Source organism: Procambarus clarkii, chromosome 27 (genome assembly GCF_040958095.1).
Source record: "Procambarus clarkii isolate CNS0578487 chromosome 27, FALCON_Pclarkii_2.0, whole genome shotgun sequence".
Taxonomy (NCBI): Eukaryota; Metazoa; Arthropoda; class Malacostraca; order Decapoda; family Cambaridae; genus Procambarus; species Procambarus clarkii.
In genome coordinates, this window is record NC_091176.1 from 33982272 (window position 1) to 34054360 (window position 72089).

General features: G+C 33.8%; 1 protein-coding gene across 1 annotated transcript; it reads left to right on the forward strand.

Annotated features, from left to right (window-relative positions):
* Positions 1-4814: 4814 nt before the first annotated feature.
* LOC138369229 (general transcription factor II-I repeat domain-containing protein 2A-like) lies at positions 4815-30962 on the forward strand. The gene is made up of 3 exons (XM_069332170.1): positions 4815-5315; positions 26613-26702; positions 30924-30962. Exons 1-3 carry the CDS (start codon positions 4815-4817, stop codon positions 30960-30962), a joined length of 630 nt encoding a protein of 209 aa, XP_069188271.1.
* Positions 30963-72089: the final 41127 nt, after the last annotated feature.

Below are 72089 nucleotides of genomic sequence, written 5' to 3' on the forward strand. Positions count from 1 at the left end.
GTGGTGTGGAGTCCCACTCTTCCACTGAGTGCCAGTAGATCGGTGCTGGTGGTTGTTTCAGTATGCTGTATCCTTTCGCCTGTTGTGTTACCGTTCACTAATTTACTGTATCACTGTTCTCTATAGCCCAATTATACCTTGATACAAATATATAAACATCGGCCTCGTGGCCCTGTGTGGTGACCTGTTGTTGTCTGGACTCTCCATACAAGCTTAGTGGTTCGCTATGGTGAACACAAAAGTAAATATTTATGTATAACGTGTATATATAGTGTAATAACAGCAAAAGGAGTATGTTGGGAGGAGCCATTTTGGTGAGGAAGGGAGTGAGGCTGTCGTCTGCTGGCTGGTGTGTGACATGTCATGCCATGAATTGTGGCCACTATGCTGTTTGGACACCATGCCAGCTTAATTGTACAATTATGGTGCATAAAAGATTAAGATACTTATATAAAACGTGTGTATATAGTTTAATTAATGCACAAACAGTATTGTGGGAGGAGGAATGTTGGCGAATAAGGTGTTGAAGGAGTGAGGGAGATGGCGTCGGCTGGCTGGGTCTGGCAGTTCACTCTTGTTGTTTGGACTCACCATTCCAGTTTTGTGGTTCGCTATGGTGAACACAAATGTATATACCTATATATAACCTGTATATATATAGTGTAATAACAGTAAAAGGATATGCTGGGAGGAGGCATTTTGGTGAGGGACGTGTTAGTGTGGGAGGGAGTGAGGCTTTTGTCTGCTGTGTCACTTGTCATGCAGATTCTTGTGGCCACTATGTTGATTGGACATCATGATAGCTTTGTTGTACAATTATGTTGAATAAAACATGTAGATACGTATATATAACGTGTGTGTGTGTGTATAGCGTATTAACAGTATTAACAGCACAAACAGGAGGATTTGGGAGGAGTGGGAGGAGGATTTTTGGTGAGTGAGGTAGCATCGTCTGCTGGCTGTGGTATTGGTTGCCACTATATTGTTTGGACACCATACCAGATTAGTAGTACATTTGGTTTACACATTTTATTATATAGATATAACACACTACACACTATTGAATTATATTACTGCAAAAAAAAACTGAGAAAGAAACAGACATTGAAATAATTAGGTAATAATGTCTTTGTGGCAAATGCTGCCTGCCGCGAGGTGGAGAAGACTGCCAGAGGACGTCCCCTTGTTCTCCCCACCATTACCCCCTCCCCAATCTCGTCGTCCTCAATACCATCCCCCACTCCCGTCCCCTCGTCTTCCCCACCATTACCCGCTCCCTCATCTGATGCATTCCCAAATGATATGATGTTCCCATCAGAAAATTGGGAACATCAAATGATCTGATGTTCCCATCAGATAATTGAGAACATCAAATGATCTGATGTTCCCACGACTGAAAGAGAAGAAAAACAATTAAAAAACGAAATGAAAAACAATGACAAAATAAAAAAATAAAATATTCTCATGAAATGAGTGGGTATGTATGAGTTATTAACCATACATTACCATGTGAATAGTAAACAACAGAGCTCAATTCCATCACAATGTCACACAAAATAATGAAATCAAAATGAAAATAATTTGAAAGCTATGAAAAATCAATTTATCATTGATATTGGAAACACTGAAATGGAATTATAACATATTTAGTATAGCGTGAGTTGCTCTTTCGTGCAACAGATGGCGGTGTTCTTCAAAAATCCATGTTTTAAACTGTCACAGGTGTGGCATCTATATTTATACTCACAAAATTAGCGGTATGGTAAACAACACAGCTCAATTCCAATACAGTGTCACACAAAATATTTAAATCCACATTAAAATAAATCGAAATCTACAAAAATTCAATTGATCAATGCAATCGGAAACATTGAAATGGAATTAATAATATATTTAGTATATCGTGTGTGTTGCTATTACGTGCAACAGATGGTGCTAAATTAAAAAAGAAAAACGTTTTTACTTGTCACAGGTGTGGCATCAATATAGTAAGTATATAAAAACACACACATATTCGAATGGAACGTTGTGTCAGAATTTCAAAGCAATCGGTGAAGAACTTTGAGAGATTACAGAGTGTATTGCTCTTATGTCCAACAGATGGCACTGCTTTTCAAAAAAAGCATGTTTTTTCCTGTCACAGGTGAGGCAGGCATATAGTAGCGATATAAAAACATGCGGCTATTCAAAACCAACGTTGTTTCAAAATTTCAAAGCAGTCGGTAAAGAGGTTTCGAAGATTTCTCTCACATGAAAAACACATGAAAAACAGTTTAAAAAAAATATATCTTTTGTTTCCGTCACAGACATGACATCTATATAGCATGTATATAAAAACCCGTTCGGATGCGAATGGAATATTGTGTAAAAATTTCAAAGCAATCAGTGAAGAACGTTCGGAGATTAGCCATTTTGAACAAACGAATATTTACATTTTTATTTATATACATATAATATATATATGTTGTACCTAGTAGCCAGAATGCATTATTTGGCCTACTATGCATGGCTCGGTTTGCCTAATAAGCCAAGTTTTCATGAATTTATATATTTATTTCGTATTTTTTCTTATGAAATGATAAATCTATCCATTTCATTATGTATGAGTTCATTTTTTGTTATTTTGAGTTAAAACTAACATAGGTATATGACCGAACCTAACCAACCATACCTAACCTAACCTAACCTAATATATATATATATATATATATATATATATATATATATATATATATGCAAACAAGCCTGAATGGTCCCCAGGACTATATACAACTGAAAACTCACACCCCAGAAGTGACTCGAACCCATACTGCCAGGAGCAACGCAACTGGTATGTACAGGGACGCCTTAATCCGCTTGACCATCACGACCGGACAAAAAGGAAGTGATAGCCGAAGCTATTTGAACCACTTCCCCGCCGGCACTCGGATGGTAATCTTGGGCATAGCATTTTATCAAATCACCTCATTCTTTGGGGCACACGTGAGGAACACAAATGCAAACAAGCCTGAATGGTCCCCAGGACTATATACAACTGAAAACTCACACCCCAGAAGTGACTCGAACCCATACTTCCAGGAGCAACGCAACTGGTATGTACAGGGACGCCTTAATCCGCTTGACCATCACAACCGGACAAAAAGGAAGTGATAGCCGAAGCCATTTGAACCACTTCCCCGTCGGCACTTGGATGGTAATCTTGGGCATAGCATTTTATCAAATCACCTCATTCTTTGGGGCACACGTGAGGAACACAAATGCAAACAAGCCTGAATGGTCCCCAGGACTATATACAACTGAAAACTCACACCCCAGAAGTGACTCAAACCCATACTGCCAGGAGCAACGCAACTGGTATGTACAGGGACGCCTTAATCCGCTTGACCATCACGACCGGACAAAAAGGAAGTGATAGCCGAAGCTATTTGAACCACTTCCCCGCCGGCACTCGGATGATAATCTTGGGCATAGCATTTTATCAAATCACCTCATTCTTTGGGGTGATTGACAGATGAGACCATGGCTGCCGTATTAGTCTGCCCGTGCATGGCCGCAAATACACCGGTGCTCGGTGGAGATAGGGGCAGCAAGACGCAGAGCAACACCAATGCTTAGGGTCCGATGGTCCAGGCGGGTGCCCAAGGCGGAATTAGGGACTTCCAACAGGAAGTCCTCGGCATGGGGCGCTTGCACAGCTAGAAGACGCGCTTTGTCCTTCCTGGAAGCGGCCTCCAGCAATGATGTGGCGATGTTCTCCACTATGGGGCTATCCCATTTGGACTGTTTGCAGTCATTTGGAAAAGTCGGTCGAGGATGAGAGTTGACAAGAGTGTCCCACTGACCGGCTCCTTCCGCGAATTTGGGATCATGAATCCCAATGAAGTCTCTTAGGTGTTCCGGTAGTATTTCCTTAACTAATTCACCTGTTGCACTGGTCAAGGATAAGAATGCCGGCAATGCTAACTGTGTCGCCTTGCGAATACCTATCCCCCCGAATCTAACTGGGAGCGTTGCTTGGTCCCATTGGTTATCTTGCAGGGAGAGGTTTAACACTTTCACGGATATTGACCTTAGGAGTGTGTCATATTCTGTTAATTTTGGGCTGTCGAAGGAGGGAGCACACCTTAGGAAATAGGTCAGTCTGGGCAAAGCCAGGCACCTTGTGAGAAGGTACAAAGCATCGTGGGTGTCCAAAGCCCTATTCTTCCCTCCATCCTTCTCAGGTCGTTCAGCTTTTCTTCGAGGACTACCTCAATGGCGCTCGAGCCTAGAGGTGCCCCTAGTTCCTGTAAACTATTTTACAGGAACTTCTTTTCCACAGCTCATAAAACAGAGGAAAGGGTCCTGAAAGATATTGTTGATAGGAACGTTATCCATATAGATAAAAATCAGAAGATACAATTGACGATTTACTATGAAAACCAAAAAAACGGTCAACCTACTCATGAGAAACTCTCCAGACACAAAGCAGAACGTTTTAAAAGAGATCAACGTCGTCTATGCCTTCAAATGCCTACTTGGAGACTGTAAGCCTCAAAGAACTCAGTATATAGCAGGGGTGGGCAACCTCTTGGCACGCAAGAGCATAGGAAAAGAAAAAGATTATTCAGCGCATTAAAGATTTGCCTGTGAGTAGGAAAACAGTTAAGGATAGGATACTTAAGTTGGAAAGAAATACAGCTGAACAATTGACAAAAGATTTGTCTTCATGCAAGTTATTTTCTATTTGTGTTGATGAAAGTACAGACATTACATCATCAGCTAGGCTAGCCATATATTCTAGATTTTGAAGGGGTGATGAAGTATGTGAAGAGATGGTTGCTCTTGCATCACTACCTGAGCGTACTACCGGGGCTGAAATATGTAAAACAGTTGTGAACGAATTCTCTACTCGGCAAATTGACATTTCAAAAGTAGTATCCGTCACAACAGATGGTGCCCCAAACATGACTGGTGAGAAGGCAGGATTTGTAAATCTGTTTGCAAAAAGTGTTGGTCATCCACTGATTGGCTTCCATTGCATCATACATGAGGAGGCTATATGTGCAAACGCTGGCCTAAAGGAACTGCAAGAAGTGATGCAAACAGTTACCAAGGTTGTTAATTACATTTGTGGTCGGCCTTTAAATAAAAGCCAATTTCAAACTCTACTGGATGAGGTAGAATCTGTGTATAAAGGACTGAAAATGTACAACCATGTTCGTTGGCTTAGCAGAGGCTTGGTTCTGAAACGATTTATTGAATGCTTAGATGAGATAAAGCTCTATTTGAACGACCAACAAGTGTCATACCATGAATTTTCTGACATCGTGTGGGTTTGTAAACTGATGTTTTTTGAAGATTTTTGTGAACATATAAATGAATTGAATATTAGGTTACAGGGCTCTTGTAAGACACTTGATGTTATGTTTTGTTACATAAAAGCTTTTGAAATGAAGCTTAAAGTTTTTAAGAGGGATGTAGATAATGAGAAATTTAGATACTTTCCAAACCTAAAGAGGTACATCAGTGATCTAAAAGATGACAGAACAGACCACAAATGTCTTCAAAGATGTTTGTAAACATTATCGAGTCAACAGTTTGGCAGTTCTCTACAAGATTTGCCAAATTCAGAGAACTGGAAGACACAGTAAAGTTCATCAAGTTTCCAGACAGCATCAAAATGGATGAACTAAACTTGCAAATGTTTTCATGGATAGACATGGATGATTTTGAGATGCAGTTGATTGAATTTCAGAGTAGCTCAATTTGGAAGCAGAAATTTGTTGACCTTAGAGTTGACTTGGAAAATATTGAAAAAGAGAGATTAGAGATGAAAGTAACACAGAGAAATGCAGAAAACGAAGTATAAAGGACTTGGAATACTATTCCAGAAAATTATATCTGTTTAAAAAACCTTGCAACAGCATTCCTAACCATGTTTTCGTCTACATATGCTTGCGAATCTTTGTTCTCAATTATGAACTTTGTTAAGTCTCGTAACAGGAGTAGCATGACAGATGAAACTAGCGCTGCATGCATATCTCTCAATGTTACAAAATATAAACCCGATGTAAAATCTCTGTCATCAGTTATGCAGCAGCAGAAGTCTCACTGACAGTATATAAAAGGAGTCAACAAAGTTTTTTATCTGTTGTATTCTATTAAAGTCACAAAAGCTTAAAGGCTGTTGAAATGTACTTCTGAAGGTTAAATAAAAAAAAAATATGTTTATATAATATAATATGTTTTACTGCACTGAGGTAATTTATTATTTTTTTCGTTTAAAAAGTTCTTAAGAGATACCAAGTATGTTCTAAAAAAAATAGTTGGCACGTGGAAAAAGTTTGTGTCAGAGATTTGGCTGATTTTGGCACGCACTCTCAAAAAGGTTGCCCACCCCTGGTATATAGGCAAGACAACAACATCTCTTTCCAGGCGATTAACGATGCATAAGCAACAGGGCTCCATTAAGGAACATATAATCTCTTCCAACAACCAGACCATCACCAGAGAAGTCTTAACAAAAAATACGGAAATCATCGATAGATACAGCGATAGCAGGCGGCTTGATATTTGCGAGGCACTACACATTAAGAAGTCGACACCTGCAATCAACAGCCAATTAATGCACAACTATATTCTACCCACTTCAAGACTTCGCACCAATATAGAAGCAACAAGAAATATGGGCCAATAGGCCCTTTGCAGTTACTTCCATTCTTCCTTTTAACTTACAAAATATTATACCCATTGTTTCGTGTTCTGTCTTGTGTTGAAAGTTTGTTTTCACCTCATCCAAAACTGTTGTAACATATCACATCACCAAAATGCAGGTATTAAATCGAAGCTGTTTAAAACTCTGTTATAGTTGTGTGTGTCTAAACTAAAGTCTTTGAAAATGTAATTAGATATTACGAAACACGTTCAAGTTTCGCGTCAGACTAGAAATAAAAAGGAATTTTGGAGAATTGATTTTTCAGTTACCATCAACAGTGAAAAGAAATATAAGAAATATTGAGAAAATTCGTGTTAGAATTATTAATCTTACTTTTTCGGTCATATTTAATAATATAAATATATATATATATATATATATATATATATATATAAATATATATATATATATATATATATATATATATATATATATATATATATATATATATATATATATATATATATATATATATATATATATAATAGGGGTGGTAGGAGAGGAAAAGATTAAAGTATTCAGTAAGAATCCACAAGGTCTTCTCTGAACACGATTTATTTTTCTTCGAGGATGTGGGTCCCTTTAATTAAACCAGTGGTGGTACCCCTATATATATATATATATATATATATATATATATATATATATATATATATATATATATATATATATATATATATATATATATATATATGTCGTACCTAGTAGCCAGAACGCACTTCTCGGCCTACTATGCAAGGCTCGATTTGCCTAATAAGCGAAGTTTTCCTGAATTAATATATTTTCTCTAATTTTTTTCTTATGAAATGATAAAGCTTCCCATTTCATTATGTATGAGGTCAATTATTTTTTATTGGAGTTAAAATTAACGTTGATATATGACCGAACCTAACCAACCCTACCTAACCTAACCTAACCTATCTTTATAGGTTAGGTTAGGTTAGGTACCCGAAAAAGTTAGGTTAGGTTAGGTTAGGTAGGTTAGGTAGTCAAAAAACAATTATTTCATGAAAACTTGGCCTATTAGGCAAATCGGGCCATGCATAGTAGGCTGAGAAGTGCGTTCTGGCTATTAGGTACGACATATATATATATATATATATATATATGTCGTACCTAGTAGCCAGAACTCACTTTTCAGCCTACTATTCAAGGCCTGATTTGCCTAATAAGCCAAGTTTTCCTGAATTAATATATTTACTATAATTTTTTTCTTATGAAATGATAAAGCAACCCTTTTCTCTATGTATGAGGTCAATTTTTTTTTATTGGAGTTAAAATTAACGTAGATATATGACCGAACCTAACCAACCCTACCTAACCTAACCTAACCTATATTTATAGGTAAGGTTAGGTTAGGTAGCCAAAAAAAGCTAGGTTTGGTTAGGTTAGGTAGGTTAGGTAGACGAAAAAACATTAATTCATGAAAACTTGGCTTATTAGGCAAATCGGGCCTTGAATAGTAGGCTGAGAAGTGCGTTCTGGCTATTAGGTACGACATATATATATATATATATATATATATATATATATATATATATATATATATATATATATATATATGTCGTACCTAGTAGCCAGAATGTACTTCTCAGCCTACTATGCATGGACTGATTTGCCTAATAAGCGAAGTTTTCCTGAATTAATATATTTTCTCAAATTTTTTTGTTATGAAATAGTAAAGTTAACCATTTCATTATGAATGAGGTCAATTTTTTTTATTGGAGTTAAAATTAACGTAGATATATGACCGCGTACCTAACCAACCCTACCTAACCTAACCTAACCTATCTTTATAGGTTAGGTTGGGTTAGGTAGCCGAAAATGTTAGGTTAGGTTAGGTTAGGTAGGTTAGGTAGTCGAAAAACAATTAATTCATGAAAACTTGGCTTATTAGGCAAATCGGGCCTTGCATAGTAGGCTGAGAAGTGCGTTCTGGCTACTAGGTACGACATATATATATATATATATATATATATATATATATATATATATATATATATATATATATATATATATATATATATATATATATGTATCTATATGTATGTATATATATATATATATATATATATATATATATATATATATATATATATATATATATATATATATATATATATATATGTATCTATATATATGTATATATATATATATATATATATATATATATATATATATATATATATATATATATATATATATATATATATATATATGTTGTACCTAGTAGCCAGAACGTCGTATTCGGCCTACTATGCAAGGCCCGATTTGCCTAATAAGCCAAGTTTTCCTGAATTAATATATTTTCTCTAATTTTTTTCTTATGAAGTGATAAAGCTACCCATTTCATTATGTATGAGGTCAATATTTTATTTTTGGAGTTAAAATTAACGTAGATATATGACCAAACCTAACCAACCCTACCTAACCTAACCTAACCTATCTTTATAGGTTAGGTTAGGTTAGGTAGCCGAAAACGTTAGGTTAGGTTAGGTTAGGTAGTCGAAAAACAATTAATTCATGAAAACTTGGCTTATTAGGCAAATCGGGCCTTGCATAGTAGGCATAGAAGTGAGTTCTGGCTACTAGGTACGACATATATATATATATATATATATATATATATATATATATATATATATATATATATATATATATATATATATATATATATATATATATATATATATATATATATATATATATATATATATGTCGTACCTAGTAGCCAGAACACACGTTTATGCCTACTATGCAAGGCCCGATTTGCCTAATAAGCCAAGTTTTCCTGAATGATTATATTTTCTCTAATTTTTTTCTTATGAAATGATAAAGCTACCCATTTCATTATGTATGAGGTAAATTTTTTTTATTGGAGTTAAAATTAACGTAGATATATGACCGAACCTAACCAACCCTACCTAACCTAACCTAACCTATCTTTATAGGTTAGGTTAGGTTAGGTAGCCGAAAAAGTTAGGTTAGGTTAGGTTAGGTAGGTTAGGTAGTCGAAAAACAATTAATTCATGAAAACCTGGCTTATTAGGCAAATTGGGCCTTGCATAGTAGGCTGAGAAGTGCGTTCTGGCTACTAGGTACGACATATATATATATATATATATATATATATATATATATATATATATATATATATATATATATATATATATATATATATATATATATATATATTTATATATATATATGTCGTACCTAGTAGCCAGAACGCACTTCTCAGCCTATTATGCAAGGCCCGATTTGCCTAATAAGCCAAGTTTTCATGAATTAATTGTTTTTCGACTACCTAACCTACCTAACCTAACCTAACCTACCTTTTTGGGCTACCTAACCAAACCTAACCAATAAAGATAGGTTAGGTTAGGTAAGGTAGGGTTGGTTAGGTTCGGTCATATATCTACGTTAATTTTAACTCCAATAAAAAAAAATTGACCTCATACATAATGAAATGGGTAGCTTTATCATTTCATAAGAAAAAAATAGAAGAAATATATTAATTCATGAAAACTTGGCTTATTAGGCAAATCGGGCCTTGCATAGTAGGCCAAAAAGTGAGTTCTGGCTACTAGGTACGACATATATATATATATATATATATATATATATATATATATATATATATATATATATATATATATATATATATATATATATATATATATATATATATATATATGTCGTACCTAGTAGCCAGAACGCACTTCTCAGCTTACTATGCAAGGCCCGATTTGCCTAATAAGCCAAGTTTTCATGAATTAATTGTTTTTTGACTACCTAACCTAACCTAACCTAACTTTTTCTGCTACCTAACCTTACGTAACCTAGAAAGATAGGTTAGGTTAGGTTAGGTAGGGTTGGTTAGGTTCGGTCATATATCTACGTTAATTTTAACTCCAATAAAAAAAAATTGACCTCATACACGATGAAATGGGTAGCTTTATCATTTCATAAGAAAAAAAGTAGAGAAAATATATTAATTCAGGAATATTTGGCTTATTAGGCAAATCGGGCCTTGCATAGTAGGCTGAGAAGTGCATTCTGGCTACTAGGTACGACATATATATATATATATATATATATATATATATATATATATATATATATATATATATATATATATATATATATATATATATATATAAATATATATATATATATTTATATATATATATATATATATATATATATATATATATATATATATATATATATATATATATAAATATATATATGTCGTACCTAATAGCCAGAACGCCCTTCTATGCCTACTATGCAAGTCCTGATTTGCCTAATAAGCCAAGTTTTAATGAATTAATTGTTTTTCGACTACCTAACCTACCTAACCTAACCTAACCTAACTTTTTCGGCTACCTAACCTAACCTAACCTATAAAGATAGGTTAGGTTAGGTTAGGTAGGGTTGGTTAGGTTCGGTCATATATCTACGTTATTTTTAACTCCAATAAAAAAATATTGACCTTATACATAATGAAATGGGTAGCTTTATCATTTCATTAGAAAAAAAATTTGAGAAAATATAATAATTCATGAAAACTTGGCTTATTAGGCAAATCAGTCCATGCATAGTAAGCTGAGAACTGCGTTCTGGCTAAGTAGGTACGACATATATATATATATATATATATATATATATATATATATATATATATATATATATATATATATGTATGTATATATATATATATATATATATATATATATATATATATATATATATATATATATATATATATATATATATATATATATATATATATATATATATATATATATATATATATATATATATATATATATATATATGTCGCACCTAGTAGCCAGAACTCACTTCTCAGCCTACTATGCGAGGCCCGATTTGCCTAATAAGCCAAGTTTTACTGAATTAATATATTTTCTCTAATTTTTTTCTTATGAAATGATAAAGCTACTCATTTCATTATGTATGAGGTCAATTTTTTTTATTGGAGTTAAAATTAACGTAGATATATGACCGAACCTAACCAACCCTACCTAACCTAACCTAACCTATCTTTATAGGTTAGGTTAGGTTAGGTAGCCGAAAACGTTAGGTTAGGTTAGGTTAGGTTAGGTTAGGTAGGTTAGGTTGTCGAAAAAACATTAATTCATGAAAACTAGGCTTATTAGGCAAATTGGGCCTTGCATAGTAGGCTGAGAAGTGAGTTCTGGTTACTAGGTACGACATATATATATATGTATGTATATATATATATATATATATATATATATATATATATATATATATATATATATATATATATATATATATATATATATATATATATATATATATATATATATATATATATATACAGGGTTAAAACCTCAACATATCAAGCAAATGTTAAATCCTGCGGTTGGTGATGCTGCACAAGATCTTCTTATGGAACTCACAAGGTTCGTCAACATGTGTCTGGCTGGTGAGATACCTGAGGTCATCAGGCCTCTCTTTTTTGGTGCCTCCCTCTGTGCTCTCAAAAAGAAGGACGAAGGAATCAGGCCAATCGCTGTTGGCAACACTCTCCGACGCCTGATTGCCAAGGCTGCTACGAGGGTTGTCAGCCAGCAAGCGGCTGAATTGCTGAAACCAATCCAGCTAGGATTTAGAATCCCCCAAGGCTGTGAAGCGGCTGCCCATGCAGCACGAGCATACATCACAAACATTTCTGATGAAAAGGCCCTGCTCAAACTGGACTTTAAGAATGCCTTCAACATGGTAAGAAGAGATGCAGTACTTTGTGCCGTACATCGCCATTTCCGGCCCCTCTACCCGTTCATACTATCGTGCTACAGTGGTGAATCAAAACTGCTCTTTGGTGAACATGAAATCAGATCATGTGAAGGTGTTCAGTAAGGTGATCCTCTTGCTCCCCTTCTTTTCTGCTTAGTCTTAAAAAAAATCACCGAAAGCTTGTCCAGCGAGTTCAACATCTGGTTTTTGGATGATGGCACTATAGCTGGCACCGTAGACCACCTCTTGTCAGATATCAGGAAAATAAGGGAGCAAGAAGTAAGCCTGGGTCTCGTCCTGAACCCTTCCAAGTGTGAAGTAGTCTCCTCCAACCCAGACATCGTAGCTAGAATAAGGTCTGCCTTGCCTGGAGCCCATGTCATTAGGGCCGAGAACAGCACCCTCCTTGGAGCTCCCCTCGGGTCTAACGCCATTGAGGAGATCCTCGACAAGAAAATCTCAGACCTTAGGAGGATGGAAGACAGAATAGGTGACATCGATGCCCATGGTGCTTTTTATCTCCTCACCAAATGCCTATCCCTTCCGAGGCTAACCTACTTTCTGAGGTGCGCCCCATCTTACAATAACCCAAAGCTTGACGAGTATGACCTCCTACTGAAGACCATGCTGGAAAAAGTTGTTAACCTCTCCCTCAACGAATGCCAGTGGAAACAAGCCACTCTTCCTGTCAGGCTCGGTGGCTTGGGTGTCCGCACCGCCACCCAAATTGCTGTCCCAGCCTTCCTGTCTTCCTCCTCAGCATCAGATGACCTGGTTAAGGAAATTCTACCTGACACCCTGAGTGATGTAGCGGGGATACAGGACCCCCACTACACGGAATGCGACACGAAATGGGGTGCCATGACAGACCCAGCACTCAGACCAGCCATGCCGAAAGCCAAGAAACAATCCAGTTGGGACAGCCCCATTGTAGACAAAGAAGCCACAGCTTTGCTGGAGGCAGCAACAACCCCCAGTGATCGTGCACGCCTCACAGCTGTGCAGGCTCCCCATGCAGGGGACTTCCTTCTGGCAGTCCCTATGTCTGCGACAGGCACACGTCTTGATCCGCAGGAGCTCCGTATTGCAGTCGCTCTCCGCCTTGCTGCCCCTATCCACACTGTTCACAGGTGTATTTGCGGCGAGGCAGATGCTGACGAATATGGATTGCATGGCCTGCACTGTGGAAAATCGGGTGGTTGGCACACTAGACACGACGAAGTCAACGACATCATTAAAAGAAGCCTTGCCTCTGCTCAGTGTCCAGCGGAGAGAGAGCCCCGCAACCTACTGAACCGTGACTCTGTTAGCTTTGCCGGCCGACCAGACGGAATCACACTGCGTCCGTGGAAGGGTGGCAGGCAGTTAGCATGGGACTATACTTGCGTATCCACCCTGGCAACGACATACATCACCCTCTCTGCCGGCACGGCGGGAGCCGCAGCGACACACAGAGAAAAACAAAAGTCAGTCAAGTACAGGCAATTAGATCAAAGGTACAATTTCGTTCCAATAGGGTCTGAGACCCTAGGCCCATGGGGTGAGAGTGCAAGAAGGTTTCTTAAGGATCTTGGTTCCAAGCTCATTGACACCACAAGAGACCCTAGAGCAGCAAGTTTTCTCTTTCAGCGCCTCAGTGTCGCGATCCAGAGGGGAAATGCCCGCTGCATCCTCGGTTCCTGCCCGGCGTCGGAGGAGTTCGAGGAAATCTACAGCCTCTAGGAAGCGAACTTTTTCTTGTGTCCTCTTAATGTTTATTTTTTGTATAAAATCAGATATGTAACTGTATAACCTTGCATAATAAAGTGTACATCATAATAAATAAAAAAAAGGGGGTGGTAGGAGAAGTGAACACTCTTTCGTATTCAGAGTTAAATGTCAAGTTTTTCCCTGAGTGCTCTGTGTTCCCTTCTCTGAGGCTGTGGGTCCCTATAATTGCACCAGTGGTGGTACCCCCCTATATATATATATATATATATATATATATATATATATATATATATATATATATATATATATATATATATATATATATATATATATATATATATATATATATATATATATATATATATATATATATACATACATACATATAGCCCAAGGCTATTTTATACCTTACAGGAGGACACGAGACACCTGCTGGATCCAGATCCAGCAGGTGTCTTGACCTCCTCGTAATTTTTTAATCCTTCCAAGGCCGCCTGGTTTACTTCCCTTTCTCCTAGCACAGTGACCTCATCTTGTTCTATTGTGAAGACCTCCTGGAACCTCTTGTTGAGTTCTTCACGAACACCTCTTTGTCATTCTCTGTATACGTATCCTCGCCTGTTCTAAGTTTCACTACCTGTTCTTTCACTGTTGTTTTCCTTCTGATGTGACTGTGGAGTAGCTTTAGTTCGGTCTTGGCTTTGTTTGCTATATCATTTTCATAACTTGCCTCTGCTTCTCTTCTCACCCTGACATACTCATTCCTGGTTCTCATGTATCTCTCTCTGCTTTCTGGTGTTCTGTTATTCCGGAAGTTCCTCCACGCCCTTTTCGTTCAGTTTCTTTGCTTCCATACATGCCTTATTATACCAAGGATTCTTCTGTTGCTTCTCGGATTTTTCCCTTTGGGCCGGGATAAACCTGTTTACTGCCTCCTGACACTTTTGGGTGACTTAGTCCATCATATCATGTACCGACTTATCTCTGAGGTCCCTGTCCCAAGGTATTTCCCTTAGGAAACTTCTCATCTACTCATAATTTCCTTTTCAGTATGCCAGCCTTTTGTTTCCTAGTTCTTTTTTTGGGGAGATAATTCCTAGCTGTACCATGTACTCAAAGTTCAATACACTCTGATCACTCATTCCCAAGGGTGCTTCCATCATAACTTCCCTTATAGCCCACTCATTTAGGGTAAATATCAAATCAAGCATTGCTGGTTCATCTTCTCCTCTCATTCTTGTTGGTTCCTTGATGTGCTGGCTTAGAAAGTTAGCTCTCCATGTTTCTGGTCCTCCATGCAAATCTCTGTTCTCCCAATCTATCTTCCCATGGTTGAAGTCTCATGATTAGTAGTCCAGATCCATTCCTGCTAGCAACAGAAGCTGCTCTCTCTATTATGTTAATGGTGGCCATGTTGTTTCTATCATATTCCTTTCTGGGTCTTCTGTCATTTGGTGGTGGATTATATATGACTACGAATATAATTTTTTGCTCTCTAGTTGTTATGGTGCCTGTTATGTAGTCACTGAAACCTTCACAGCCTTGAATAACCATCTCCTCAAAATCCCAGCCTTTTCTTACCAGCAGAGCTGCACCACTACCACCTCTTCCTTCTCTCTCTTTCCTCATAACATAATAGCCCTGTCGGAATACTGCATTTGTTATGGTTTTCGTTAGCTTTGTTTCTGTGAGAGCTATTATGTCTGGGTTTTCCTCTAGTACCCATTCTCCAAGTTCATTTGCTTTATTTGTAATTCCATATATGTTAGTATACATTGCCTTCTGGCTTACTTTCTTCTATCCCTTCTCAAATCGCCTCCTTGGTGAGTGTTCTGCTGGTGGGGGAAGCTGTTCCATGGGTGTGAGGATTTGTGAGGTGGATAACAGGGTCTCAGAGGATACTGGGATGAGGGGTGGGGGGGTCAAGTGAAGAGGGGGAGACAGGGAGGGTATGCGGTGAAGGGGGAGGGAGGGAAGCTAGGGAAAGGGGGGAAGGGGGGACATGGCGGGAGGAGGGGAGGGGAGGGGTAGAAGGGTGGGGATTGGGTGTGGGGGGAGGGAGATTTTGCTGAGTATTTGTGTACTCACCTATTTGTACTCACCTATTTGTGCTTGCAGGATCTAGTATTGACTCTTGGATCCCGCCTTTCCAGCTATCGGTTGTTTACAGCAATGACTCCTGTCCCATTTCCCTATCATACCTAATTTTAAAAGTATGAATAGAGTTTGCTTCCACAACCTGTTCCCCAAGTGCATTCCATTTTTCCACTACTCTCACGCTAAAAGAAAACTTCCTAACATCTCTGTGACTCATCTAAGTTTTCAGTTTCCACCTATGTCCCCTCGTTCTGTTATTATTACATGCGTACATTTCATCTATTTCCACTTTGTCAATTCCCCTGAGTATTTTATACGTCCCTATCATATCTCCTCTCTCCCTTCTTTTTCTAGTGTTATAAGGTTCAGTTCCTTCAGACGCTCTTCATATTCCATCCCTCGTAACTCTGGGACAAGCCTCGTCGCAAACCTCTGAACCTTCTCCAGTTTCCTTATGTGTTTCTTCAGGTGGGGGATCCATGATGGTGTGGCATACTCTAAGACGGGTCTCACGTAGGCAGTGTAAAGCGCCCTAAAAGCCTCCTCATTTAGGTTTCTGAATGAAGTTCTAACTTTCGCCAGTGTAGATAACGCTGCTTTCGTTATCCTACTTATATGTGCCTCAGGAGATAGATTAGGTGTCACATCCACTCCCAGGTCTCTTTCTCGAATCGTTACAGTTAGGCAGTTCCCCTTCATTGTGCACTGTCCCTTTGGTCTCCTATCACCTGATCCCGTTTCATTAACTTTACATTTACTGGTGTTGAACTCCAGTTGCCATTTCCTTGACCATCTTTGCAACCTGTTTAAGTCCTCTTGGAGGATCCTACAATCCTCGTCTGTCACAACTCTTCTCATTAATTTTGCGTCATCCGCAAACATTGACATGTATGATTCCACTCCTGTAAACATATCATTTACGTAAATTATAAAGAGGATTGGTCCCAGCACCGATCCTTGAGGTACTCCACTCGGTACTATTCGCCAATCGGACTTCTCGCCCCTTACCATTATCCTCTGGCTCCTTCCTGTTAGGTAGTTCTTTACCCATGCTAGGGCCTTTCCGCTTACTCCTGCCTGCCTCTCAAGTTTGTATAGCAGTCTGTGTGAGTGTGTGTGTGTGTGTATTCACCTACTTGAATTCACCTAGTTGTGTTTGCGGGGGTTGAGCTTTGCTCTTTCGGCCCGCCTCTCAACTGTCAATCAACTGTTTACTAACTAACTTCCTCCCCCCCCCCAGGAAGCAGCCCGTGACAGCTGACTAACTCCCAGGTTCCTATTTACTGCTAGGTAACAGGGGCATTCAGGGTGAAAGAAACTTTGCCCATTTGTTTCTGCCTCGTGCGGGAATTGAACCCGCACCACAGAATTACGAGTCCTGCGCACTATCCACCAGGCTATGAGGCCGTGTGTGTGTATATGTATGTATATATATATATATATATATATATATATATATATATATATATATATATATATATATATATATATATATATATATATACATATATATATATATATATATATATATATATATATATATATATATATATATATATATATATATGTGGTACCTAATAGCCAGAACTCACTTCTTGGCCTACTATGCAGGGCTCTCGTCTTACTTAACTAAGTTAGCAAGGACTCTGTTGTTTCTGGCTAAGTGAAAACATTTTGGCCTATTATGCAGAACATTATACTGGTTTTTTGGCCAAGAATGCAAACTAACGATTGTTTGTTTGTGTATCACATGGTCACTGTAAAGTAAGATGTTGTCCATTGAATGTAGGAAGATATTTAGATAAAAATGTCAAATGGGGACGATGTACAGATTAATAATGGCCTTAATAATTGTTTGTACTAGAAATCAGTAGCAAGTGGAGAGATATGGTGCTTGAACACTTATAAATCTAAAGTTGGGAGCAAATAATGAAAAAACATTGATGAATCTTAATAATGTAATAATGCCCAACCAATTAATTCACATATCATTCTTTACATTAGAAAGGGAACTTAAGTGACTGACTGGACTCTGGTCGATGGTAGATTTAACCAGTTCAGTTATCATTTTGTGTATTTCAGAGTTACGTACTTCTTCCGTTAGTCGCAAGGCAACATTTTGTAAATGATCCACACTATCTTGAAGCCTCGACAATTTAGTTAGCACCTCAATAACAGTTATATGGGTGGTTAATTCATATTGGGGATATTTACTCAAATCTATTGAAGGTTTCGGTAATCTACCTTTGGTTTCCAGGTAATCAAGACCTTTTAAAATACAAGTAATGTGTTTCTCTTTCGTTTTGTATTTATAGTGACGATCCATATCTGGATAATTAAAGTCGTCTAATTCTTCATATCCCAATGGCCACTTTGGCCACTCGTCACCATTATTACATGATTTCACTATTTTGTTGGTAGTTTTGAGATCATCATTTGAATAAAAGGTCACTAAAATATTTTTAAGTTTTGCAGTATCATACTTTTTTCTAAAGAATAAAATATAGTTGATCATTTCATTTACTGACGACGTCATTATGTATTCGTTTTTGGTAAATGAATGGAATAGTTAAGTGAAATTCTAAATTTTTATTACTTATATACACTTCTTGCCCAAATTTTATTTCTAATAAGCACCGCCTTATAAGACAATATGCCGATTCCCAGCGAAAATGTAGTGTTTTTAGTAAAAGAAACTGCACAAAGAGAAGTCCAGCTGACCCATCCCCCTACGTAAATTTATGTGTTCTCCTTTTTGGTTGAATGGATGGATAGTTAGTGAAATTCTAAATTTTTATTACTTTTATACTTCTTGCTAATTAATTTGTGACAATAGTTACTGAAAACTTTGTTTTCATTGAATCTGTACTTATTTTTTTTTCTTACTCATTGCACATAAAGGGTTTTTTTTTGCTTGAATGTACTCACAAATAGTTGATCAGTTAACATTTTTACCTCATTTTTTTTTTTTTTAATTTCATTTAACAATTCCAAGGTTATATATATTATATAGAAATAGAAATTTAGTAGCCACATTCCTACTAACATTTGGAATATTCAGCTGCACAAACTTTTTAAAACCATGGTATCCATATTTCCCTTTAAATCTTTTACATCTTCGATTACATCAAGTTCCCAAATAGAAAAATATTTATACCAATCATGTTCGTATGGTGTAGATATTACTTTAGAACCATGTATAATTAAATTAAGACTAAAGCCACAAGAAATTGTAATTGTAAATGTTTATGCTATAAAAATATGGATGGGATCTACTCAAGAAGGATATCCTGCGGCATCCCAATTACAATTTATACTGCGAGTCGTAGTTAGGGAGGATGAAAATTATTGTTCTTATATGTTTGTGGAACTCTTCTTTAACATTGACCAAAGAACCAGCATGTTCTGTGAACATAATTTCAAGTATTCACATGATCCGGATTACTTAAAATTGCCTATCGTGGGATATAGGTCCTACGCCAAAGATCCTTCCATATTTCTGATGATGATACAAGCTTCCAATCAGGAACGAGAAGCTCTGAGAGAGATAATGATAGCAGACGGAATATCGATTCCATCGTCATTTTGTAAAGTTGATCAGGGTGCGCTGAAAAGGGTTATGTCCCTCAAACAATATTTGAATCGGCATTATTATTTTAGGTACATGATGTTTAAAAATATACGTTGGGAATTAACCCGAGATGTGAGAGATTACGAAGCATGGTTGAAAAATAAAAAATGGCTTAACTACGTTAATCACAGGATGATTCAACATAGACCCTATTGTTTATATGATGAATATTTTCATGACGTGTATGAAGATAGAATTTATAATATATGGTCTACACATTATACATTTCGGGTTTTCAGTGATGGTGATGAAAAGTGTGATGATATATGTTGTATTACGCTACGAAACCTTGACCGAATTTATCATTTAAATTCGGCGAAGAGCGAATTAATTGCTCGAATAGTGGCAAAAGAATATGGATTATTTTATATACAAAAGGTAAAACGCGTACTTTTCATAACCCGAAATCCCCATCTCTTTATGGACCTCATTCAAACGGGAGAAAAGGAAGAAATCTGTCGTTTTATTATAGAAGACGAAGGTTTATCATCATCATCATCATCATCATCACCACCTCCATGTAAAAACACCTACAATCCAAATAGTTTGCAGGCAATGTGCGTCAATCAATTTGTGAATTCCTTTTTGGATATTAATAGAATGGGATATTGGACCGTGGCCTGCTTACGTAGAGCAATCAACACCAACCCTAATATTCCTCATTTATTTAAACACCAATTAATCAACGAAGTTCAACGGAATCTAATGATTAGATCTTGGGAAAAAGAAGTGGCTGATGAACCAACTACTGAACTTTTATTTTTTTAAGAACAGATTCAATGAAAAAGTTTTTTACTGAATTGAAAATATTTGTTTATTATTCTTATAATATATAAATCTAAAGTTGGGATTAAATAATGAAAAAACATTGATGAATCTTAATAATGTAATAATGCCCAATCAATTAATTTACATATCAATCTTTACATTAGAAAGGGAACTTAAGTGACTGACTGGACTCTGGCCGATGGTAGATTTAACCAGTTCAGTTATCATTTTCTCCACTTCAGAGTTACGTACTTCTTCCGTTAGTCGCAAGGCAACATCTTGTAAATGATCCACACTATCTTGAAGCCTCGATAATTTAGTTAGCACCTCAATACCAGTTATATGGGTGGTTAATTCATATTGGGGATATTTAGCCAAATCGATTGAAGGTTTCGGTAATCTACCTTTGGTTTCCAGGTAATCAAGGCCTTTAAAAATACAAGTAATGTGTTCGTCTTTCGTTTTGTATTGATCCTTGTAATCCATCATATCTGGATAATTAAATTCGTATAATTCATATGGCCACTTGTCATCATTATTACATGATTTCACTATTTTTTTGGTAGTTTGGAGATCATCATTTGAATAAAAGGTCACTAAAATATTTTTAAGTTTTGCAGTATCATACTTTTTTCTAAAGAATAAAATATAGTTGATCATTTCATTTACTGACGACGTCATTATGTATTCGTTTTTGGTAAATGAATGGAATAGTTAAGTGAAATTCTCAATTTTTATTACTTATATACACTTCTTGCCCAAATTTTATTTCTAATTAGCACCGCCTTATAAGACAATATGCCGATTCCCAGCGAAAATGTAGTGTTTTTAGTAAAAGAAACTGCACAAAGAGAAGTCCAGCTGACCCATCCCCCTACGTAAATTTATGTGTTCCCATTTATCATTTAAATTCGGCGAAGAGCGAATTAATTGCTCGAATAGTGGCAAAAGAATATGGATTATTTTTTGCAGGCAATGTGCGTCAATCAATTTGTGAATTCCTTTTTGGATACTACTAGAATGGGATATTGGACCGTGGCCTACTTACGTAGAACAATCAACACCAACCCTAACATTCCTCATTTTTTAAAACACCAATTAATCAACGAAGTTCCACGGAATCTAATGATTAGATCGTGGGAAAGAGCAGTGGCAGATGAACCAAATACTGAACTTTTATTTTTTGTTAAGAACAAATTCACTGAAAAAGTTTTTTACTGAATTGAAAATATTTGTTTATTATTCTTCTAATAAATAAATCTAAAGTTGGGATTAAATAATGAAAAAACATTGATGAATCTTAATAATGTAATAATGCCCAATCAATTAATTTACATATCAATCTTTACATTAGAAAGGGAACTTAAGTGACTGACTGGACTCTGGCCGATGGTAGATTTAACCAGTTCAGTTATCATTTTCTCCACTTCAGAGTTACGTACTTCTTCCGTTAGTCGCAAGGCAACATCTTGTAAATGATCCACACTATCTTGAAGCCTCGATAATTTAGTTAGCACCTCAATACCAGTTATATGGGTGGTTAATTCATATTGGGGATATTTAGCCAAATCGATTGAAGGTTTCGGTAATCTACCTTTGGTTTCCAGGTAATCAAGGCCTTTAAAAATACAAGTAATGTGTTCGTCTTTCGTTTTGTATTGATCCTTGTAATCCATCATATCTGGATAATTAAATTCGTATAATTCATATGGCCACTTGTCATCATTATTACATGATTTCACTATTTTTTTGGTAGTTTTGAGATCATTATTTGAATAAAAGGTCACTAAAATATTTTTAAGTTTTGCAATATCATACTTTTTTCTAAAGAATAAAATATAGTTGATCATTTCATTTACTGACGACGTCATTATGTATTCGTTTTTGGTAAATGAATGGAATAGTTAAGTGAAATTCTAAATTTTTATTACTTATATACACTTCTTGCCCAAATTTTATTTCTAATTAGCACCGCCTTATAAGACAATATGCCGATTCCCAGCGAAAATGTAGTGTTTTTAGTAAAAGAAACTGCACAAAGAGAAGTCCAGCTGACCCATCCCCCTACGTAAATTTATGTGTTCCCATTTATCATTTAAATTCGGCGAAGAGCGAATTAATTGCTCGAATAGTGGCAAAAGAATATGGATTATTTTTTGCAGGCAATGTGCGTCAATCAATTTGTGAATTCCTTTTTGGACACTACTAGAATGGGATATTGGACCGTGGCCTACTTATGTAGAACAATCAACACCAACCCTAACATTCCTCATTTTTTAAAACACCAATTAATCAACGAAGTTCCACGGAATCTAATGATTAGATCGTGGGAAAGAGCAGTGGCAGATGAACCAACTACTGAACTTTTATTTTTTTTAAGAACAAATTCAATGAAAAAGTTTTTTACTGAATTGAAAATATTTGTTTATTATTCTTCTAATAAATAAATCTAAAGTTGGGAGCAAATGCTAAAAAAAACATTGATGAATCTAAATAATGTAATAATGCCCAATCAATTAATTCACATATCAATCTTTACATTAGAAAGGGAACTTAAGTGACTGACTGGACTCTGGCCGATGGTAGATTTAACCAATTCAGTTATCATTTTCTGAACTTCAGAGTTACGTACTTCTTCCGTTAGTCGCAAGGCAACATTTTGTAAATGATCCACATTATCTTGAAGCCTCGACAATTTAGTTAGCACCTCAATACCAGTTATATGGGTGGTTAATTCATATTTGGGATATTTAGCCAAATCGATTGAAGGTTTCGGTAATCTACCTTTGGTTTCCAGGTAATTAAGACCTTTAAAAATACAAGTAACGAATTCGTCTTTCGTTTTGTATTGATCATTGTAATCCATCATATCTGGATAATTAAATTCGTATAATTCATATGGCCACTCATCACCATTATTACATGATGCCACTATTTTTTTGGTAGTTTGGAGATCATCATTTGAATAAAAGGTTACTAAAATATGTTTAAGTTTTGTAGTATCATACTTTTTTCTAAAGAATAAAATAAAGTTGATCATTTCATTTACTGACGTCGTCATTATGTATTCGTTTTTGGTAAATGAATGAAATAGTTAAGTGAAATTCTAAATTTTTATTACTTATATACTTCTGGCCAAAATTTAATTTCTAATTAGTGACAATAGTTGCTGAAAACTTGTACTTTTGATAATGATTAGTTCCCCTTTTTATACCCTTCGACTTAATACTAAATAACCGCAATTTTTGTTATCTCAATATTTTATTGAGAATGCTCTTGGTCTTCTTTCATCTTTAACATAATATAAAAAAAATACAACTGTCTTCATCACACATATGGGCTTTTTTTGTTGCTGAGTGACTTCAAATATTCAGCCTGGTTGATTCTCTGACTGAATTCTTCACCACATATATTTATGAACAGTCAGTAGGTGTACGCAAACCAAAGTAATGGTTGATTCTGGATATAGGTTTTTTTTTGGTTGCCTCTGTAGTTCAATTTTCTCACACACCTCCCTTATATGTTTAAATGATTTTCACTGATATGGGTTCCTTAATAGGCGTTGGTGGTGATTGATTAAGAGAAAGTGGGGTTCTATGTGGCAACTACTTCATCTTGTAGTGTCAGTCTTGGGGATAAAACGAAGGTGGGGGGAGGGGGGTTTATGATGGTGATAGTAGTGACGGCAGAGGCACTGAAGTTGAGGCAGCAGCCACTTCAAATTTTTTTATCTTCGTCTGGAAACAAAAATGATGATAGTAGGGGTGACGGGATTCACTTAGTTTACGCAGATGTTCCAGTGGACCACCACTGTTAAATAGTAGATATATTATAAATATGCTAACCTTTAAATTCACTTTTTTTTGCTTAACTTCTTCGTCTCTCTCTCTCTCTCTCTCTCTCTCTCTCTTTCTCTCCGAATTTCATTAACTTTCTGCAGCCCACAAGTTAAGGGAAAGGAGGAGTTGATGATGAAGGTAGTGGTGGTGGTTCTTCTTCAACGATCCTGGAGAACAAATTGCAGGTGCTGCCTCCATACCGGACAAGTCCAACTGACACTGATATGTATCAATTGACAGCACCCTATGTCATCACCTTCCTTCCCTCCCCCCCCCCCATCTCAACATAAACAATGGGTCAAGTCATTTTTAATCGACCAATTACTGACCGACCCACTTTCTTTGCTAAAACGGCAGTTGATCAGCAAACATTTTACCTCATTTTTTTTCACATGATTCATGCTATTATTGACCAATTGAAGAATATCATTGTATACTAATTTATATTATTAATATGTGTATATTAATTTTATTTAACAGTTCTAAAGTTATATGTATAGAAATATAAATTTAGTAACCACACTCCTACTAACATTCAGAATATTCAGTTGCACAAAGCTTTTAAAACTATGGTATCCATATTTCCCTTGAAATCTTTTACATCTTCGATTACATCATATTCCCAAATAATGAAATATATCATCAAATATGGTTCACATGGTATAGATATTATTTTAGAACCATTTATAAATCAAATACCATTTAAACCCCAAATTGTAAATGTTTATGCTATAAAAATATGGATGGGATCTACTCAAGAAGGATATCCTGCGGCATCCCAATTACAATTTATACTGCGAGTTGCAAATAATGAGGATGGAAAATTTTATTGTTCCTATAGGTTTTTGGAAATCTTCTCTAACATTGACCAAAGAAGCATCATGTTCTGTGAACATAATTTCAAGTATCCCCATGATCCGGATTACTTAATAGTGCCTATCGTGGGATATAGGTCCTACGCCAAAGATCCTTCCATATTTCTGATGATGATACAAGCTTCCAATCAGGAACGAGAATCTCTGAGAGAGATGATGATAGCAGATGGAATATCGATTCCATCTTCATTTTGTAAAGTTGATCAGGCTGCGGTGAAAAGGCTTATGTCCCTCAAACAATATTTGAATCGGCATTATTATTTTAGGTATATGATGTTTAAAAATATACGTTGGGAATTAACCCGAGATGTGAGAGATTACGAAGCATGGTTGAAAAATAAAAAATGGCTTAACTACGTTTATCGCAGGATGAAACAACATAAACCCTATTGTTTACATGATGGATCTTTTTATAACGAGCCTCGTCAAGATATAATTTATAGGGACCCCAACTATGAAATTAGATCTCATTTGGGGGTACCCAAATATTGTAATGACTGGCGGGATAGAGATTCTATTTTTCGGGTTTTCAGTGATGGTGATAAAAAGTGTGATGATATATGTTGTATTAGGCTAGGAAACCTTGACCGAATTTATCATTTAAATTCGGCGAAGAGCGAATTAATTGCTCGAATAGTGGCGAAAGAATACGGATCATTTTATGTAGAAAAGGTAAAAGGCGTACTTTTCATAACCTGAAATCCCCATCTCTTTATGGACCTCATTCAAACGGGAGAAAAGGAAGAAATCTGTCGTTTTATTATAGAAGACGAAGGTTTATCATCATCATCATCATCACCACCACCTCCATGTAAAAACACCTACAAGCCAAATAGTTTGCAGGCAATGTGCATCAATCAATTTGTGAATTCCTTTTTGGATATTAATAGAATGGGATATTGGACCGTGGCCTGCTTACGTAGAGCAATATACACCAACCATAATATTCCTCATTTTTTTAAACGCCAAATAATCAACGAAGTTCAACGGAATCTAATGATTAGATCTTGGGAAAGAGCAGTAGCAGATGAAACAACTACTGAATTTCCGGTATAAATTAATAATGGAGACAAATATTATCATTTATATGGTAGTATAATATATGGTTGGTAGTATAACACTGTAATTCAATAAAAAAAAAACACCTGGCCTATTTGACGAATCTGGCCTTACAATATACAACTTCCACATATGAATTTAATCAGTTCCTAGAGACATGTTGTAGCAGTGCAGCCAAAGGAGAAGAAGAAGAAGAAGAAGAAGAAGAAACACAATTAGATAATCCCAATCCTAAGGTATTTATAATATATCTACTATTTAGTAGTCGAAGGGTATAAATAAGGGGAACTAATCATTATCAAAAGTACAAGTTTTCAGCAACTATTGTCGCTAATTAGAAATTAAATTTTGGCCAGAAGTATATAAGTAATAAAAATTTCGAATTTCACTTAACTATTCCATTCATTTACCAAAAACGAATACATAATGACGTCATCAGTAAATGAAATGATCAACTTTATTTTATTCTTTAGAAAAAAGTATGATAATACAAAACTTAGAAAGATTTTAGTAACCTTTTATTCAACTGATGAACTCATAGCAACCAAAAAAATAGTGGCATCATGTAATAATGATGATAAGTGGCCATATGGATTAGACGAATTTAATTATCCAGATAGGATGGATTACATGGATCAATACACAATGAACCACGAATTCGTTACAGATATTTTTATAGGTCTTAATTACCTGGAAACCAAAGGTAGATTACCGAAACCTTCAATAGATTTTGCTAAATATCCCAAATATGAATTAACCACCCTTATAACTGGTATTGAGTTGCTAACTAAATTATCGAGGCTTCAAGATAGTGTGGATCATTTACAAAATGTTGCCTTGCGACTAACGGAAGAAGTATGTAAAACTCTGAAATACAGAAAATGATAACTGAACTGGTTAAATCTATCATCGGCCAGAGATCAGTCAGTCACTTAAGTTCCCTATCTAATGTAAAGAATGATATGTGAATTAATTGATTGGGCATTATTACATTATTAAGATTCATCAATGGTTTTTATTTATACTTTTAGCATTTGCTTCCAACTTTAGATTTATTTATTAGAATAATAATAAACATATATATTTTATAACATAATCAATTCAGTAAAATAAAAGTCCAATAGTTGGTTCTTCTGCCACTGCTCTTTCCCACGATTTAATCATTAGATTCCGTTGAACTTCGTTGATTAATTGGCGTTTTAAAAAAGAATGAATATTACGAATGGTGTTGATTGCTGTACGTAAGCAGGCCACGGTCCAATTATTAATATCCAAAAAGGAATTCACAAATTGATTGACGCCTGCAAACTATTTGGAGGTGGTGGTGATGATGATGATGATAAACCTTCGTCTTCTATAATAAAACGACAGATTTCTTCCTTTTCTCCCGTTTGAATGATGTCCATAAAGAGATGGGGATTTCGGGTTATGAAAAGTACGTGGTATACCATTTCTACATAAAATGATCCGTATTCTTTCACCACTATTCGAGCAATTAATTCGCTCTTCGCCGAATTTAAATGATAAATTCGGTCAAGATTTCGTAGCCTAATACAACATATATCATCACACTTTTCATCACCATCACTGAAAATCCGAAATGTATAATTTTTAGACCATTTATCACAATATTTGGGTAAAAAAAAAAAAATTACATTGACGTTCATAGTTGGGGTCCCTATAAATTATATCTTCACGAGGGTCGTTACAACCAAATTTTTTATGTAAACAATAGGGTCTATGTTGTTTCATCCTGTCATCAATGCAGGTAAGCCATTTTGTATTTTTCAACCATGCTTCGTAAGCTCTCAAATCTCGGGTTAATTCCCAACGTATATTTTTAAACATCATGTGCCTGAAATAATAATGCCGATTCAAATATTGTTTGAGGGACATAAGCCTTTTGACCGCAGCCTGATCAACTTTGCTACATGACGATGGAATCGATATTCCGTCTGCTATCATCATCTCTCTCAGAGCTTCTCGTTCCTACTTGGAAGCTTGTATCATCATTAGAAATATGGAAGGATCTTTGGCGTAGGACCTATATCCCTTGATAGGCACTATTAAGTAATCCGGATCACGGGGGTACTTGAAATTATGTTCACAGAACATAATGCTTCTTTGGTCGATGTTAGAGAAGAATTCTACAAACATATAAGAACAATAATTTTCAGCCTCATTAAATAAGACTCGCAGTATAAATTGCAATTGGGATGCCGCAGGATATCCTTTTTGAGTAGATCCCATCCATATTTTAATAGCATAAACATTTACAATTTGGGGGTTAAATTGTATTAATTTACATATAGATGGTTCTAAAGTAATATTTAAACCAATTGAAAAATATTTGTCTACATATTTTTTTATTTGGGAACTTGTTGTAATCGAAGATGTAAAAGATTTAAAGGGAAACATGGATACCATGGTTTTAAAACCTTTGTGCAAATGAGTATTCCGAATGTTAGTAGGAGTAAATCCCTTTATGTACAATGAGTGTGAAAAAAAATTTAAGTATAGATTCAACCAGAACAAAGTTTTCAGCAAATATTATCACAAATTAGGAAAAAAAAATTGACAAGAAGTATAAAAGTAATAAAAATTTAGAATTTCACTAACTATCCATCCATTCATTTACCAAAAACGAGAACATATTTTAGTAACCTTTTATTCAAATGATGAACTCTTCTGAAGTGCAGAAAATGATAACTGAACTGGTTAAATCTACCATCGGCCAGAGTTCAGTCAGTCACTTTGATCTTTGATCTAATAGTACATTAACATCGACACGTTATGCCACGGAAAAAAAAGTAGTCTTTGTCTATGCCATGGTCAGATAACCTTGAAACAAAGACCATATGTTATTGGGATTTATTTGATTAAATTCTATCACAAATATATAATAAAAAATTCATATGACAATAAATCTTAGCCAATAATTAATTCCCTATTTGTTGCTAGGGCAGATCATTTCGAGAAAGTATTAGAATTGAATATTTAAAGGATTTAAAAAAAATATGAACAAAAAAGAGGAACTTTTCATTAATATAGATATCGAACATATAAATAATGAGAAATTTAACACCAAAAAAATTCCTGAATTACATTATTTACCCCGCGACATAATCTAAAAGATAATTATTTATAGTTTATAAGTTATACAAGTTAATAAATGATAATATTAATGATTCCCACATTAAATTTAATTATCATGAAATAATGATGAGAGATATTTTTTAATGGTTTTGTCAGTTTGTTCAATCCTCTCCAGATTTTTATTCTGTTACAACCAATCATAACATCCTAATGATATTCTCTCTAAGGCCTGGTGATTTTTTTTGAAAAATTGTTTTGATTCAATTCATCTGCCACTGCTCTTTCCCACGATCTAATCATTAGATTCCGTTGAACTTCGTTGATTAATTGGAGTTTAAATAAATGAGGAATATTACGGTTGGTGTTGATTGCTCTACGTCTTCTATAATAAAATGACAGATTTCTTCCTTTTCTCCCGTTTGAATGAGGTCCATAAAGAGATGGGGATTTCGGGTTATGAAAAGTACGCGGTTTACCTTTTCTACATAAAATGATCCGTATTCTTTCGCCACTATTCGAGCAATTAATTCGCTCTTCGCCGAATTTAAATGATAAATTCGGTCAAGGTTTCCTAGCCTAATACAACATATATCATCACACTTTGTACACCTGAATATTCCAAATATTAGTAAGAATGTGGCTACTAAATTTCTATTGGATGGAAGAGTAGCGAAGCGTGTGTTGGTTGGCCGTCAGTGGATGTAAAATGTGAGAGTAGCCTGCGACTACTTGATTTTTATATAATTCAGCTGATACTGCTACCATCTACTCCGGGCAACCAGCTGTCTCCTCCACTCTTTGAGCAACGTTTTGTAATTTTTACTGCCTTTTTTTTTTTTTTTTTTTTTTTTTTTAGTAAATTTTGATAGCAGGATGATTTATTGATTTAAAGTGGTGACACCACAAAAATATTAATGCTTGCTCTACTTGGTGGAGGTTTCCAGGTAAGCAATCAAGTCTGCACGCTCATTCTTCTTCTTAAGACCAACGAACACCATCTTTGTGCCTGGAATAAATTTCTTGGGGTTGGTCAAGTAGATATCCAGATTATCTTTGTCCCACGTGATACTCTTGGCCTTGTTGGCATAAGTGTAAATATAGCCAGAAGCCTGACCAGTTTGGCGGCCGAAGAGGCCATTTAGATTGGGTCCAGTTTTGTGCTTGCCGTTTAATTCAACAGTGTGACACTGTGCACACCTCTGCATAAAGATCTTCTTACCTTTTTCCCTCTCACCCATCTTCTGAAAAAAAAAAACACATTAACTTAAAAGGTTAAGGTGTATGCTATTTATTTATTTATTTATTTATATGTTTCATATACTTACTTACCAAAAAAGGACACTTTTTTTTCTTTGTTTTAGGATTCTGATATACTCTGCGAGCACACTGCACAACCTTGAGTCAAAACACGCTCACAGATGGACTAAAAAATACTGTAGATACAGATTTGGATAATGTATCTAACCAGCTACAACTTCAACCAAACACAGTTTCAAATGAGAAAACATAAGAAATAAATAATTACACCCTCCTCCTCCTCATCAGCATCATCATCATCATCATTATCCAAAAAATATATATATATATATATATATATATATATATATATATATATATATATATATATATATATATATATATATATTTATATATATATATATATATAAAATGAATAAAAATATGATATGGAAATGTGGTAAGGATGACATTTTAACTTTTCGGACTAGAGTTTTTATAGCATTGGTGCCTGAGCTGGGCCCTGAGGTGGGCCCTGGGGTGGCAACTGTGACTGTACCTGCGGTGGACCTTGCAACTGAAGTGGTGATGGCTGGCCTTGGGTTGTCATATGAATATGAACGCTAGGTGGTACCTGTTGCTGCCTGAGAAATTGATGCCCTCTGATTGAAACCCAAACACAGGTACAAATAACACATACATATACATTTATTTACAAAAAAACATTTTTTTTAATTGTTTTATTTAATGAATGTTGGTCTCAGGATTGGTTCACCCCCCTTTCTATGACAAAGTTGGTTAAAGAATAATAAGTATTTTCTATTTGATGGATCATTAGAATTTTTTGAGGCTAGTTTTAATAAATATGGCTGTAAACTCTTAAAAACAAGTTTCATCTCTGAAAGTGTTTCATTAAAGTTAAGGTATAGGGTAACTGGTGTCACATATTCGTAAAAAATCCAACTGTTTTCCATAATATATCTTTCTATATACAAATCAGTGACTGCCAATTGCTCCACTCCATATATAAAACTAGTTGCGGCTTCTAAAAACAGCCTGTCAGTTTGATTACCCCAAAATAAGATTTGGGCATACTTACGAGAAAATTCCCTAATGCTACATTTTAGATGATGCATATTCAACACAAACACACTTTTTACTATTTGCTTACAAAGTGGACAAAATATTTCATCTTTGTAGATAATATTTGATAAAAAAAGAGTACATCCCATAAGAATTATTCATATATCTAAGGCAGCCATAATTATTATAATCAAATTTCCCTGTAGATTTTTTAACCAACAAAATTTTGGCTGATAATGTAAACATACATTGAGGACAAATACTGTGACCACATCCATCCATATAATCATCAAACATAAAAACCATGTCACCTGACCCATTCATATCTAAACAAATGGGGCAAGATACAATTTGATGACGAATGACATTTTTCTTGATAGTTTTAAGGGAACCGTGTTTAACTGATATATCAATGACAACGTCCTTATTATCAGGTCCCCAGAGTCGATTGGACACCAGGTTTGTTTGATATTTTTTCAAAAATGGTATTTTAACCAGGACTGTAGAATTATTCTTAGTTTCAAAACACTCGTCTTGTCTAAAATCATGTTCATTTTCAAACAGATTTATATCAGTATCAATTGATCTGATATTTGGCGAACAATTAAATATAATAGTTAACGATGCCTTTTCTGCTTCTGTCATAATTTCTATGATGTTTCTCACTTTGATATTCTGCTGTAATCTTGACCTTGTAGGAGAAATCTTGCAAGTCAAAAAAAGTTGGCAACCTCTTGAGTTTTTTGAATTTGATATTTTGTATATATATTTTTTTAAATGTCTTCTCTTTGGACATTTCCCCAGGGATAATTCCATATTAAACCTAGAAGAAATATGAAAGATAACATTAATATTAATTAAAAAAAAGGGGGAAGAAATGGAGTTGTAAACAAGGGGAAAAAGCTCTTTATTCCACAATTAACTATTCTAAAAAAAAAAATAAACAAAAAAAAAACAACACTTTTCTCGGGTTTGGTGTGTAGAAAGATGTCTGAAAAGTGATATGGTAAATAAGAGTAGGATGGAAGTAGTAGTAGTGGTAGAAGGGTAGAGATAAAATTTCTTCAATTAGTAACTATGGTCTCTCTCACCTCAATCAGTTCATAAAGTTTTAGGGAACATATCTAAACCCACTGACTGGTTCATTCTGTTGTCAGGATTAAATCATCACACAACAACAATTGACCAGGGAGGGTGGAGGTCCGTCTTATTTATGTTAATGACACTGTCCTGTTTTTTTTTTTTTTGTCATAAAGGGGGGAACCTATGAAAAAAAATATATATATAAATTAGGAGGTTTAACTATTCTTTTCATTGTTATGATGTCTTTGACATAATTTTGTTTATAATTTTAACTCTGACACCAAAGGGGTAGACCTGTCTAGAAAATTTTATAATTGCTGGTAAGTAGTCTCTTTCCCAGTTTCCACCAGCCAATCCACACCCAATTAACGATGGAAAAATTACCAAACTGTATTTTCCATTAGATACTTGCACTGCTAATTTATTTAGACCTTCATTAAACCAATAAATCCTGTTTTGGGATGTATCTTTTAAAAGGCCAGATAAAAGTTGATGATCGAAAGGTTCTAAATGTCTAGGATTTCTTCCTTTAGGTCCAACATCAACAGTACACAACTGCTGTAACTGCTGTATGAGTCTTTTAGTATAAAGGTTTTGATTTTTCTCCTTCCCCATATAAAACTGCCCAAAAACATTTATAACTACTGGTCCCTTTGTTACAGTGTTAGGATGACAAATCTCAATATTTCCTGGTTGAGGTCTATCTTCAAGCATAGCACGGTTTAAAGTGCCTATTGCCTGACGTCGTGTATAAGAACCACAGTATGGATATATCTCAGCAAGAATCTGAGAAAGTCCATGAGATTTAACAGCTACACAGTTGAGTATTTGTACAAGCGCTATATTGGGGCTTCTATATACAGGGTCAGTAATGTCTCCATTAATAAACTCCAAGTTATCTACAAAGAAGAAAGAAACATTGGTTATACCATTACAGTCCATAATTATCTTCTAATATATGTTGCCAAAGAATATATTTTTAAGAGATTAGGATATGTTTGATTACCTTTCTTGATAAATTCCTCCATTTCAGTCCAATAGTTTGTGAATTACTTCAAATATTTTCAGTTGTATTTGTCATGACAGTGTTTGTATTATAATATATGAAAAACAAAAACTGTTGTATTATATATAGTTATGATATATTTAATATATATATACGTTTTTCTTTTTTTATACCTTCTATCAAAATTTCATAAGACTTATAAGAGTTGGGTTTGGTATCCGTTTTCAAGTTGGGATTATATCATAAATAATTAAAAAATGGAAGTCATTAAGGGGAAAAACAAATTGACTAAACCTGATGAATGTGAAACACTAAATAATAGAATATCTAATCATATTCGTTTTACATTTAATACCCACAAACGTCATTTAGGGAAAGGTGCCTATGGTAAAGTTGATCTTGTCCAAGTACCTACTATTGAACTTCTTGATCCTAGATTACCACATCAAATACATGTGTTTCAAAATATTTACCCACACACGGCTTCCAAACTTTTTAAATCTTCTAAGAAGAAGCACAAACGAGGAAAAAAGTATCTACAAACATTTGTGGCTCTAAAGAGTTTTCGCCGGAAAAGGGATTTTTTAATGGAGATTGAAAACATTGCACGTCTTGATGAAAATATCAGAAAGGCATTCTTTGTTCATGTGTATCGTGTGTTTATGGTCGAAACTGCCTATAATGTAATACACTGTCCACAAGGTAAATTTCTAGAGTCATCACAACCTACAAAAGTTCCTCAATCTTTGAATAATATTGAGTATAAATGTCCTTTCAAATCTAAATCTATAGGCTACTTTATCGAAATGGAATACTTAAACCCACGCGATTGGATCCTACTAAGGGAAAAAGTCGACTTATTGAAAAATGATCAGTATTGTCGTCAACAACTGCTTACTACAGTTCTTAGACAGCTTATTGATGTTCAATTAGTCTTATATAATACTACTGACAAATATATATCAGGTACTTATTACGATATTAATCCTCAAAATGTATTTGTATCCAATGATGAAATTCATCGAATTAAATTATTTGATTACGGAGGCCTTTTTCTTCCTTCTTTAAATATATATTCTATAATCACAGAACCGATGCCAGTATTTCATTCCGAAAATATCTGTGATGTCTTTTCTAAACAAATATCTAAATCAAAACTCAATTATAAAAGATATGTTCAATATCTTTCTAACCGATATTTTACACGTTTGCCTAAACGAGATAAATACAGTGTCATTCCTACTATGTATGGTATCATTGTAACCGTGACAATGTGTGTGATGTTAATGTGGGGTTGTGAAAGACGAGATAAAGTACGCCACATTTTAAGAAAAATTATTCACTCATATAATCCAACATTGATTTTGAATGATGTCTATAAAAGTCAAGAGATACAAAAAAATATTATAGAATTGCTTAAAACCTCAAACATCGTTGAAAACCTAACCCTTTAGATAAAAAATGAATGCCAATTTTGATTTCGATAATATGGAATTACATAATTTTGATACTTTTATGGAACCTCTCTTAAAATACATTTCTCCAGAACACCTTTTAAAAACAGTCCATCCGAATTTATCAATATACCAGAGAGTTGAAAAATGGCGTCAACTGGAAAAAAGTAAGAATGTAGCATGTTGTTATAAATGTCGCCAGTCAAATAAACCACTACACCTCCTCCAAATACCAACATTACGAAGACTTGCAGATGAGTCAATCGAATCTCATCACTTTTGTGATGACTGTATTAAAAAATGACGATTTATGTTTGTTCCAATATACTCTTAAACTCATCTACTAACTTGTATATAACACAAAATAAAAAGAAATATAAAACTATAGCCTATGTCATTCCAATAAATTCATTTAACATTGATTATGAAACTGTAAATTTTAATAATGCCCATAAACACAAACAACAACAACAACAGTATAAAATTGTTTTGCCTCATTTACAATATATTATAATTTGGTACTTACACAAATCTTATGTTCCTATTGACCAGGTTAAATTTCAACAATTAGTGAGTGTAGCTTCTACTTTATTATTCAGAATTAATATAGAAAAAGGAAAAGGAAAACTCCCATCCTTAGAAACATGTATATCATCCATGTTAACTTCTGTTTTGGGGCATTCACTACCTTTCTTGATGCCATCTTTTATCAAACTCATCTATCAAATTCCACATATTGTAATAGAATGGGATAATGAAAAGATTTTATCACATCAGTTACTAAAAGAAGGGAACCAAAATTTATTTTCACCACAAATATTTAAGGCATTTGATATAGATATATGTTAATTATACTATTGTTGTACAACAGTCACAGTTGTTCCTGCCTGTTTATCCTATTTGGATAAAGCGTTGAAAATCTTGTGATCATGAGAAAATGGAGACCACAGAGTTCTCCCTTGTCAAATGAGTGGGAGGTATGATAGAACATTTATTTTTAAAGAGGATAATTTTGTCAGGCTGTATATAAGACAAGAGCAGCTTCATACTTGCTCAGTTGCTCTCTATCCACGTGACCAGGTTAGTGATTTTTAATGTATTTTTAGGAGATGTGTTGGCAGCTCAAGCAGACCAAAGAGGTAGTATCACAATATTATTTCAAACTTAGATGAAAGATATACAATATTATGTGATTATAATTTTGATGGAAAATTGGAAATAACAAGCAATAAAAGTGGATATAAATCCTTTATCAAAGACCCTATCCTATTTCTAAAGATGGTTCAAGCTTCAGAAGAGGAAAAAGAAGCTTTAGTGCAAATCGACGGAATATCGATTCCACCTTTGTTGACATACTACAAAAGTTATTATGAAGAAGAACTTTTGTTAAGAGAAGCACAAAGCTATTTTGGGCGAGATAAATATTTTAGTTATTTGATGTTTGAACCCATTTTGAAAAAAAAAAATTGTCCGACTATAACATATATGGAACAAGACATGAAAAAATGGATACCACCATTCCAATTCATTTACAACATTTAATTTTTAAAAATTAATCTCAAAACTGTATGAAAAATGTTGATTGAAATAAGGAGGACTCAACGAGCGAGAAGTGACTTTTTTTTTTTTTTTTTTTTTTTTTTTAAGAGAGTTTCCTGTTTCCTGTCAATATAAGACAGAGCCGCCCTCTCTTGCTTCATAGTTGCTCTCCATTCACGCGAGCAGGTCAGTGTTCTCATTTCATTTGTGAGGGGGGAGGGTGGATCTCCTGATGGTGTGGCTGTCATATCTGTTATTATATTGAAAAAGGGAGAGTGACTATTGTTTGCTCATGGTTCTCACACAACTAGGTCAATCAGTCTCCTTATTTCTTCTACTATAATGGATTTTTTTTAACAGACTGTGACAGGCCGAGATGTAAGAGAGCTGTGAGGATACTAACCAACTAAGGAAGAGTCGTTAAGTTTTTTGTGGATTCCCCTCCCATAGCAATCCAGGATGTTGCGGGAAAGAATCAAAAGTAATAGAGGAGGAGAAAAACCATCTGGGATACCAATATCCACATACACAGCTTTAACCAAAAAAATTTGAGATAATTTTCAACATTCTTTTGCCAGAGAGGCCATTTAGGGTAAATTGACATTTTATTAGAGATTTTTTTTTTTTTTTTTTTTTTTTTTCATAATGAATCCTTTCGACAAGATGATGTTTACTACGGAATGTGAGAATTTCAAATCTTTTGTACCTTCAATTACATCAAGTTTACAATTGTCTAACTATATTCAATACTTTTATAATTGTGGACTAAATATTACATTAGAACGAGATTTAAAATTACCATCAAATTTTTTGTTTGAAACAGAAATACAAACTCTTTATTCCTTGAAAATATGGATGGGATCTAACGAGGAAGGGAAACCACTAGCATCACAATTTCAATTTATACTACGATGTCAAATAGAAAACGAAGGATTCTTCATCGAACTTATTTCAAATATAGATGAAAGATATACAATATTATGTGTTTATGACGAAAATTTTAATATAAGAAGCAATAACAATGGATATAAATCCTTTGCCAAGGACCCTCTTACATTTCTAAAGATGGTTCAAGCTTCAGAAGAGGAAAAAGAAACTTTAAGAGAGATGATGCGAATCGATGGAATATTAATTCCACTTTGGTCGACATACTACAAATGTGATGAAGAAGAATTTCTGTTAACAAAAAACTATTTCAAGCGAGATTTTTATTTTAGGTACCTGATGTTTGAACACATTAATTGGAAATCAACTGGACAATATGATGTTTATGAAAAATGGGTGAAATGTTTTGAAAAAGAGGTTGATAATTCCTGGTATCAAATCAACCAATATTGTAAAACCAAAAAATGTCAGACCATAAAATATATGGAACCATACATGAAAAATTTATATGAAACTTTGGTTAATGAAATTAATGACAGAGTATGGTTTAAATATGAAAACTATTCTTGTCGCATTTTTAGTGATGGTGATGAAGACTGTGACAATATATACATCATTGACTTAAAATTTTGTAATGACTTCAAAAGCATTGACAGAGTTTATCATGTGGAAAAAACTAAAAAATATAATGCACTAATTGCTCGCTTAGGGGTGAAAGAATATGGATCATTTTTTATCGAAATGATTATCATCTATTACTCTTATTATAAGAGAGAATGTATAATTTTTGTAACCCGTAATCCCAAACTCTTTATAAATATAATTCAAACTGGGGAAAAGGATAAAATTTGTAGTTTTATCTTGAAAGATGAGGGTTTATTATCATCTCAGACGAGAAAAAATTGTAGTTTAGTAGCCCAATGCACTCGGAAGATTGTAAAAAGTTTGGTTTCGGATACTGAAACAGAATGTTGGAATGTAGCCACATTGCATGAAAAGATAGATACCACCATCCAAATTCCCCATTTACACCTTAAACAATTCATACTTAATGAAGGTCTAGAACATCTAATGATTGGATTCTGGAAGAGAGCTGTGGAAGATTTAAAAGTATTATGTATTTAAATAATTATAAGTTGATAATGGAAATAGTCTCCCAAAGAACAACTGATGTCTGAAGAATGGGAAATTAGTGATACTTGCCGCTTTCACCAGTTGCTTTCTTAAGAGACTTTCCTAGATTAAACAACCGACCCACAATGATAAATTAGAGTGATCTCACCGAGGTGGTTGGGAGCTGCTTTTTTTGGGGGGGGGGGGGGGAACCAGATTTAAATTGGCCTCCAAAGTGTAGAGAAACATGCTGGCGCAACTCTCGAATGTGTACTTTAGTGGGATAAAAAAAACTCTAAGCTCATTCTCACTATGGAACTAAACGAGGACAGACGGATGGTGGGTAGCATTGTGAGATAAAATAAATAAAATAGTAATAATAATAATAAACAGTGTAATTGTAAATCACTCCTTCTTCAGTCAGGAATGGCACAGATTAGTGATGACAACACTATCTGTGAGTCTGCTCCCGAACCCTCCCCCTCCAAATGGACAGCAGCAGCACCACCACCATCAAGTCAGGATTCTCCCGAAACCCACCCCCCTCCAAATGGACAGCAGCAGCACCACCACCATCAAGTCAGGATTCTCCCAAAACTTCCCCCTCCAAATGGACAGCAGCAGCAGCACCACCATCAAGTCAGGATTCTCCCGAAACCCACCCCCCCTCCAAATGGACAGCAGCAGCACCACCACCATCAAGTCAGGATTCTCCCGAAACTTCCCCCTCCAAATGGACAGCAGCAGCAGCACCACCATCAAGTCAGGATTCTCCCGAAACCCATCCCCCCTCCAAATGGACAGCAGCAGCACCACCACCATCAAGTCAGGATTCTCCCGAAACTTCCCCCTCCAAATGGACAGCAGCAGCAGCACCACCATCAAGTCAGGATTCTCCCGAAACCCATCCCCCCTCCAAATGGACAGCAGCAGCAGCACCACCATCAAGTCAGGATTCTCCCGAAACTTCCCCCTCCAAATGGACAGCAGCAGCAGCACCACCATCAAGTGAGGATTCTCCCGAAACCCCCCCCCCCATCCAAATGGACAGCGACGCCATCAAGTAAGGATTCTCCCGAAACCCACCCCCCCTCCAAATGGACAGCGGCTCCATCAAGTAAGGATTCTCGTGAACCCTCCCCCTCCAAATGGACAGTGGCGCCATCAAGTAAGGATTCTCCTGAACCCCCCCCCTCCAAATGGACAGCGGCGCCATCAAGTAAGGATTCTCCTGAAAACCACCCCCCCTCCAAATTGACAGCGGCTCCATCAAGTAAGGATTCTCATGAACCCCCCCCCCCCCCTCCAAATGGACAGCGGCGCCATCAAGTAAGGATTCTCCCGAAAAACCCCCCTCCAAATGGACAGTGGCGCCATCAAGTGAGGACGGGATATACCGGCCACAGGTGCTGGATGACTCTTTTTATCCAGCCTCTGTTAATGATGTGATTGTGACTATCGCCATTGGGCATTGTGTAGTGGATTATGAAGATATCCCCAACTTTATTGCACGCATAAGGAGCTTAGCGGAGATTGAAAAGCAGCAGTATGAGGCTACAAATCCAAAAAAAAGAAACTGCAATAATTTAGTTCAAAGAATGATGAAAATACGAGCAGTAGAAATGTTATATGATAACTTCCGTTTGGAGTCACAGATCATAACGCCTGTTCACCTCGGTTTGGGAAGAATAGAAGTATGCTACAGTAAAATTGAAAGTGTTATAGAATGGGTTAAGGTAATGGCAGATATTGCCAAAAAATATGCAGGAGTGGATTTAAGCTTACCTGGACATTTGAGATTACTCAATCAGAAAGTTTATTTACAGAATGAGTTTACAGCTCTCTACAACCCTGATTATAAAGGATGTTGCACTGAGGTAAAACAAGATGAAGATGGAGAAAATGAACATTGGACGATGACTTCTATATGGAAGCTTTATATTAACTAGCTACAAAAGTACAACAAAGCCTTCAGAAGATTGGTCCCAGAAATATATTATTATTTTTTTTTTAATTAATTATTCTGTTCTGAATCTTGTTGTAATCATATGATTTTTTACTAATAATTAACAATTTGTTTTTTAATAAAAAATTACAATAATGGTCATAATCAGTGAAAATGTTTTCTAATGTGGTAGGAATGACATCTTTTGGAATTAATCATATCTTACCACAAAAGTTGATACATAAACAATGTAAATAAACTATTAAAATAACCGACCTTCAGCACAAAATGATAAGGCTTATCCTTTTTTTTTTTCCTCTGATTGAAATATGAAATATATATAAACATTAATTTGCACAATATGTCTGTAAAAATTTAACCTATCATACATTTGATTTTACAGGTGGTAGATTGGATTGAACATTATGAGTGGCACCAACATATGGAGAAAAGTAATTTCTGTTTTTAACAAGTTTATTGAAAATGAAAATCATCAGTTTAGGTCACTAGGCAATGATATTATAACCCAAATAACAGACACTAGCAAAATATGGGAAAGTCCGGTTGCAAAGATTATGTGGCGAAATCTGACTTATGAACAAAAAAAATATATAGTGAAACCAGACACAAAACCAGAATATGAGATGGGTTCAACCATTCAAAAATTTATTATGGATCAAAATGTTCGACTACTCATATCATCACCCTCTAATGGTTGGACTCAACTTGAACAAGAACTACGTCAATTGGAATGGAGAGGTGAAGCCTTTGTGAATGGTGAAGAGATTACTAGTGGTGGAACTGACTGTTATAATCAAGTGCTGATAATGACATCTCCTAAAAGTTTTTTTAAGAATATTTCAACATACAAGGGTGATAAAGTTACTTTTTTATTTGATCATCAGTCTTACCTGACCCATACAAAATGTGATCGGTGTGAGAGAGAAATCTGCAATGGTAATTATCTGTCCAAAATTTTGACAAGAAAATGTTTTGCCTGTGATATTTGCCAGAAAAAGTTCTTTGCAATGTACTACTTAGTAATACATTTCAACACACAACATGCATATGAAATACCGTGCCATGTGTGTGGGACAGTTTTATTGAACAGAGGCTGTCGAAAAGTCCTTTTTGATAGTTTTTTTCAGAATTTGATGAAATTCCCACTCGTGGTGGAAAGTTACCAAAGTTATTTATAAGAAAATTCAAAGATAAAATATCATCTTCGAACGCTGCAGAGTGGTGGAATTTTATCTTGAATGCAGATGAAAAGAAGATATACACAATAATAACACCAGATGAAGAAAAAAGGCAGTTGGAGAAACAGATGGATTTCTCACTAGATGTAAAAAGGAATAAAATATCCAAGAAGTTTTCTTCAATTTACCCATTGGAAGAAGAAATTTTGTAAATAATTAACTGTCTTCATATTTTTCCTGATTTGTGTAGAATGCTACAAGGAGCATTTGATCATTATTTGCCACTAGAAATAGAAATAGATGCAATTATTAAATTCACAGGTGAAGGTTCTCTTGTAAGTGTTTTTGCTGGCACTGCATTCATTGAAAATCTATTGAGATTAAGAAATGTGGACGTGAAAGCTACTGATAATTACTCAAACATAAATTCTATATCATGGATGGAGGTTGATAATATAAATATCTCTGAGGCAATTAATAATAAATATCATCCTGATGTTCTTTTAATGACATGGCCACTAGAAAAAAAGAGTTCAATCCCAAGTGCAATGGCTGAGGGTAGTTTTTATATGAGCACTTCAGGATATTATGAAATGATAGATGAACTCAACCTAAGTGAAAGAGAACCTTTAAAGTATGAATATTATAGTGATGCCTTATATGCTATTATAGAGTTTAAGGGAAACAAGTTCATTTATGTTGGAGATAAAATGTTTTGTTGTGAGTGTAATGCTCTTTTTTCCCATTATCTAGAGGAAAATTTTGAAAAGGTGAATAGTGGACATACATTATCCAAAATTCACTTCTATATCAGGAAACCAACAAATTGATCAAACTGTTCTAATAGACTATATTATTAAGGATTAGTTTTTAACTATAAGTTTAATGCTATTATTATACTTTGGATGTGTAAAAATGTGTAATAAATGCTGTTTTTATATCATAGCCTACCTAAATTTGAGAAGTATGACACTTTTTTTTTTTTTTTATTAGAAATTATAAGTGTTTAAAATTATTTTAAATATTAAAATTGAATTCACATCAGGTACTGACTCTGTATGTTTTTAATTAGAAATTATCGAATAATTATTCAAATTATTTTGTATATGAGATAACAAATAAGGGGTTATGCATTCATAAATTTTTCTATTTACCATATTATCTCCAAGAATATATAAAACTGTACCAAAACAGATGTCATAAGTGTAATTGTAATTAGTTTTAATATAACTTTTGTTTGGCGATTATTTATAATGTTATTTGAATTTTGATTATTAGGTTGGTTAAGGTTGGTGGAGTTGGAGGTAGGACTTGAGATCGGGTTGGTGTTGCTGGGATTAGGGTTGTTGCTGGAATTATTAGGGTTGTCACTTGAATTATTAGGGTTGTTGCTAGAATTAGCGTTAGGGGGGGGTTGCTGGGGTTAGGGGTGTTGTTGGGGTTAGGGTCGTTGCTGGGGTTAGGGTTGTTGCTGGGGTTAGGGTTAGGGTTGTTGCTGGGGTTAGGGTTAGGGTTGTTGCTGGGGTTAGGGTTAGGGTTGTTGCTGGGGTTAGGGTTGTTGCTGGGGTTAGGGGAGCCGGTCGGCCGAGCGGACAGCACGCTGGACTTGTGATCCTGTGGTCCTGGGTTCGATCCCAGGCGCCGGCGAGAAACAATGGGCAGAGTTTCTTTCACCCTATGTCCCTGTTACCCAGCAGTAAATAGGTACCTGGGTGTTAGTCAGCTGTCACGGGCTGCTTCCTGGGGGTGGAGGCCTGGTCGAGGACCGGGCCGCGGGGACACTAAAGCCCCGAAATCATCTCAAGATAACCTCAAGATAGAAGAAGGGTTAGGGGTGTTGCTGGGGTTAGGGTCGTTGCTAGGGGTAATAGTTTCTATACTAACTATAGTCATTATATATTTTTATATATGTATAAATAAAAGTAAACAATTAATATTATTATTATGATAAATAACAAAAGTATAATAGTATTATGGTAATTAAATATATTTGTGGGATGTATAACGGTGTAATGTCTAAGAGAATGTTCTTGAAGTTCCAATGATATTAACCTCAAAATCGACCCAGTTTCACAAACATAAATAAATTTTTTATTAAAATTTGGGTCAATGGGATGTATTTTTGAATTAGGATATAAGTAGGTTTTAGCTAAATTATAATTATATGGATTACATAGAGCTTTACATCCTTTATTAAAAACTGCTTTCTCAAAAGATGAAGTTTCCAATAAACTTTCAATATCCATTGAATTACTACAGTTCCAATATAACTGCTCATCTAGAATGGTAGCTAAAGGATGGGAAGCATCTTCTATAATATTTTTTTTTTCATTGTGTACTAAACTTTCATTACAAAATCTTCGTTTATATTTGCCTCTTATGAGAAAAATTCGATCTCCAAAATTTACAAGACTATATCGAAAACATTCAGTATTAATTTTATTATGTAAACGCATAAATTCTATAAAACTCTCACTTGTTTCTAATTTTGAAATTTGTTTTAGAATGGAACAGTATGGATAAATTTTAAACCACTCTTTAAATCTTGTCCAAATTAGAATTGCCTGGATATTATTATATATATTATCATCATTAAATATTGTACATAGAGATTTTTCATCATATATTTCACAATCATTAAGACACGTAAGCAACATATTTATATCTTGTAAATAATTACAATAAATATAATATGGATATTTAGTCTGAAAATGTATCCGGAACATTTCTCATACTTTTGTTCCATATATAAATGTTAATTTTCTTAAAAAATAAAGGTCACCACAAAGAAGTGCTTCTATATTTGCTTTGAAATTCTGAATATTAGTTTTGTTAGAAAATGCTAAGAGATTTGGATCAATGATTTTTTGAATATTTTCATCTCCTTTAATAATAATATCATTAAAATCATCTAAAATCTTCTTTATAATAGCTGCATCATTTATATCTTGAATTTGTCCATATAATTTACCTATAGGAAGCAATAATAATTGATCCAAGGTATTAATAATTTTAGTTGCTTCTTGTTTATTCATTTTTTATTTGAAATTACATTACTTTAAGTTTTACAATATACAATTTTTTTCAGTAATATATACCATATCTTTTTCAAGAACTGTTTTTGAATGGTTACGAAGAAATGGAATAAAATCAAAGAACTGAGCAGCATTTTCTTCGTTAACCAATTTTTCAAAATTAGAAGGTGTAGTAACATCACTGAAACCTAGTATTTGATGTTTTCTGTATGGAGTCTGACTTATTAGTTGACGCATTTGTGAAACTGTCAGAAATACTTGACCAACAAATATACGATTGAGCTGTAAATCTTCAGACCTAATCCACATTGTATAATCCAAATTTGGAGTTAACATGTTACCTAGGGCAAAACTTCCCGATATATGGCTAATATCACCTAATTTTTTTTTAAATTCTTGATAATATCTGTTAACACCTGTATCACCCATGAGGTTATGTCCTAATACATACTGAGGCGAGCAAGATAAAAAATGTTTATCAAATTTTTCAATAATAGCTACATTACTTCCTAATTTAGATTTGTATTCTTTTACATATGTGATAAACTTATATAACTTTGAATCATAAACTAACGGAAATTCTTCCAAATCCCTATTTTTTTAATTTCCAATATTTTGGGGATTGTATAAATGTAACAAATGGGTATTGACATTTTGATGTTTCTGTGCCTCATGTAATTTTAAAATATCACACTTTGATAAACTGATCATTGTCTTATTTGATCTTATTATTTTTATATTTGAAATATGAAAGTGTTACCACCTCCTCCAGCCTTTGGGTCATCTAATCTCACCACCTCACAGTCGATATTAGGGAATCCAAAGAAGTTTTTAAAAATTACAAAACATGATGAAAATATAACTAAAATATTTGAAAAACTTTTCCAAGATAATGAATTGAAAATAAAGGAGGGTATTGAACATTTATCTACAACTATGATTCAAACTTCGTTGGAACACGTCCGTATTATTAGTCCACCTAGTACAGTGCAATGGGATATAGAGAGTGTGAGATGTGCTATGAATAAAAACAATTGTCCTACACATGAGAGAGTGAATGGAGAAAAAAAAGAGGGATTACAGTTAACTCCACGAGAAGCTCAAATGGTATTATCAGATATATCATCATGTAATGCTAATGATAATGATAATATATTTTATCAATTATTTTTAAAAAGTCTTACCTCTCCAGATTTACCATCGCGAAGAATAGTCACTAGACTAAATATTTAATTATACAAAAAATGTGTATGTATTATGATATTTTATTTTTCGTTATTCTTACTATTCTTAGTATTATTATTTGGTTTTATTTATTTATATATTTTTCACCAAATCAGATTGAAGTAAAAATCTGATACTAAACAATAAAAGAAAGACAATAGAAAAAGAATCTTTACCACTCATACCATACTCTATGGCTGTATATAAACATAATAATAAAAATACTAAAAATGAACGTGAAAATGTTTTTGTTCATATTATGCCTCAAAATTATCATTTTTTCGTAGAACAAGGCCAACTCATCTACCATCCTACTTCCCCCCCAAAGAATAATATATGTTGTACATTATCAGAATTTCCTGAAATAGCATGTTTTTTCTGTGGAAGAGTCAACTACTTCTTTAACTATTCCCCAAAAAACCAAAATGTGTCGCCGACCTCTTGAGTATTTAAAAAGTAACATAAATACACTAATGACATATCGTTTACAGACACACCATTTAAAAAATCCACGAAAACTTCTCCATCATCTCGCACTCACAGGATGTATAAAATTAATAAAAAATGATAACTAAAGGAGAAAATATTTATTTACTTTATTTACAAGATCCCAAAAGAAATCGACATTATCTTAAACGAAAACGAAAACGAAAAAAAAAACGTAATAAGGATAAAAAAAGATCATCATTACAAATGTACAGTAAATTCCATGAATTATCTAACATCAATAATTGTTATGTTGATAATAAAATCTTGGTAGAAGCTGAAGTATATATTTTATGGAATTATGATCACATCACTATAAAAAATGAAGACCAGGAAGACTGTTATCTCCAACAGCAAAATCTTCCAGAAGCTTTAGCCATATATTCCAAATATGTCCACTTTACTTGTCCAATTTGTTTAAATGAAAATAGAGATAAAGATCTTATAATGTTACATTGTGGGCATGGTATATGTATTTCTTGTTACCAGATGGATAACTTTGACAAGTTATTTTGTGCCATATGTCGATGTAATAATCCACAAGTTTTAAAGGGTATTGGTTCCTCTCAATAATTGTTTAAATATTTCCAAGTGGCTGTATACTGAAAAGTTGGTATAGATATAGCTTTTACGAAATTGGGAAAGTTGTTGATTAAAAAATTTTCCTCTTTTAATATGATTTTTTAAAATACGTACTACACTAATACTATTATCTTCGACCGATATAATAACATATGTTTTTCCAATTGATTTAATAAATAGTATAGCTACTAATAAAATTTCTCCAATTTCCTGAGAAACATTTATTTTTAAAATACCGTTACTGGTGATACTCAACATATTTGTATCACTTTTATTTAAATAGATTACAGATATTGTTTGTAATGAGGATAAATTTGGTTGTGTTACCACATTCTGTTGAAATTTTAATCTACCCTCAGGTGCTACAGGGGAGGATGAGAATAAGAGAAAACATTCTTCTTCCAGATTGGGAACTTTTTTCCATAAATGAGGTATAATCTGAGTGTTTAGTACATTCATGAAGTTTGAATTCTTTATTAGTATTTCCTCGCTCGCAAATTTCATTAGTAATTGACGCATCCAATAAGAACTTGGCATCTTGAATGTAGACATTAATTGTGGCTGTTGAAAAACACTTGGGGCAATATTTATACTCGATGGGAATATTAAGAATCACACAGAAAAATCCTGAACATTGTAAACAATAGTAAATTTTTGTATTAGATATATCCAACATTATATTTTTTAAATAATACAAAAAATAACTACAATGAATAGTAATAACGGCTTACAACATGAAAATAACATACTTTTAGAATTATATAATTTAATAATTGAACAATATATTGATGAAATTGATAAAATTTATAAAAATTATGAAAATTTTTGTTCAATATCTCGATTATATTCGTTATGTTCTAAAATTATGAATATATTTAATATAGCCTTTATATTTTTATCTATTTTATTACCATCACAAAATTATAGTTTAATTTTTAGTTTAGTCGGTATATCAATAAATAGCATGTTTAGTATTGATTTGTGTAAAGAAAAACTTCAACAAATTGTATCTGTATATTATCTCTATATTATTCCTGATTTAGAAAAGTTTATTTATGATAATATAAGCAAAGATATACGACAAATTCGGAATTTTCAACATGAGATAACTGCAGGGAACATTAATAACAAAATTAGTAATATTAACAATAATAATAATAATAATAATAATAATCCTAGTCTTTCTTGTTTAGATAAAATTGCTCAAATGAAAGAAATTATAACAAATAATTATACAAAATATATGGGTGAAATGTTTTCTGTGCCTGTAAGCTTAACTTATGTAAATTATACAAGTATTATATTGTGCTTCAGCACATATATATTCCTATTCATTACTATCCCTCTAATACACATATACTTACCCCCTCTAATATAAAATTTTTGGTAAATATATAAAAAAATGGATGAACATGTTATTGATCAAATATTTAGTAAATACCTAAACCAAAGTGATTTGGAATGTATAAAACAGGAATTCAATCGTCCTATTTTTAATCCACGTACGCAACGAGAAATTATAACATATGTCGAAAATGAAGATGAAGAAACCAATAAACAACAATCTTCTCCTCCTATATCCACACTACAAAGGAGCAAAAAGCGTTTATTACTTAACCCATCTAGTTTGAAGAATTACAAGTGTACGTTTGAAAAATTTGGCCGTTTTAAGCTTCAGCAAGTCGGTCGGGAGGCACCGGTTACACCAGATTTGATAAATATATATAATGTATATTTAAATCGGGATGCCAATTTAAAATATATGACGCGTCTAACCAACGTTCGAACACTAAACAAGTACATCGTAGGTCCCATTCTTGGACAAGAAATGCGTCTTCCTCGTACATCCGTTAATTTACGCCGTAACAATAAGCCTATTTTAGATAGCCGTTTGATCGCTCAGACGGTTGCTAGAATATGGAATTTTTCTCAGTCTGAACATGCTTACAAAATTTTACTTATATACCATACAGGTCTTCGAGCCAAAGAAGCCAACAATGTAACTTATCGTAATGTTGTAGATGCATATTACCCAGCCACTCAGACTGTTGTTTTGCCAGTAGTATACAGTAAACACGGTAAGGATCGCAACATTCCCTTATTAAAAGGAGGGGCTTCCACTTTTTTTATTCAATACCTCATTCCCTATGCAAATAAGAAGATGTTACGATTAACTCTACTGAAATATCCTGGGACAAATATAGCTGATCATTTGGATAAACCTATTTTTGATTCTAGTTACCAGAGTACACATAAAGTTTTTAAAAGTTATCTTTGGAAAGTTGCTAAAGAAAGAAATCAGAAATTATCTCCTAATGAAGAATATAGTGTTCAAGAAGATTTAAAAGGGGCAGGTCTCCATTCACTCCGAGCTGATTTTGCTACACGTACTTTTAACAGTCTTTCAAGACAATTAGGTAAGAATCATATTTTACCTTTTAAAATTATTAGTGAAATTTTAGGACATTCAAACGTTAAGGAATTTTTAAAAAGTTATATTAATCAAGGTGAAATAATAATGGAAGGTGGAAATGAAGAAGATGAAGAATTTAGTGGTGAGGGTGGCGTTGGTGAAGTTAACCAATTGCTTACAAATGATGAAAGTATTCACTGGGGTAGCAATGCACGAATGGCCCTACGACACCGTTATCGTCATATGAATGTAAATACAATCTCTAATTTGGAAGATCACACTTACCCATTGGCATCTAAAGAAGCTTCACCAACCATAAATAATAATTCTCTATCAATATCTAATAATAATAATAATAATAATAATATACTTACTAATACAATTACAAATAACCCTATTGATAATATTGGTACAACTATTACTATCGATACTGCTACGACTAATGCTGCAGTTAATAATATTAATAATAATATTACTAATAATAATAATAATGATGATAATAATAATAATAATAATCGAATCGTTTATATATAAATAAAAAAAATATGTAAATAAATAATTAAATATATATTATACTATATATAACATGCAATCTTCTAACATTTATAATATATATATATATATAAAATGGACAATAATTGTTTATTGTTAGCTTTCAACTACATTCAAAAAACATCTTATGAACCAAATGATAGTTACTATAATCCCCGTCTTTATAAAAATCATATTCTTTATGAAGCTTCTGTTTTAGTAGTAAATATGTCTAATGGTTTTTGTAATGTAGATAAATCAGCTTTTCATTTCCCTCTTAAAAATATTTATACATCTCTACATTTAAAGGCAGATGAAGATGAAATGATTAGTGATGATGACGATGATGATTTGAATAAGTGCCTAGAATTGTTAGTAACCAAGTTTAATGTAAAATATGCTTGGGTTTATGGAATTAATCAAATCCTTTTTAAATTACCGGTATTGCAGTATCTTACTGTCTTTAATATAAGGAGTACAACTATCTATAAATTTGGAGAAGAAATTAAATTAGATGAGTATTCCATACCAAGACCTATACAAGTTTATAATAAACTTAATAATTTTCCACCACCTTCACATAGTATAACTAATCTTTGTCAAATGCTCTCCAAAAATCTAATTAGAGGATATCAAGATTCTTTGAAGACTATTAATTTTTATGCAGATAGTAAAAAGAACCCAGATTGTAGACATTTACATTGTTCTTTACATTTCAAAGCCACCAAGAGCAATTCAACGTGTGCATGTTTATTAAATGAAATAAATCGCCTCATTCTCATGTTTTTATCCGCCAGTCAAGATCTATATTTAACCGAATACAAAGAATATATTAAATGCAATCCAAATCACAATGAACGCTTCTGTCAATTCATGGCTGGACGTGAAGTTGAATTCAAACTACAAACGCTACTACTCAGTATGATTTATCCCGAAAAATTTCATTGGGACTGTTATAGAAATGAAAATGGGATTTATGTGTCAGTAAAACTAATAGATTATCCAAGGAAAAATATAGATAAATATAAATTAATTAAATGGCAAACTAGTCAATTTTCTAAGCTTATTATGACGGAAAAATCAATCAACCATCGAGATTCTAATTTCATTCAAAATATTATGATATTTTTGGGGTTTGATGAAATATATAATGTACATTTATTACCTTAGTAAATAAAAATGGAATCTATTATTAATAGTAATTAATATTTACCTACATCATCTGATGATTACTCAAGAATACTATCTTCAGATTCAATATCGTCAATACCTTTATTTTCACAAATTTCTTTACAACCCGAACCCGAACCCATACTTGAACCTGAACCCATACTTGAACCTGAACCCATACTTGAACCTGAACCCATACTTGAACTTGAACTTGAACCAAGACCTAAACCTAAAATGGAACCAGAATCAAAACTAGAACAACAAAAACAACCAGAACTAACAGATTTGCCATCTCCTAGACCACATTTCCCCAAAAAAGATAGAGGTAGTTTATATAGTCATGTATTTGATTATAAAGTGAAAAAGAAGAATAAAGAATTACGACGATATCTATTGAAAATATACATTCAACAAAAATGTTCTCCTAAAAACAATGATGATGAAATGTCTAAATTTATTTATGAATTTGGTAATCAAAATCTAGAGGATATGGACGATGAAGAATTGAAAAATATTATAAATATGATAACTTTGGTACAAAATATATTATCAGATCACTCTTATGTTAAAGACTTCTTTCAATTATTTAAAAATGTTTCTGAACAAATTAAAGACATTGCTCTCCAGAAATATCCTCAGTGTTTATCGTCAATAAACCTGATTTTTAAGCAGATTATAATTAGTTTACAACGCATTGAAAATAACAAGAATGAACATGTTGACAAATTATTAATGCTTCTTTCATTAGACATGAAAGATATGAAACACTATCAACCAACTTCTTCTAGTACAATAATAATACATGCCTTGGTTCAAACTGGAATAAGTTTAATTATGTGTGGTATAATAGAATTTATTAATAATCGGGGTAAGGTGCCAATCAATTCTTTAATTTAAAAGAACATGATGAAGAATTAATGGAAAATGTTGAAGACAATGATGATATTCCAATAAGAAAAAGATTCAAACCTTCTTCATAAAAAATAATATTTAAACATCATGTGTTCAAACATCAGGTACCTTAGAAAAATCTTACAATACATTATGCCTACTATACAGTCCATCTTGGATACATCAGTGACAATGAAACAGAAGTGAAGTGCATGTTGTATGATTATATAAAAGGAGTTGAATATCATCTGAGCCTTCAGTTTATTAGCAGTCAGGATGCCCTCCGCATCCTCTCCTTAAAGACAAACTGACATAATGGGAAATTACTTGGAGAAAGCTGAAACGAACCCCAAATCTAGAACTCCAAGTCCCTTTTTAGAAGAGGAAACAATGGATGGTAGGTAATAATACGAATATATAGATGTTTATATACATTTTTTACAATATACATTTTTTTTCTTATTTTAATATATGTTTATTTTTTTTTATTTTTTTTTTTTTTTTTTTTTTAGAACAATCTACACAGCAGTTAATGTTGCCCCCCCTCCCGCCTGAAATGGTTATAATAGAGGAAGATGATGAACAAGAGACGAATGATTTTGGGATATTGGAAATGGAACTCTGTATTATTAAAGAGAAGAATGTCGAAGGTGAAGAGAAGACTCACATAGTGTTCCAGATGCCAGCTAAAGTACCAGATTTATTATTAACGGGAGCGGATCCAAAGAATAATGTGTCTCATCAAGCAAGTACCTACAATATTCTCATGGCAGATGTGTCAGGATCCATGTTCATTTACTGGAATGGTGTAATGACAGGGTGGAACGAATATGTGGTACCTCATTTGGTAGGGAGAACGAATCTGTTCGTGTTTGGCAGTAAAGTTGAATTAAAACGATCAGAAACAAACCTAATAAATAGTGATTTTGCTAATGGTCAAACAGATTTGACTGGTGCCCTACAAACTATTGTACATGAGGTTTACCAATGTAAGGAAAGGTATATCAAAGTGTTTCTTATTACTGACGGCCATCATAATACAACATTGATTCAGCCAAGTCATGTTATTGACAAAATGAATGAGGTTGAGAATAAGATTTGTGAGGTTTTTGTGTTAGGTGTGGGATGTGACTTTCCCGTTCAGTATAGTCTGGATATAAGGTCGCGTTTGCACAATGGTAGTACCAATATGCCTTCACTTTTCTGGGCGAAAACGTCAGATGAATTAGAGGAAGAGATGAAGAAAATTGGTGGATACATATCTGATGGAACTACATCGATCCTGAAGTTGTCAGTGAAAGGTTTCTTACTGCCAGGGGGTATAGCCAAGGACAAATTCTACCTGAATGAGTGGGTATATTTTCCCAATGAACAAGAACAAGTGAAACAACTTAGATGAATATATGGTAATAATGGATGTCACATTTCACCCCAGTTTCGTCGTATATCATTATTTGAGTTGAATGAAGTATTTCGACAATGGAATTCGGTTATTATTCAAATTAATAATAAGAAAGAACCAGTTCCTTCAGATGTATTACCTTTAATGGAAAGAATTTTGAAATCAATTCAAGCTAGTGAGGAACTCAGTAGTAGATCTATTCGAGATCGGTTAGAACAAAAAGAATTTAAAAAATATGAATTAGAGTTAAGATCCTTGCTTAATAAAATAAGAGTAATATTAACCACTGAAAAATTCCAAAATGAAAAAGATCTGGCTGAAACTATTCTGAGTACAACAGTAAGAGGTGGAAAATATGAAACTAAATGTCTTCAGATGAAAGGTCATTCAGATGAAGATTATAGAAATGATTGTAAAATGTTCATGGAGATTTATGAAGAACAAAAAAAGTTGATAATGCACATTAAAAATGATCCAGATGATTATTGTCAAGTAACAATGACCTCCACTATATCTGACTTGCAAGATCGAGATTTCCCCACGATGTTGAATAGTAATAATAAATATGAGTTTTTAAAACTGTTTACGATCTCTGGCATTCCCGTGTATGCTCCACATAGTAACTCTGTAACAATCAATCCATGGTCATATAGTGTTAGAAGTATACTGAAATGGCCATATACTATCATGAGCCAGGTTGCCATAGAAAAGAGCAAAGTAGTGGAGTTGGTACCTGATAATAACTTCAATGCCATAATCCCGATCTTTTCTCAAGATGCTTCCCAAATTAAGGCCCCATTAATGGGTACAAGACTCTATGCGATGTGTGCGACTTATGCAATCACAAAAAATCCATACATTATTGATTTTGACATTCACATGGCAGCTTTAGGAGTGACCTGGATGAGGATTCTGTTTGAAAACCCAACTCAGCCTAGGCCCGAGTTTGTGCGATTGCGTATTGCACACATAGAAGCAACAGCAACATCGGGGTATCTCCACCGACCAAGTTTTAAGAAATATTGGCAAGTGCTTATCAATGACACGACCCAAGCACTCATGACAGAGAGTTTTGAAAGAAATTTGGGGGGAAAACCCATAAAATGTGAGTCACTAATTAAACCTATGTTTATACTTTACTTACATCAACGAAGTGATGAGACTCCTCTAGAGGATAAAGTTGTTATCAAAGTTGTGAGGATGATTCTCTTAGAATACATTGGTCGTTGCCTTTCTAAATATAAGAAACAGGAAAAGAATTCCACACCCTTCACTGATTTCTTTGCCAAAACACTTGTTGATGAAAAGCTTAAAGAAGAATGGGTGAAGAACTACATTGCGACCTCAGAAAACCTAACCCTTAAGGATTTTTATACCTTAGAAGAGGTTGAGAAGACAGCCAGAAAACATTTTAAAGACGAGGACATGCAAAATATTAAGGAAAAGTTAAAACAGATCCCCATAGCTGTGGATATGAAAAAGGTAGAGAAGCTACGGGATGTTTTTCTGGCTGGAGATATATCTTGGTTTTCATTGCGAATTTTTGCTAAAGAAGTTGGTCTAAAGGAAGACGTTATTGACAATATGTTTAATGAACACAACGTGTTTATTTATACTGCACATGCCCTACAGTATAGAGACTCTCGTGAACGGCTAACTTCAAATGTTAGTGATAACGTCCAAGCTTTAGTGACTCAGCGGGTTCACCAGGAGAATTGTCTCAATGTTTACAAGGAGTTTGAAAATATAATTGTTCAACATAAAAAGGATTTGTGGTTGCAGGAATATTTATCAACACACAGAGAAATTGTGCGCCCCATGACAAGGTCACAAATCCTAATAGAGGCTTCTGGACGAGGAGTTCAGGTAACAAATGATACTTTTGAAGAAGTGTATAAGAAATACCGACCAAATGTAGGGCTGTTGGGTAATGCTTGTCAATGTCGAAATTGTCCTTTTTACCTGATACGCAGTAAAAGGTATAATCAACACTTACATTTAGCACGTCATTATTCTTCAAATTATCCTCATCATTTGCACTCGGCAGCCTATTTTTGCAGGCATGAAGACATAGCAGATGCTATCTTCTACCAAGAGTCTATTAGTAAGTCTCAATTAGATAATGCTTTCATTGAGGACCTTACATTTTTACTAAACATATATCAAGAAATGGCCCCCTACTGATGATTAATTATTTAATAATTCATCCAGGGCCACCCGATGTGGGTGGGCCAACTCAATTGTTATTATTGCTGTGACCACCTCTGTTGATTTTCCCCTACCTAAGCTTTATTAATTAAACTTGGCTCGTGCCATATTTAAGGTTAGTAGTAGTATCTATCATTCATGCCCTATTGTACTCACTACACAATTTTATGATATTAAATTGGGTGGTACTGTTTTTTTTTTATAATATAATTATTGTATTTATGTATGTAGTTAGAAAAATATATTTATTGGAATGGTTGATTTCCTTCATTTTCCCAGAGCATCTTCACACAAATTTTATAGCATATTAACACAAACAAGGTTAAATCTGGCACACACACACACACTCAGCTTTCATCCTCTGATTCTGCTATTGAGTTCAATAGGTTCTCTTCCATTGGTTCATCCCTTGCTAATGATATTCCATCTTCCAGTACTGACATTAAGGACTATCTTACAGGGAACTATCCCCAGTCTCTGTACCTAAAGCCTATTAGATCTTTAGCCCAAGTCACTTGAACTCCAAACCTTTCCAGATATTCTAAAAAAAGCGAGAGTAACGCCTGTCCACAAATGTGGTGATCTCACAGATGTTAACAACTACAGACCTATATCAATCCTGCCAAACTTGTCAAAAATTTTTGGCTTCAGGCCCCAAAAAGCACTAACGATGCACTTATTAGTATGCTTAACTCGATTCATACTGCTCTTGATAAAAATGAGTTCCCTGTTGGGTTATTTGTGGACCTGCGTAAAGCTTTCGATACTGTCAACCACCAAAACCTTCTTCTTAAATTACATCATTATGGTGTCAGAGGACACTCCCTACAATACCTCAAATCCTGTATGTACCTTACCTAAATAAAGATTATTATTATTATTATTTATTAGATATTATGTACCACGCCCTGCCCTGGTGACTCTCTATTACTCCCTTATCTATCCATATCTCAACTATGGTATTTGTGCTTGGGACTCTACTGCCCAAAATCACTTACGTCCTCTAATTACTCAACACAAAGCTGCTATTAGGACAATATCCAATTCTGGCCCCAGACATCACTCGGTACCCAAATCCCTGAATATGTTAGACATTAAGTCACTGCACATTCTCTGTTTTTTCAACAATGTTCCCCCAAATAAAAATTATTATTATTATTATTATTATTATTATTATTATTATTATTATTATTATAAACACTTTAATAATAGTGGATATTCTATTTTCTAGTTCACTCTCTTGTTGGTTGGTGGCATCTTCTGTGTTAACATCTTACGCTCGTTCTTGAGGTACTAGTTCACTCTCTTGTTGGTTGGTGGAAACTTCATTCTTCTGTGTTAACATCTTATTCTCGTTCTTGAGGTAAATCAACTCTTTCTTTTTCTTCCTCCCTTATATATTCTATTTTCTAGTTCACTCTCTTGTTGGTTGGTGGAAACTTCTGGTTGATAACAACATTCTTCTGTGTTAACATCTTATTCTCATTCTTGAGGTAAATCAACTCTTTCTTTTTCTTCTTCAAGTGTGTTTCCATTCTTTTCAATTTTTTAATCAACTCAGCTTGTCTCTGCCTAGGGTTAATCTGGGAAAGCAGCTTCGTACAACTTTTTCTTGGAAGGGCAGCAAAGCGTGTGTGGTGGGCTGGCTGGATGGCCGTCCGTTAGTGGATGTAGTGAGAGTGGCCACGGATATTTATATATGTGGCTCAGCTAACACAGTGCTTCCGGCAACCAGCTATTAGTCAGAACCGGGACTTTTATGTGGTACTTATTGCTATCTAGCTTATCTAGGCAATTCACAAACACAACGAAAACAACATATGTCCCATACAGTCCTGCCCTTTCGATAACCTACACTGAACACACTGAATAATAATTACCAAGGCAAAATTTTAACAAATAAAAACATGCACACTTTTATTTAATGAAAATTACAGTGGAATTAATATGGAATGAAACATGTCAACCCTTTGTGACCATTGAAAAAAAAAAAATCCTTATTCTTGCATCTTTCATATTGTTAAGCTAAACAATGTCCCAGGTTCTTTCCTAAGTCATGCATTTGAAAATAATTTAGTTTTATTATCTTCTTAGCATGAAATGTTTTAGGATTGTTGTTATGGTAGTTTACATATATTATGTGTTTCTTCATACCCTAAAAAGATCAGAATATTTCCTATGATATATGAATCTTGATGATTCACCCTTGTTTGCTTCATTACGTGTTTGTTAAAATTCCTAACCTCCCATTGAATCCAGTTATATTTATTTTTAACAAGAGAGTTTAGAATTGTTACGCCTACATCCATTCCATTTATGTTTCTCCTACATTGCCAATGTATTTTCTCGGGCCAAACCATACTGAGCAACAGCGCTTGCAGTTTGTATTCGACTTCACGTTCAGCCATATATTGGCACATTCGTTCCTTATCCCTATGATTACTATTAATGTAATCTTTATATTCTGTCGTATATAGCTCTTGACTAGCCGATATGAACATAAGAGTAAGGCGGTTTATTTCATTCAACAGACAAGCACAAGTTGAACTACTCTCACCTTCTAAATGAAAATTACACTGTAGATCATTATTGCTGTTTTTATTTGTGGTATAGAAGGTAATACTCTTTGTGGAATCCTGGTATCCATTAATCAAATTTTGGGCGAGTAAATGACAAAGATTTGTAATACTATGTAAAACTGGTGGAAATATATAAATATTACCCCGACGGTATAATACATTTCGATATTCATTAAAAGATTTATTTATTGTTATTTTGTCTCTAAATGTGTGGATGTTCTTATTTCGGATATCGAAGACTGCCAGATTTTGTAAAACAGGTAATTGGAATAAGATTTGATTATTTCCATAGACCCAGACATATTTTATATCATATTCTGACACCAGAGTTTCTAGACATTCGCTTAAGTTATTTAATTCTTCTTGATTTTGGTTTAATTCTTCATCTGTTATTTCATCTTTGTTCGTTTTTGTATTTATATCTAGATACCTATTAATGCATTTGAAGGGGAAATGAAAGACCGATTTATCTACATAACAATAACCATTAGCCATATTTACTACTGAAGCAGAGGCTTCGTATAGGATATATCGTTTATGGACATATCCATTCGATTCAGAAAAAGTTTGTATATAATTAAAACCTAATAAAAAACAATTTTCCATTATTATTAAACCTCTATTTTTTTAAAGAAACAAATGTATATAAGTATAGTTTAATATTATCAGATGATATAGTTTAGTTTATTGTTCATAGCGTTGTTTATAATAACAATACCTGCTGGTCTAATTGTAAAACTTATTGTTCAAAAATTATAAGTATAACCGTTAATCAATGCTTTTTGGGGTTCAAACCAGCATATGTTTGATATTCTGTTAAAATAATTTTTTTATGAATTTATTATAACTAAAAACAATAGGAAAAAAAGAAAAAAGTAGCAATGGGGTTAATAAGAATTTTAGTTGTTATAATCCTAATTATAGTCGTTATAATAATTATTTATTTATGCGGAAAACGTATCAATGTCAGTAAGGCTATCAGACATGATCCGATTCATGAAACAACATTACAATCCACCATCAGTCCAACAATAACAAAATTATCTGAAACATTACAAACCACCATCAGTCCAACAATAACAAAATTATCTGAAACATTACAAACCACCATCAGTCCAACAACAACAACAACAACAACAACGTCCTCTGAAGTACTTCAAGAAACAACATTACCATCCACCATCAGTTCAACAACAACAACAACAACAGAGTCCTCTGAAGAATCTAATATAATCATTTCAAAGTTGGAATCATTATTCTCCCCGTTTATCAGAGATATAAATACCTATAAAGGTCTCGTAATTATTCCTAAACCACCAATTTCGTATAATCCTAAGAATAGAATCGAAAGTGAGAATACAATCATTAAGCCTTTTAATAACTTCCTTTTAAATTACAATAAAATCCACAGATATTTAGATAATAATATTGTCTCAAATAACACAAATTATGTATGGCAAAATTCTAATTACGACAAGGGATATTATACCAAAAATCCAATTATTTTAATATTTCCTTGGAATATTAATGATTTGAAACCTAATGTTTATACAGATCAAAGTGAAATACATGATGTTAAATTACAAAACAATATAAATGCAGTACGGACCAAATCACATAATAAAAGAAAAAAATTTGACATGGACAAATTGTGGATATCATGTACGCATGCGGCAAGTCAAGATATATTTATTCAGGGATTCTCTAAGTATGATTTTCCAATTAAAGAAAATTCATTACCACCATTTGTGGTAATGAAACTTGAACTTCAAGATGGTAATAATGAGGTGGAATGTAAAATGGTGGCTAAGAACATTAATTCCTCAGAAACCTTTGCTAACATTAAATTTAATATCTATGTGGAAATCTCGGAAGAAGAACAAGAAACAGGAGGAAGATCAGGCCTCCTCCCTAATATAGTTTCCGATTATGAGTCCAGAAACGTAATATTCGAGAGAATGTAAAATTATGGTATCCTGTATTCAATGCAAGAAATAATTATTTTGAATGCTGAAAAATCAACATTGAATGTCCTATTCAAAATAATGTGCGTTTCATTTCATTTCAATAGGATAAAATTAACATTGGACTTCAAAATAGGTATTTTTTCTCACCCCATAAAAAATGAGTGAAATTGCTAAAACAATCTTGAGTATGGTACATTTCCCTGAGGATGGGACCTCAGGTTTAAGAGAACGTATAAATATAAAAACTTATTTAAACAATGTTTCTGCTAAAGATGATGATGAAACAAGAACAATCATATTACTAAATAAATTGTTTCATTTATTTGATCTGTGACGATAATCGCCTTCAAGAGATTGAGCCTGCTCTTCCCTCCACAATTACGTCGTAACAAACTATATAAAACTACTAGGGAAGAAATGTCCAACAACGACAACAACATCTCCAAGGTTTGCCAGAGCGCAAAACGTTGCAGCCAGAGACACCTGTTCAGACTCAAACCGCCAAACTACCTGTTGATCGCTACCGGCTCCGCTGATTGGTCGCCGGCCGGGCTGCAACTGCACTCCACCCCCCCATACAACTTGATGTCTGGGGTCGCCACGACCTCAGACCTCAGAATATTTAGTGCTTCCACGGTTATCACTCCTCCCGGCTAGACGTTAGCGTGTACTGAGAGAGGTGGTAGCTTAAAGCCAATATTCCAGCACCTCCCTTTAATTTTGTGTTGCACTTCTTGTTATTTTATCTTAACGTAACTTTTCATTGTGTCATTTAATTATTCTTATTATTTTGATTGATTGATTTTATTATAAGAATTTGTTTGTCCATTTTATTCATGTTTTGATTTATTTAACGTAATTAAAATTTCATTGTTAAAATTTACTTGTGTTTTGTGTGTCTTCTCCTTACCTTACCACAGACGAAGTTCCAGTTTTCTATTTTTTTTTATAACTATGTGACGAGGCCATAACCCCTAGCCTTAAACAGCCGAACACCAACGCGTTACCGTCACAGATCTATCTGATCGATACATAAAATTAATAACTAAAACATATCCTCTTATTAAAAGTCAATATCAACAAAAGGAAACCATAGCTTTATTAAATAAACAATATGATGAGTGTAATATGGAAAAAAAATTCCTAGAGACTGTGATAGCAGAAAAAGAACGCGAAATAATCGATTTAAATAAACAAGTTGATAAGTTTACAACTGAAATAGAAAAACAAAAAAATATAATAAACAATTTAGAAATTGAAAACAATAAATATGAAGAAGAATTGAAAACCCAAATATTTAATTTAGATCAATTAAATGAATGTGAAGATAAAATTGAGGAAAAAGACAAACAAATAAAAGAATTAGATAATAGAAATATAGAAAAAGATAAACAACTAACTGAAAAAGACAAACAAATAACAGAATTAGATAATCAAATTAAACAGTTAAATATTCTAATTAATTCAAATAATACTGAAATAAAATCTAAAAACGTTGAACTCAATAAAAACCTACAACTATGTACCACACAATTATCTGAACAAAAACAAGAAATAAATAGAATAAATGAAGAATTAACTCAAAGTTATAGACATATTAATGAAAAACATCAACTAGAAGAAACTTACAAAAATGAACTTGAGAAATGTAACTACGAAAAACATGAACTAGAAAAAACCTATATGAAACAACTTGAGGAACAAAAACAAGCCCATCAACGGCAATATAAGGAGTTATTATCACTCAAAACAAAAGAACTTGAGAAACATCAACAAGCAGAAGAAACTTATAAACAACTTCAGGACCAAATGCTAAATAAATATAATGAATTATTGGTGAATATAAACACAATAAATAATTCTAATAATACATTATTTAATAATTGTTTAAAAAAAATCTATATTATCAAATGATGATATAACTGAATGTTTTTCAAATATATTGTTTATAAATAATAGTTATTCAAGTGAAAAAAATAAACTAATTGAAGAAATAATAATAAAGATTATTGATCATTTTAATACAGAACACAAGAATTATATTCAACAAGAACACACAAATAGAATGGCTAAGTTAAATGACATTATTAACAATAGTAATTATAATAATAATGATCTACAACCTGAAAATATAGCAAATATATTATTTACTAACGAGGAAGAAAGAGGGTTATTTAATCATATACTAAATAGTTTAAAAACTAATATTACTGATGAAATAGTAGAAAAACACAAAAAAGAATTAATGCCTTATGTTGATTTAAATGTTGTTTTAAAGCGTCAGTTACAAGAACCAAATTATTTGGCTAAAATGTTAGTAGATGAACTTGCATCTATGGATTTAGTTAAAGAAAAGATAATAGAACAACTTGTGGATTTATACAAATATACAAAAGAAACAAATTATGAAGTTATAAAGGTATATACTTTTATTACAATTATATATACAATTTATCAGAACGAACTTAAAAAAGATTTTAGCATACGAAATATAAAACACTTTTATGTAATTATCTTGCAAGTGATTCACAAATCATATGGTGATACTTCTAAAATATTAGCCATTCAACAAATGCAGGAATCAGAAAATTCGATATTAAAACAAACAAATAAAGAAATGAATTCTAAAATGTTCGTCATGGCTTCTGAATTAAAAGAATCGAAAATACATTTGTCGATGATTAATACAATTGACGTTTCTTCAGACTATGATGAAACTCTAGTAGAAAAGTTCACTTCTATTATCAGAACTATTATTAATGAACTCGATGCTTACCTATCAGAGAAGTGCCGAAAAAAGTATTTGTTATTAGCATTCAATCAGATTAAAGTAAAAGAAATATTTTGTAGGAATAGTGTTGCCAAAAATGAAATGAAACAATTATTCTATTCTCTTTCGAATCATATTTCTAAATTTATATTCTGCGCCCAGTTCTATAAAAATCTTGTTACGGTAATAAACGATAAAATTCTTAGGCCTTCTATTCAATTAAACCTATATTTTTCACAAAACCTATATGACATCGATACTATGAAAACAGCTTTATTAAACTCCCAAAATATAAAGAAAGCTATTAAAACCCCTTCTGTTTTTCCCATTATATATATTATTAAGGGTTTAACACTGATTGGAGAAAAAATTAACATTAACGACGATGAAATTTACAAAAACCAAATAGTGTCTATTGATAACAAGGATAACAATTTAAAATTACTTACATTATTGAACAGTGATGATATTGAACAAGAAAAGAAATGGTTTATTGAAACACAAATAATAAAGAAGTATTTAAATGTAATCGGCGATGAAATCATTTTAAAAACAATTTCCTCTCAGAAAGTTTCATCACAGGAAACAACAAAAACATCAAAAACATATAAAACAACAGATTCGGGGACAAAACAAAAAGATGCCAAACAACGATCAAAATTAAATACCCAAGACAGACGAAAAAATGAAATATTGACTCTGAAAAAGAATCAAAGAGGAAAACAGTTCATGAATAGGAGAGGAACAGATGGAAAGCAATTGGAAGAGGAAGTTGATATTAATCCAATAAATGACCCCAGTTCATCAGTTGAAGGTAAAGAATGAGGATATTAAACCAATAAATGACACTAGTTCAATAGTGCTAGAAGAAAAGAAGGAGGTTGAAAAGGAAATAGAAGAGGATGTAATAATGCTAGACGAAAAGAAGGATGATAAAAATGACTTTTTTTTTGGGGGGGGGGGGGATAATAATAAAAAAATTAAAAAAAGGAATAGCAGGTCGGGGAGTAGGCAAATTAACTCAACTCCAAAAAAAGAGGGAAAGAGAATAGAAAGATTTTAAAAAAACATTCAGCCTTTGATTATATATTACTTATCCATTAAATTATGTGTTTATGAGCTAACAAAATAATCAGAATTAGAATTTAGTAATCGGCCTATATTAATAAAAATATAGAAAATATTAATGAAAATAACTTTTATTGATTCAGCAACCTATGGTGGAGGGAGGGGGATGGGATAGTGGTATAAAAGGAGAATTTCTGCCTATTTAAGAGTCACAAACCCTTGCTCTCTCTCCAGCTCCAGTGTCAGGTGTACAGTCTACTGAAATTAAGCAGTTTATCATTCAGTAGGGTAGTGGCGGGCGTCATTACAGTTTAACTATTGATCCATATGCAGTCATCTAGTCCATCAAGAATTACATAACAACAAGCTTCAATAATCAATTCCTTACCAGTTCAGTTTATGAATCAAATCATAAAAAAAACCACACACTCTATTTCTTATTGTTATAGTGCCTATATTAACTACTTATGTGTGCAATGATCAGGTACAGCCGAAGCTGAAGGAACAAGTCAGAATATACCACTTCCTAAGCCATTTGGAAACATATAAAGAGAGTATAGTGTAAAACGATTGACTTGTAATTATTTGTCTCTTTCAGGTAAATTAACATTTAGAGATTGATTTTTTATTCATTATACTACAGTAAAATACAATTATAATAGTAATTTTAATTTATTGTTATTCGTTCTTTCCTCCCTCTATCCACCCCCACCCCTTGTTTCCGAACTGATGAAGGGTTTCGAGATAACTACTAACTCTTCTGGGGAAGCAAAAGAACAAGCTGAAAGAGGTCAAGCTGCATCTGTCTTACTTGAGCAAATGTCTTGTTTGGTTGAATCAACGGTAAAAGCAAGGTCATCTTCTTCATCTTCTTCCTCATTATCGTCTTTATCGTCGTCCTCATCGTCGTCCTTATCGTCGTCCTCAGACACATTCGAAAGTGACCGGTTGATTGACAAACTAAAGGGCTTGGTACTAAATAAGGCCATAAAGAGAAAGATGAAGAAGAAAGAAAAGGCACTAAGGAAGCTTGATTCTAGAAAAATCAAATGGCCATGGTCTTCAGATGGAGATGATGACACCAAGTCAGGGGAGGAATGGGAGAAGCAGGAGAATGTGGAGGAACGTGTCTTCGGTCAGGAAACAACAACAGGCACAGGTATGTATTTGTAATTAACTTTACTAATAAGAGGATTAATTTCAGTTGTACGTTATTTATTTTTTTGTGATTAAAAGTTTTTTTTTTTTTTAATCTGTGAATTCCTATGCTCTGTTAAAATTTATTCGGTAGAGAATATATTAATGTCTTTGTTATTTGCTACTACACAGCTCCGCAACTTCCCAAAAAGAGATGTCGAAGTGACAGACACTAAATGGAAGATAGAAGCCATCATGGATAAAATCACACAGACTGGAGAAAAAAATGAGGAATGCCTGTATAGCAGAACCTTGAAACCGGTTTCTGAATGTTGTTGGCTGCATTGTGGTGGCTTATTTCCCCAAGAAAATACTTTTACAAAATAAGCATGAATGGACAGTTCAATCAGAAAATAGTAGTTGTTAGTCACTCTAAATAAATAATTGGGGTAAAAAAAAGTAAAAAAATGAGATACTGAATATATTATATTATTTCCACAAATTAATTTATTTTATTATCCTACCCCAACCCAAATTTTTCCAAAAGGCTCCCAGGCCCCAACCTTTTTCTAGTATTTGGGCAATTTTTAATTCAAATTCACTTTTTTACGTAACTTCTTCAACCCAGCAGCCAAAAGCACCGGTGTCGAGCAATAGTGGGATCGCATCCGTGAGTGGGCATCCCGTAGCAGTCATACTCCCCAATTTCATTAACTTTCTGGCGCCCACAAGTTAAGGTAAAGAAGCTGCGCTGAAAAGAAAATTGAAACAATGCTTATTGATGTCACAGAGAGAACTTCAATAAACCTCAATCCAAAGAATATTGATTAGAAAAAACGATGAACACCACCAACCTCAAGCAGATGAATACTGATTTAATAAAAAAATTTTGGACCGTTGAAGGTTCAAGTCAACATTTTTAAAAGTGATATTTTAGATAAAGTGTTGAAAACCTTGTGATCAAACTCATGGCGGCGAAGTCCACCTAGTAATGTAATAGCTGGTTGCCCGGAGCAGTACTGTGTCAGTTGAGCCATATATATAAATATTCGTTGCCGCCGACCACTCTCACTCTTATATTACATCCACTGATGGCCAGCTTCGCTGCTCTTCCAAAGAAAAAGTTGTCCGAGATGCTCTCTCCTCAGATGAACCCCAGGATGGAGAAAGATACGCTGAAAAAAACCTTGAAACTATGCTGGGAAGAGGAAGAGGAGACACTAATATTGAATATAGAGAAAGAGTTGTTACAAATAATCCACGACATCAAGCTGAACAACACCAACCTCAAGCAGAATAATATCGACATCATCAAGCAGAATGAGACAATACTTTTGAAGACAGACCAAGAGTTGTTACAATTAATCAGCAAAATAATCACCAACATCAAGCAGAACAACACCGATATCAATCAGAACCACACACTATTGAAGATGATAGAGCAAGAGTTATTAAAAATAATCACTTACCTGAAGCAGAACTACACCGACCTCAAGCAGGAGATTGATGATTTAAAAAATGAAATTAAAGAGTTGAAAGGCTGAAACAACCCGCCTTTCTTTTGAGGAATTGATATGTGCAACCACTTGGAAGTCATATTAATTTATAATGGGACCAAAGAGCCAATGTTATTCAAAACTTCCGCACAGTGACTGACAGTGACTAACGTGGGTACATCACCGACCTGAAGAAGAAGAATACAAACCTCTGGCAGGAGATTGCTGATTTAAAAAAAAAACTTTCGAACAGTTGAAGGCTGCCTCATTTCATTTTTAATTCCACTGTAATTTTCACTAAATAAAAGTGTGTATGAATTATAAAATATATTGCTTTATTTTTTTTTAATTTTGCCTTTATTATTCTAGTGTACATAGGTAGGGGAATGGGGGCACCTTCTAATTTCACTGTAATTTTTCACTAAATAAAAAGTGAGCCCAGAATGGGAACAGATGTAGTATAATTAAAAAGTAAGATGATAATGTCAGTATGGCTGGCACTAGTTCCGGTGAGTGTCAGTACAAGTTGTCATATGTCGGTATTGTGAAGACTGTCTAGATACGTGAAGGTGGGTTTGGAGTTATCCCACGCTGGGCTGGATGCCCATTCATCTTTAAAAATTCGTATGTACAAAGTAGTGGGTAATTTTTCTTCATATTTAAAAAAACTACGGATAGTTAATTGGATGAGGGTATACTCACAAACAACATATTTGTGTTTTTTCAGGTGGTAACTTAAGTTGTTATCACACCCATTAAACAAAACCAATCCATCATCTTGAAATACTACTTTAATATGGTCTATTTCAATTTTTTCCTGTGATGAGGCCTTCGACATCAAAATCACTTGATAGGTATTTTCAAGCTTGACTCCATTATTTTGTCTCATGAATAATTCATATTTTATTCCCCACTTTAGTAGTATTTCTTCAAGTTTTATTAACATAATCTTTACAGATTCAATTTCCCATATTTCATTGGGGTTAGTAGGGTTGGGTTCAGTCTTTACAGATTCAGCTTCCCATATTTCGTTGGGGTTCATTGCTTTGCCTGTAGGGTTGGGTTCACTCAGAGTCTTATCATTTTCAAAATTTGCTGTTGTCTCGTTAATATCAGTCATAATGGTGATCTATTTCAAATCTGTGAACGTAAAAAAAAAAAAAAAAAATATGTTAAGGCATATGTAACTTAACTGATCAATCAAAATTTTTATCTAAGATAGTATAAGGTGATGCAGGACTAATAATTAGAGTAAGACCAAACAAGACCCTACCTTACCCAAACTAAGTCAATATAATTATATTATCTTATTATATTATAATATTATCAAAGTGGACTCACTAGATACAGCACAGGACTAGGGTTGTAACTGACAGTTGAATTCTTTTATATCTATCTTTTCAATTCTGACTTGAGGAGGAGGAAGAGGAGGAGGGGGAGGGGTGAGTTAAATCGCCTTCAAGTATATAAAAGCGTTATGCCCAGTATTATTACCTCAGTGTTAAGTGGTCTGATGCAGCATACATATATCCATAGTGATAACTATTTAATATTATTTAATTGTTGACATATACAACAACTATGGATTCACCACTTTCTATAAACATGTTAATGATGACCCTTGATAACATATACCAAAACAAGATGAAAGAAAAACTTCCAGATACATTTGGAGCATCATTTCAGAAGATGATTTGCTATGCTGAAAACAGTTTAAAGTCTTCGGAATTGTAAGTATCATTATTATAATATGTTAATAATATATATCATATATATATTTTTATAATATCCATACCCCAATAAATTATTACTTCTTATTTTTTTTTTTCTTTTGTTTGTAGGTATGAAAATCTTTTAAAAACATTGAAAGAAAAAAAGAAGATAAAAAGAATAAGTGCAAATGTCCCACATGGAATCCTATCCCCTGAAGACGACCCTGCTATTCTTCATGATATAAAGGTCAACTGCTATGGCCCTGATGACACAATCTACAACAATGATCCTGAAGTTCGAAAAAATGTTCCTCGTGGTGTGGTGTAACACTCTTGGAGTTTAAGGGACAGTTTGATTTAGTGATCTTTGCCAATAAAAAATTTACTGGTGGTATTGGTGATGAGGATGATAAACAACCGGAAACAAATGATCTCTGGAAACAATATTGCTTAGAAGATCTCAGTACTACTACTTCTAAAGTAGTTTGTATGACTAAAGTGAATGGTGAATCAGCTCATTTCAGTGGCAGATACATTAATGGTAAATTTTTTTTAATTACTGGGAGTAAAAGTGTTCATATGTTAACTGGAGAAAGGGAAGACATTGAGCGGTATGATGGAGAACGTTATGTTGTTGCTAAAGTTGTGGCCAGATCACTATGGGATACATTGAATAATATGGATATTATGAATCGACATTTGGTATATAGTATCTTACACTATACTAAATGTACAGCTGTGTGTGAGCTTCTTCAACCTGACAACCAACATATTGTTAACCTCAGTCACTTGGATAAGCATCAACTCAACGTTATCTGTTTTACTCCATTGTACAACGAATATGAAGAGACTAGCCTTCTTGCATTACCTCCACACTACACACTCAACCTGTTTACGGCATTAGGCTTTACATCTCCTGCCTATTCAATAATTGAAGCTAAAGATGTAGTGAAACACCAGAATAAGGTAGGCAAACAAAAAGTCTATTGTACAAGGAAGTGCCAATTTATATTGTCACATTTTTCAATACAATTTCTTTTATGAAACTATATTATTAAATTATTTTTACAGGTGCGAAGTGATCTTTACAAAGAAGGTGAAGTTTTTTATTTTTTAAATGAGAATGAAGAAACAATTGGAATGATAAAAGTAAAAACAAGATGGTATGTAATACTTAGAGCCTTGAGGAAAAAAGCAGTTTATTGTTTTTTATCCAAGAAAAAAAACAAGTAAAATTGGAGTTTAGAGAATAATATTCACTTAACTCAATTACGACTAAATGAAATTCAGAAATGGCTCAAGTTCTCGATTTATATTTTACAAAGATGTAAGGTGAGTATGATGGGTAAAGCACCTACCTACTTTGTTTTCATAAAAAGACTCTCTTAAGAAATTAATTATTTGAAAAATTAGGTTGAAAAATAAGGGATTTATAACACTAATAAATAATTATCATTACTTTCAGGAAATGGGGACAAGTTTTCTACAGTGGCTAAATGAAAAAGTAGAAAAAAAACATATTGCTGTGGAAGATATTAGGCCCCAATTTCCAACAATATGGAGCAGGTTTCTTTTTGAAAAAAATTATCCGACAATTTTGAAGATGATCAAGAAGAAGAATTAGGTGGTTAGTTACCATTAACTTTATTATACAGCTGAAGGCATTGGGAAGACAACCAACTCGAAGTCTATAGAGACAAATTACCGTCTTCATTACTGTCGAGAAGTGGACTAGGGACAATTAATTAAAATATGTTTTCTAGTAACACCTGTGGTAGGGATGACATCTTTTAGACTTGAATTTGTATTGATTTACACATGATATATAAAGTGTTCATCAATAAAAATAAGTACGTAGTTAGGTAGTAGTATTTTTTTTATCTGGGACGTGAATTTTTTTTTATTTTTTTTTTTTTTTTGGGGGGGGGCACCCAGGTTGAGTGTAAAAAATGTAGTAAAATTTCCACAATTAAAATTTCTATTTTTATCACAGAATTTCCACTTAGTTCCCTATATTTTTCTTACCATTATTTCAGCTTTTTACTAGGATCTGGTAAAGGATTTCAGCTGATAAACTCTATAGTCCCAATTTTAAGTCTATGAGTCAACAGGAAGAGGAGGAGGAGGAGGAGGAGGGGGGAGGGAGATTGTGTATTATATAAAGAGAGAGAGAGAGAGAGATGCCTCTCTCAGTCACTAACTAGTCAGTCTAATACAACACTCACATTTTGTTTTCATAGCAATGAGAGAAGAAAAAATCGTTTGGAGACTTTTAAGGACTGTAACTTCAGTGTAAACAGTCATGTACTTGCAAAGGCGGGTTTCTATTATACTCATAAAGCAAATTTTTTAGAATGTTCAATGTGCCATTTTCAAATTGATGCCACGAACGTAAACAACGATGAAAATAGAATCATTGCTTTAGAATCATTGCAATCATAAGAAAGAGAAACCAGAATGCACATTTAATCAGAACGTGAAAAGATCTATTTCTAAGAAGTTTGATTCATATGACAGTTTACAGTTTGAAAAGGAACGTTTGAATACCTACATAGATTGGCCACTTGAATGGTTAGAACCATCTGATTTGGCTCGTGATGGCTTTTACTATCTTCGAACAAATGACCACGTTGCTTGTGTCTTTTGTCGAGGCGTTCTTGGTTCCTGGGAAAGAGGAGACACTCCCAGAGGCGAACATCAGTTTCACTTTCCCCATTGTCAATTCATTCGAAACCAACCAGTGGGAAATTTTCCACTGATATTTAATGAAAAATTCGAGGGTTACATTCCACTGAGAAATAGTAAAAATTCGTCCTATAGACAAGAAATAGATGTCTGTGGTCTAAGTCCTATGACAGACAATGGAGTTCACCAACATACCATTGCCAAGCGAAAAGAATACTTAACACTTGAAAGTCGCCTAGCAAGCTTTAACAATTGGCCTGAACGTGTAACACAGAAACCAACTGAATTGTCAGAAGCTGGATTCTTCTATTGTGGTTAAAGTGATCATGTGCGCTGTTATCATTGTGGGAATGGACTTCGAAACTGGGAAACTGATGATATACCTTGGGATGAACATGCTCGCTGGTACCTAGAGTGTACCTTCCTCTTCTTGATGAAAGGAAAAGAATTCATTGATCAGGTATGTCAGCTAAGTAACTTGAAATGAAGGTTGACTATTATTATTGTAATCTTTATAAAAGCCATTTGTAACATTACCTTTTTTTTCAGGTTCAAGGGGAAAGGCACCTTATGAGACAAACCCTTCAATAACCCATATCAATGAAGATCAACACAAACTTATTAAGGA

Excerpts from the sequence above, each read along its gene's own strand:
- LOC138369229 (XM_069332170.1), top strand. The coding sequence starts at position 4,815 with ATGGTTGCTCTTGCATCACTACCTGAGCGTACTACCGGGGCTGAAATA. Across the intron at positions 5,316-26,612 it reads AATTTTCTGACATCGTGTGG|TTCCTAGAGACATGTTGTAG; the intron begins GTTTGTAAACTG and ends GAATTTAATCAG. Across the intron at positions 26,703-30,923 it reads TAGATAATCCCAATCCTAAG|GATTCTGATATACTCTGCGA; the intron begins GTATTTATAATA and ends TCTTTGTTTTAG.